Below are 72,089 nucleotides of genomic sequence, written 5' to 3' on the forward strand. Positions count from 1 at the left end.
CCTTTGATTGATGGAGAGGGACAGGAAGGTGACTTGGAGGAGAAGCTGGATGTGGGTATAGGTTTTTACTGTGGAACCCAGGAAAGCTGCCTTGCAGCCTGAGCTGGATACAGGCTATGCTACGTGCCACCTTTTAACTTCATTATGGGTGCAAATGAAGTGAGTGACCCCCTCTAGTTGGTGGTCTGGTTCTCCTAAGGGGGAAACATGTGGATGAAGGTCAAAGAGTCCTGTCACATCTTACAGAGGTCTTTACGCATAGCCACCATTGCCTCTTGGAAGAACCCCTCTCCCCACATTGACTGCAACGGGACCCTGAAAAGATACATTGGAAAGCTCAGTTTTTGGTTCACTTTCTTTGATATTGTGGTTTTGCATGGCAAGGTTCTGGTGGAGAAGGACTGCAGGGGTGGCTTCTGCAAGAAGCAGACAGAAGTTCTCTGCAGGCCTGACAGAGTAAACCACCAGCTGGGCTCAAGGTCAGACCTGCCACTCACTAAGGTCTAGCCCATCAGTGATGGTCACAGTGCCTCTGGGAATCACATTTAAGAAGAAAAAAACTGCAAACAGCCACTTTTTGCTACCAGAGAAGGAAGTGAGAAGATGTAAGGAGCTGTGCATGCACCAAGGTCAGTGAGAAGTGGTGGAGAAGGGGTGGACAAGGCACTGCAGGTGCCGGATAGAGAAATTCCTCTGCAGCCCATGGAGAAGACCATGGTGGAGCAGATTGTTCCCCCGCAGCCCATGGAAGATGATGGGGAACAGAGACCCCACCTGCAGTCCATGGAGAGGGTCCACGCTGGAGTGGGTGGACACATATGGAAGACACTATGAACCACATTAGAGCAAGCTCCTGGCAGGACCTGCAGCCTGTGGAGACAGGTGGGCTTGTGACTCCATGGAGAACCAGGCTGGAGCAGTCTGGGCCTGAGAGACTGCACCCCATGTAAGTGACTCATACTGGGGCAGCTTGTGAACAGCTGAAGCCCTGTGGGAAAGGACTCATGTTCGTGGAGAACTGACTCCTAAAGGTGGGACCCCATGCTGGAGCAGGGAAGGGTATGAGGAATGTCCCACCCCCCAGCTAAGAAGCAAAACAACTCATTAGGTTCACAATTAAAAAACTGTGAAGAAATATCTGTTACTTTATTCCTTGTAAATATTGTAACTTTGGTTTGCTACTGGAAATTGTAAGCTGGTACCTGTGCAACTAAAATATGAATTAAATGGCTTTTCAGTTTCATTTTGTCATTCACTACTCTATATAAACTCCCTCACTATGCCTAATCAAAAACCTGAACTAATCAGAAAAAAAGAACTAATCAGGCAAAAAAAAAAGTAAATGTGTGAAATCCTCAAAGATACAAACTAACCTTTACATGTCTCAGAAAACCACTTAGTACAAGCACTCAGTAAAATGTTCAGCTCCATGAGGGCAACAGCAGTATATCTATGCCTCTTCATAGCATTAATTGATTGAATTTAAAATGGCAACATCGGTGTCAGCATGCCATCTTCACATCCCTGCCACTGTTTTCAATGTGTGTACAGAGCGTTTCTGGCTGGAGCAGCAGGCAGGCAGCCTCTGGCTGGTGCAGAGCTCTGCTTGATCGCTGTGCTTGGCTGCTGGAAGCCCTGAAGTGTTTTCCCCTTATGGAACAACTCACCTTTGCGATCACGGACAACGCCACAAGCAGCCAGCCCTGGATATGGGTAATGCTGCTGTGCTCTCCTGTGCCCTGTTGCAGCTGTTGGCTTCTAAACTAAAAATGGCAGGGGAAAATTAATGAAGTATGTATCAAAAGGAGATTGTTTTTAAAGGCATGCATACAAATCTTGCCACCAAAACAATGTTCTTCAGAATAAAGTAACATTTCCTAAGTGAGGGCTTGGTCCAAAGCCCAGGAGAATGTAGGAAAATTGTTTGAGCAAAATTTTCTTCTTTCATCCATTGCCAGCTTGTCCAGGGAGGGGATTGTCCCGCCCTACACTGCGCTGGTGCAGCCTCACCTTGAGTCTTGTGTGCAGTTTGGGTGCCACAGTACAAGAGGGACACAAAAATATTGGAGTGTCCAGAGGAGGGAAATGAGGATGGTGAAGGTTATGGAAGGGAATTCTTACGAGGAGAGGCTGAAGTCCCTTGATTTGTACAGCCTGGAGGAGACTGAGGGTGGACCTCATTGCAGTCTATGGCTTACTGAAGAGGCGAAGCGAAGAAGCAGGTGCCAATCATCTCATCTCTTTGGAGACCAGCATTACAACCCAAGGGAACTGCATGAAGCTGCCACAGGGGAGGTTTAGGTTGGATGTTAAGAAGAGGTTCTTTACTGAGAGGTCGTTGGACACTGGAACAGGCTCCCCAGGGAAGGGGTCACAGCACTGAGCTTGATGGAGTTCAAGAATCGTCTGGACAATGCCCTCAGTCACATGCTCTGATCTGGCTGGCCCTGTGTGGAGCCAGGAGTTGGACTTGATCCTTACGGGTCCCTCCCAACTCAGGAGATTCTATGATCCTGTCATAACTAATTAAAAAATGGCCTGTACAATCTGTGGTTAAAAAATAATCCTTAAACTGTGCTTTGTAAGAAATAAGGAGCATGAGTTTTTCCTGTGACTTTTCACATCTAGAATATACCTGAAGTTCTAAAGTATTGCAGGTCGTTGTGGGCACAAGTGTAAAGAGAGCTCATATGTTTATATGCAGGCCCAGATTTTCAGAAATGCTCATCTTGCAGAGAAGGACCAAACTAAGTAGCCAGAGTCATGAGATAACTCCTCAGATATCATCAATCGTAGCTCTTCTCTGGTGGCATTAGGGCAGGATGTGGATCCGTCCCACAGCTTCTAGCGGCCATCACCACATTTATCCTTATTGACTTTGGACTCTTCTCTAAGCCACAGTGAAAGGTGGTCATTTCAGGTGCCCAGAGACAGAAGCTGAGCCCTCTTGTTGAGCCTTCACCTGCAAATGTGGCCCCGTAGATGCCTCTGCCAGGTAGCTGCGAATGAATGCAAGGCTGTAGTACACGTGGAAGCCACACTTGGCACCCATGAAAAGAGAAATTTATGCCATTTTCCTCTTCCATTTTATCTCTTGTGACAGTATAAATCGGCCCCAAGTGACATACTTTATGATGGCCTTTTTTTTATTAAGCGCTAAGCAAACCCTGTATTTCTCCAGAGCACTCAGGGGCCACTAGTGTGAATTTGTCATTAACATGCTAAAGAGTTCTGCTCCAAGAATAGTGTGACCTGTTCGTTTGTATGTTAATAGAGCTCGTGTCTAGAAAGATTGGAGGGCAGTCTTCCACCAGGCACTGGCTGCTCCTGAGAACAATGCAAGGGGCTCCTCTGAAGTAGTAGTAGTAGTAGCAGGAGTAGTAGTAATAATAATAATAATAGCAATAATAACAATAATAATAAGAATGCCACCTTTCCACTTGTACAGCACCTTTCATTCGGACAACTCCAAGCACCCAGCAAATTGATTAGGCCTCACAGAAACTTTACTTAGGAAGAGAGACATAAAAAGACTGAAAATCCTTAGGCAGGAATCAAAAGAGACCTTGAAAACACCCCCTCCCCCCCTCACACACACACTCCCCCCAAGGATTTTCTCACCATATTCAGATAAAGCCAGAAGCTGGCACTTTATAGTTACAAGTCAGTTGTTTTTTTGTGTTTTTTTTTTTTTTTTAATTCAGAGGCAAAGTAAGTGTCTAAACCTGCTGCATACTCTGCACTTCTGCCTCTCATCCTAGCCATGGTTCAGCCATGCTGTGTAGAAATGCTTCCTGGTTTTCTTTAAGGATACCCTATTTTATGCAAAGGATTAATGTTGTCTTCTGCTCAGCAATATATTGAATGACAGAATTTATCCAGCAAGGTAAATGTCAGACAATACTTGATAGATTATCAGTGAGTCTAATAACAGGGTGGTGGTGTATGTCAAAAAAGACAAAAAAAAGGAATAACAGAAGGACCACAGGGCAATTTCCACTTCATTCCTTTTGTGGTTCAAGGAATAGGCTAGAATTTATTTGAATTCACGGAGGTAAAATTAATCAAATCACACTCTGTGTGGATTGGAAACCACGAGATCTAGCAATAGTCAGAAAGTGTTGAAAACCCAAGTGATGTGAATCAAAACCCAACCAAACCAAAACTAAAAAGAGAATGGAGGAAAGCTCAAAAAGGAAAACTGATAGGGACAACATTTTGGAGAGGGCTTTGTATAAAGCATCTTTACTTCCACAGATGTTCATGTGATGTGGAGTTCATCCAGGCTAAGAAGCACAACTAATTCACTCACTGGTGCACCCCACCAATAGACAATTGCAACCCAGAATAGTTTTGAAGTTCATTTTACTAATAACAGTAGTCAGAGTTTCCCATCAGCCACGGAAGGCTATGTCACTTTAGGATATGTGATTTATCTCAGCCTGGTGGTAAATCTACAAATAAAATTTAAAATTACATTGCTGATTTCAATAACCCAATTTAAAAGGGACAGATTGGATAAGAAAAAGTTAGCATTAGCTCACAAATGCATTTCTGACCTGCTTCCAACGGGCAATGACAGAGCCTTTTGGTAAAAGAATTAATATGAGCTGGATTAGGGTTATAAGTCTGTGGTGGTTTCATCCTGGCTGGAGGCCAGATGTCCACCAAAGTCGCTCTATCGCTCCCCCTTTCAGCCAGACAGGGGAGAAAATAAATATTGAGAGGCTTCGGAGTTGAGATAAGGACAGGGAGAGATCGTTCCACAATCAGTGTCACGGGAAAAACAGACTCAGCACAGAATAAAGGAAAGAAAACTCCCTAATTTACTGCACTACACCCCACACCCATTGAGAGCAGAGCTGGGTAATGAGAAGTACAACCAGATCTTAAAGCACCTTCCTCCCACCCCTCTCTTCTGTGCAGACTGAACTTTAGTTATGATTTCACTCCCTTCTATCTCCCCTGCCCCCCAGCCCTGACATTGTAGCACAGGGAAGGGCAGGGAATGGGGGAATGGGAGGTTTTGGTCAGTTCCTCAAAAGTTGTCTTCAGTCTTAGCCCGGGGGGGGGATGGGGAGGAGCATGAGGGTGGGTATTGCTCACATCCTTCCCCTGCTCCAGTGTGGGGTCCCACCCAAAGGAGCCAGTCCTCTAAGAACTTCTCCACTGGGTCCCTTCCCATGGGGCTTCAGCTCTTCACCAGCTGCCCCAGTGTGGGTCACGTCTATGGGTGCGGTCATAAATCACAGAATGTCTCTCAGTCTCTGAAGCCCAGCTTCAGCCTGGTCCCCCACAGAGTCACAAGCCTGCCTCCCCGCCCCTCCTCCCCCCCAGCAAACCTGCTCTGGTGTGGGTCTCCCTCTCTCGCTCATCTCTGTCTCTCTGCCTCTCTCCATGGATTGCAAGTGCTGGCAGCGGCTCAAATGCGGGTCACAGTGTCTTCTGTGTGTTTTCACCTGCTCCAGTGTGTCATGGGCTGTAGGTGGGGTCTTGTCCTTTTCCATGGGCTGCAGGGGGACACCCGCTCCACCATGGGTTTCACCACAGGCTGCAGGGGAATCTTTCTCTCAGGCACCTGGGGCGCCTCCCAAACCCTCCCCTTCTCTGACCTTGGTGCCTGCACAGCTCCTTACATCTTCTCACTCCCTTCTCTGGCAGCAAAAAGCAGCTGCTTGCAGGTTTTTCTCCTAAATGTGATTCCCAGAGGCGCTGTGACCATCGCTGATGCGCTTGGCTTTGGTCAGCCAAACAACTGGCCTTGAGCCAGCTGGTGTTTGCTCTGTGGGGCCTGCAGAGAGCTTCTGGCTGCTTCTTGCAGAAGTCACCCCTGCAGCCCCCGCCTCCACAAGAACCCAGCCACGCAAAACCACAAGGTTGCTCCGGGAATTACCCATTAGCCAGAAGTAAAGGAGATGATGTCTATCTTACTAAAGTCCAGAGATTTTATTGCAGAGTGCATGCAACTGTTTCCCTAGGTATTTTTGTTCCCTGAAAAGCAATACTTTTTTACATTATTTAACTAACACATAATTAAGTAGCCAGGTTCTCATTTTGTTTAGAAGGGGAAAAAGCCCTCCAAACCCCTGCTTGCCCTGTGCTTCAGGCTCAGAGTGTGACATAGGAGCACAGCAAGGGGGGAAAAAAAAAGGGGGAAAAACAGAGAATGTTTAACATTCAGAATTTGTCCACAGCCGATAATTTATTGGAACTCATCTGTAACAAGGCCTGGCACTGATTTATAAGTTGATTTGAAAAATAAATAAAAGTGATAGAAACCTGCATTCGGTTTTAATGATAGACTGTTGCAGCGTGAAAAGTAAGGATATGAAACATTGCAAGGAAATTAGATATTATGCCCTGAAGACAACTGCAGCTACCAGCCCATTAATTGTTAGATATTTATTATTAAAAATTTCTTTTCATGAGTGACTGCAGAATATTTGCACTCTTAAAGTTGTTGAGTTCTGACATGAATGAAGCGTATGAAGCCCATTTTTTCTCCCCTCTGTGTGTGTGCGTGTGCATGTGTTTGTGGAGCTGACAAGGTAGTTGACCCAAAAATTTGATGTCTCTTTCCTGCACAAACACCCGAGTGCTGCCTTGGCATTGATGCTGAATAGGATCACGAATGCTGGCAAGTTGGTTACTGCTCTGAATTTCAACAGCAAGGGGCTCGGTGGTGCTTGGAATCAAGTCTGCCTGGCAGCAGAGAGGGCCTGACTCTGTTTCCAGAGAGATGAACAGCATCTCCAAAGAGCTCTGATGGTTCTCATGGAGAGCGTTACCATGTTCTCCGTGCTCCCAGAGCTTCACTGATTGCACAGCACCAAGTGCTGGAGAAACAGGGAGATGGGTACCTGGTTAAAAAAAAAAGCAGTGCATATTTGACAAAACGAAAAAGAATGCAAGTATCATTTTAAAAGTGCTCTAAAGCTCTTGGCAAACTGAGGCATTAATTATATCATGCCTTGAAAATATAGAAGAAATCCAATGGAAGAAATTCAATCAAATAAATTCTGAAACAAAACAAGTTGATGGAAGAGTGAAAACATCTAATATGTCATCCTACAGCTCCACCTTCGCCTGACAATAGAGCCAGCGTTGCTGTTCTTGTGAGGGAGCAAGATCTAAGGGAAAGAGCATGCACAGGGCTGACACACATGACGTGGGGTGGGGAGCTGTGTGTCTACAGGCCAGTTGCCACGCTGACCTGCTGAGTGGCTGTGGGTGCTGGCTTCCTTGTAGAAATAAGACAATGATGTGCCCTTTTCTTTTAGAAAAGCACTTTGAGGACAACTAATATGAAGGAACTATGGAGAGGAAAGCAGCATGTTTTATGATCACGTGGTCATTATATTGGAGAATTATCTAGAGTTGCAGGACATTGCACAAACACAAAGAGAAATGGTCCCTATTATGATTTAGCTATCTCAGAATTTTGCTATGATTTATGAATAGCAGTTATAGTAATTAAGTATGATAATAATGTGGCTACAGACAGTGGAGGAAGATCAAATTTTAAATCCTTGCTACTTGGCTTGTCTGAGGCAAATGTTACCTTTGTGAGTTTGTACAGTGTTTGGATCCTAAGAGGCAGCACTTGACAATATTACAAACAAAAAACAATGCGCATTTTTGGTTCTTCCTTTCCCTTTTGAGTTGTATAAGGCAGCTCATCCCCATTTCTCCATCCTCATTTCACTTGGAAAACTGTATCTCTAAGGCTGCTTGTGCTATACAAACGATGTTTTCAAAAGCAGGATTTTTTTACTATCCAACTCACAGTAAAAAGCATCTAGTACTTCATCTGCCCTTGGGATCTCAACATTTCTTTCTCCACAATGAAATATGGCTTGGAGTCCACATTACTGTTTATTCCTCATAGGTATTAATTTGGTGTTTCTAAAGAAGATAAAATCTGTGAGGCCATGGACTTCCTTTGCAGAACATGGACTTAAAAAGGAGGAACATTTTATGCAGTGCAAAGAAGACAGGCAGCTATTAAAGAAGATTCACAGTTATAGGCAAATATATTAATGGTGGGGTTAGCTCTTGAAATGAGAATTTATAACATGCCTTAACCTAATCCCTCATTAAGATAATTTATTCCCACCCTCAAGGTCTCACATCACAGCTAGCACTAGGCAAATAATTAGTAACAAACAATTCATTTGATCAATTTCAACTCCTCTTTTTTAATGAATTGTCAGCCAAGGCAGTACAATTTCCTCAAATATATTTATAATTCAACATTATTTGCCAATTTTTGTGACGAATTTGTAGCCTGTTGTTTATCCACGAGGAGTTGGGTGCTTGATGGTAACTAGTCAATGCATTTTGAGTAGATGCAGAAGTGGCATAATTGTGTTCCCTGCCTGGGAAGTGGGATGTACAGATCAATTTCACTTTGTGAATACTCAGGCTTTCAAGATTATTTCCCCTAAATAAAGTTGAGCATGTGAACATTTTAATCCATAACTCACTGATGAGGATGGTAGTTCTTTGCTTTGGGGCCATGTTGCCCAAGAGACTCACAGCTCCCTTTATAGCTAGGTGGGAAGGGGACCTACTTGTATCTTGCTGCTGTGAGAGAGCATTCTGGCGTAGAGAAGGCTTCGAGTCTGCATGCTACCACATCAGAAGCATTTCCTGATCAATCTCCAGCAAGGACCTGAACACTTACTGAAGTCCTGACTAAGTTCTTTGCTGCCCTTCTGTCTGCTGTGGAGAAACCCGGGGCGGGGGGGGGGGGATCTATTTAGTAAACTTGGCATCCAGAGGACTGAAAGGCTACGAAATGAATTGGGGTCTCTGACGTGGCCCTACCTGGGCCCCCACAGCAGCCTTGGAAGGTATTTTCAAATGACATTTTTCATGTTACAGCAGTCAGAATGAGCAGTTAGCAGGCTAACAAAATTCTCACCTCTCTGCCAGCTGATGGGAGTGAAGCCAAAACCATTTCCCCAAGCAGCAGCATCAAGCCACTGACCAGAAGCACGACCTGCAAAACGAAGGAAGAGAAATCCAGCAGTTACGGCCTAAATGTGCAGGGCTGGGATCCAGCCAGCCCGGGTTGGAGTCACCCTGCAGAGCATTCCTCTGCCAACCATCCTCTCTTCTTTTTCTGTGAGAAGAGAAGAAATATTTGGTCATTTGTCACGTGTTGCTCATCGCCTTTTGATTACCCTCCCTTTCCACAATGAGGACAACTTCAGCTGGGCTGCTTGGGACCCAGCGAGGCAGAGCTAGGTACCCGTTACCCCGGTGCAAGCAGAGCAGAGTGAGGCAGTTTGAATACTTTGGTAAATCTAGAAACACTTACAAGACAACAGAGAACAAGCCAGAGAGTGTAACTAAAGCTCCCCACTCCACCTCACCCCTGCAGAGAGACAAAGCTGTAACTGCTCAGTGACAGAGGTATTCTAGCTCCTCAAATGAAGCACTTTTAAAACAATGCTATGCATTTTCCTCTGATGCTTTGTCCTTTGCTTGCCTGCCTGCAAGGCAGAAAAAAGGTTGTGTGAGATTTTTTTGGGGGGGGGAGATAGAGTGGCAAGCTATAATGTTCCGGCTAGGGATAATTACAACTTCCCCTTAAAATTTACATTCTGTGCATTACATTATCAAAACCTGAACTTAATTTTAATTTAGCTCAAGACTTTCCTTAGGATAAACTATTAAAAACCCGTTACATGAATGCCAATTAAGAAACCCAAATAAAGTGCTAGCATGCAATATTCCTGATGAAGACACTGTTAAATAGAAGCACGACACCCATGCAGCTGCCTACTCCAAAAAAGTCTGGAACGAGAACAAAGAAAAACAAATTAGTTTGACATTTTTTTCTTTTGCTTCCTGCCCCAGCACATGTGTCATTCTAGCTCTTTGCTTCTTTTGATTTTTTAATCATATCTTTAACAAAAAATGTAACATCCCACCTAGGTTGGAATGCTATTTTTCCTTTTGGTGCAACGTGTTCTTCCTCAGGTTTCATTTTCCTGGAGAAATCTCTGCCTTTCTTACCACCAAAGTGATCTCTACTCTTTCCCTAAGGGTTACAGCTGCCCTCAGCCCAAGCCCAATATTGTCCATGCAGTTGTGTCAGTTTGGCTGTTGAGTTTGAATGAGTTTAAACTACTGAAACTCAGACCTGGGGGAGGAGCTGGCTTAATCCATACATTTTCACTTTTCAATAATTTCTACAAGGTTCTATTTGTATTCAATTTCTTTAAAAATGATTAAGTGTTGTTAGCTATTCTGCATAAAAATCTGTTTCCATGCATATTAAACATGTGAACGTCTAGCAGTGCCCTGTCCTTTATTTGCAATTGTCTCCTGAATACTTCTTTTTCATTAGGGAAGATGTCCTTTAGGCAGGACAGAAGCACTAGCTCTTCTTTTTCAACAAGAAATCCCCAAGATAGGAGTTTCTGTTATTCTGAGTTGTTTTTTTTTTTTCCCCTCTGAAATGTAAGTAGCAGTTACAGTCTCCTTGTAGTGAAATAACAATAGATCTGCAGTCCATGGTGCTCATATACGTCAACAGGCTTCATGGTATATTGTGCAACACGCTACATTCAATAGAATTTGAACAAATTTGTAGTTATTGCACTTCTTGCAAACTAACAATATAGATTTTTACAGGCAACTGTGGAGAAACAGGGAGTCATGGCTAGAACAGAACTTTATGAATCCATTGTTTAAAAAATAATCTGCAGTATTGTCAGCCACAGACTTCTGAGGAGCAAATCCAAGTAAATCACTTGGTTTGCTTTTGGATACCAGCATTCCAGAGGCAAAGAGAATAAGTTAAATTAGATCCTTAAATGTCAGTTATTCCACACAGTCAAAATACATCATCAATTGACTACAAACATTCCTTGAGAGTTAAGAGAGGCAGCATGGAGCTCACACATGAAACAAGATTAAATTAGATGTGTTAGAAAAAAAAATGTGTTGGTTTTATTTATCAGCAGGATAATGTAACAAGCATAAATTCATGATTAATATTAACTGGTTTAGCAGAGAGAGAGGATATGGTCCTCCCTACAGCAGTGTGCAACTCACAGGCTACTGGTATCAATTTTTCCACAGTGGGCTATCTATAGACTCTACAAGCAATGTGATTTTGCTGTGATGTTTCTCCACCTTTTCTTGTAAGGACAATTCTGAGGTTATGAGGCTACAGATGTGTTCAGGGAAGCACAGTGGCATCTCTCTGCTCAGGCCCAGACTTACTCATGCTTTTTGCGTAACGTTCAGACATAAATCTGTAAAGGGGATTGGGTCAGAGAAGACAGGTCAAAGTTACTGCAAGGGAGGAATGCCATCTTACTGTCACCTGATCCACCGCAAGTACCTCTGTGCTCAATACTTACAAGATAATTTGTGGTTCTTTCAGTGAGCACGATGCACACACAGGCAGGTTCTACTGTACTTACTGATGGGGAGCTTTCTGTATCTTTGTGGACACGAACTCTTAAGTCTCCATCATCCACATGAAAGACCAAAATGTTTACATATTTTTGGGGATCCGGTCCTTATTTTTTTTAAATTATTCAAGAGCTTCTTCACATAAAGAAATGGTACATATACCCTTGGCTCAAAAGGATAACGAAAGAATAAGCCCATGAACGCTCAGTAAAGTCATAGTTGTCATGGTGAAAGGAATGCAAAATGATGAAATATTACTTGCATGGTATTTTGGTATTCTCCAGTTAGATTACAGGATTGAAAAATAAAACCCAAAAGGGTGAGGGCAGAGGAGCAAATATGGAGATAAACCCATAAGCAATCTGCCATGGGTTGCTCCTCTGACTAAAAGGAACAGTGTTCTCCCAAAGGCCCACGTCCTCATGCTGCTACTTCAGCTCTTTTTCTGTTGCTGCCCTACAACATCCACAGCCAGAAAAATTAAGCTTTTAGTGAGAAATAACAGAGGTAATGGATGCCCTGCCAGCCCTCCCTGCTGTGTCAGTTTGCAGAGGATGATGCGTTATGCACCATCTTATTTGCTGTTGTGATAAGCTTCAGACATGTACCATTATTTATTACATGAGGCTGAGAAAATAACACAGGTTACAAATCCTGTTGAAGAGAGATCACAATAATAGGAAGGAGTGCCTGGAAGAAGAGACGTAAACAGCTCTTACTGTGAGTCTCAATAAACAGAGAGTATAAAAGGTCAATATTGAAAACAACAACAAATTCCCTGCAAAGAAAAAAAATCAACCCAAACCCTGCTCCAACTGTGCAAGACACAAGTATCTGCACTTTCAAAAATATGCCTTTTAACACTGCTAAGTCATTACCAGGAAGAGAACTGTTAGACTGATCCAACAGTCATAGCTTTGGCAGAAGAAATCAAGCAGACTGAAGAGATCGCACACCAAATCACGTACAGCTCCCTTCCGCCACCTGCGAATCTACCAACAGTGGGTCACATATTTTAACTTCAGCACAGCTATTCTCAACTTTGAAGGACCTGCAATGAAGATGACAGACAGGACCCATACTATTTCCAACCACGAAGTCTCAGCATGCCCAAAAAGAATGCCCACCCATCAAGGTGATGAACCTGTCTTCACAGTGAACCTCCACAAGGGAGAGCTTTGTGCAGAGAGGGGCAGTCGAGTGCTGATTGAATTTGGTGTTCAAACAATTATGGCTCAACATGATTTTGATTGTCTCCGATTGCTTTTAAAAATCCCTGTCCCGATTCTTAGTCCGTTTGCTGAAACCTGCTTTGTGTCTGTCACGTCCAAAATTGCACAATAGAAAATTAGCTTAGCCAGGAATTCATGTGATTGCTGCCCAACGCAGCTCGATTTTAATTTCTTTCCTTTATAGATGCTCTTTCCTCATCCTACCACAGTGCACTGTGCAGAAATACAATCTGATAAAAGATACCATGGTGCACCTCTCTGATACATGGCTACACCCCCTCTCCATACAAACTTACCTCTCAGTAGGAAACAAATCCTAGTTCTCCCAACTGGTGACATTTCCGCGTAGAAACCAAACACGTATCATCTGTACGCAGTCTCTGCTTCAACCTCTCAGGAGAAAAAAAGAGCTCTTATCTGAGAAAGAATAGATTATATTGAAGATGTCTTGCAATGCAACATTTACCAAGTCTAAGATGGTCAATTCAAGCTGCCTTTACCTATGTGCCTGGGGATCCAAAAGCTTTAGGCAATAGCTGTTTTCATCCCTGGGAAGCATGCAAGCATGACTGCTTAATCTCAGGCTGCTTTAATCCCAGGAAAGATGGGAGTTTGCAAACCAAGCTTGTACAGCCAGGCATGACTCATTTATTAAGGGTAAGGAGCCCAGGGAAATCAGGTGTGACTCACAGTAAGGATTAGCTACTTTTCAGTTGGTGCTTACCTATGTACTTATGTAGAATTTGTTGTCTTTTGTTAAAATCAAGGTATTACCTAACAGCAAGAATAGAGTCTTCATTTGAAGAGGCCAAGCACCACCTTCAGATTTCGCTATTAGCTGTGCTGCACAGTATGGTGTAGACTTGGGACAGAATACTACCAGCTGTTAACTTGAACTGCTTATTAAGGGCAATTTTTAGAGTATTTCTCACTAAAATGATTTTCCAGTCCCAAAATTTGGATAGTACACAAAATAAATAATCCTAACTTTAGGCTAGAGCAACAAAGGATTAAAGGCATGTTAAAGCCTAAAGAGCTTAAATTCTGCTTAGTCACTGCCCGAAGCCTATATGGACTCTGCTTTATGCATTAAAGCCTCTCAGGGGCCCCAAATCCTCTTTGTGGACATGTCCATCATTGTCCAAATCCTGTGGCTGCAATGTCTATCTCAAACTGAAACGCCCATCAAATTCAAAATAAATGGGTATACCTTTACCTGTTTGTGAAAATAAGCAGGTTTACAGCATTAGAGTATTAATCCAGCTACATTTAAAGACACAGTGAGCAAAGAAGCCATTTCTATCCTCGAGCAGCACTGCTCCTTGTTGGATGATGTGGCTTTTCTCTCCTCAGACACAGCAGCCAGAACCACGTCTCCCCCTCAACTCTTTTCTGAAGGGGCCCTTTTACCTTCTCAGCTACAGGTTTCCTTAAAGCCAAGATGAGGCACTTCCTATTGCGGTTTCGCTTGTGAGGGACAGCAGCTTAGCTAGATCTGGTCATTCAGCTGAAAGCTGAGATGGGTTCGAATAAACTGACCTCTCTGCAAATTTAGGCAGCTTTACTTTCTGTAGACAACCTCGAACATGATCCATTTCCTAAGCAAAGCCTGCAGTCCTCTTAATTTTGGTGCTGCGGGCTCTTCGCTTGCAACGCGTAGTCCTGCAAAGCTCTGCGGTAGCTCTCGCCGAGTGGAACTACCGTGAGGGCTTGCAGCTTTTGGTCATGGAGGAGCATGGAAAGGGGAAGCACCTCTGTGGCAGGCCTCAGGCCACAGCACGTTGTACGCAAGGCCGGACGGTGGAGTTTTCACAGTGCTTCATCGCTGAGATGCCAGTGCTCCCCCATTCCTGTCCCCCAGCTGTGGACAGCAGCGTGAAAAGGGCTTTTCTTCTGATTACATCCGCACGGATGTTCATGCTGAGCGCCAGCAGTTACTGTCGCGCTGTGGAAATGTAAGGGAGCTCAGGAACTTGGAACGAGGGGGAAAAAATCCTGCTCGCCATCTGATTCATAGACTCTAAGTGAAGCTATAACCTTTCTTGTCTAATAGTCTCATGTCTGTCCTTCCTGAGGAGAACAGGGAGAGCACCCTATTCCATCTTGATCTAAAATAAACACCTTTCATTTTCTTATGAGTGCCAGAGACTTCTGGGACACCCAGACTCCCTCCAGATGCAGGCTTTGCAGGGAGCACAAGCACCTCTTAAACCAGGTGTAAGACTTAGCTCAGAAAATCCAGTTTAGGGCCAGTGCTACCTAGACAATTCAGTAAGCTGAGAAGAGATAGACTTGCTGTTTTAAGAGAGTGCAAACATGCTGGCAGCACAGAATCAACCAGACCTAGAGCATCCCCAAATCCTGATGTCTTACCCACCCTCTCCCATGCCTATGGGATATTTTAGCCTGCACATGCCACCAAGTCTAGTCCAGGAGAGTGTACAGGAGAAGCCAAACTTACACCACACCATATTCAGATGTACCATGCTAACAGAAGCCCGGGGGAACGTTGATTTGGTCAATTTTCCCTTTATTGCTGTGGTTACAGGTAAAGAGCAGTTTAGTCTGTGACAGATAGATCGCACAATAGTTAACAGCCACGTTTAGTGGTTCGGCTCCAGTGCTGTTGGGGTTCAAGTGTTCAAACTGACAGAGTAATTTAAATTCAGTTTTACGTGGAACTAGGACTGTTCTATGATAGAGATTTTTGCATAGATATGCTCATGTAAACTACATGATACTACATGCTGGATACTACAAATTATATCTAAGTGGAATTTATACCTGGGTTCTGAGCAAGTAGGAAAGCATCTACTGCAGCTGACCACATTCGTGCAAAACGCTGACAACTAAGAGGCAGCAAGTGGTGCTTCTAACATGCACCTGCAGATCAGATGCTGCACTGAAACACCCAGGAGCATAGCAAGGGCTAAGTGGAGAAAAATCAAAAGCAACTTTGAACCACTCACTGAAGACATGCAAACAGCTGTGTGGTGACAGCATCAATTTAATCTACTGGTTTCTTGCATTTGCTGGAAGACATTGACATACTCTGGTTTTGCATTGAGCTGCAGGAACCAAATGAAGGTAATGTCTCCCAAGGGGACAGTGCTCTCATCTCTTCAGCTAGACTCATACTACCAGGCATGGTCAGCATGGCTTCTTCAGCTTCAGGAGGGCAGCCAAGCCAGAGGTACGTAAGTGTGTTTATTAATGCTTTGAAAACAGGACTAAAAAATGAAAGTATTACGCTCTTTGTCTAGATTCTAAGACTTGCATCACAGAGTGGTTGAGGTTGGCAAGGACCTCTGGAGATCATCTGGTCCAACCCTCTCAGCTCAAGCAGAGTCACCTAGAGCTGGTTGTCTGGGACCACATTAGAAGGTTTTTGATTAACTTTCAGGCTGGAGCCTCCACCACTTCTCTGGACATCCCATGCCAGGGCTGAGACACAGTGAAAAAGTATTTCCTGATGCTCAGAGGGAATCCCCTGCATTTCAGTTTGTGCCCAGTGCCCCTGTGTGTCCTGTCACTGGGCACCACTGAAAAGAGCCTGGCTCTGTCTTCTTCTGCACCCTCCCTTCAGGTATTTGTACACATTGATAAGATGCACCCGGTCCTTCTCTTCTCCAGGATGAAGAGTCCCAGCTCTCCCAACCTCTCTCCATAGAGGGATGCTCCAGTTCCTTCACCATCTTTGTGTCTCTGTCCTGTAGCCCTGTATCTCTCTTGCCCTGGGGAGCCCAGAACTGACACAATGCCACAGGTATAAATACATTACAAGGTAAAACTGCAATTTAAAAAGACAAAAGGAAGCATAAACATAAGAATATCCAAAAGTGTAGAGAAACAATACTTTGGGGTTTGGTTGGTTTGGTTTTGTTTGGGGTTTGTTTTTTTTTGGGGGGGGGGGGGTTGAGGTGTGACAGTAAACAAAGCCCCCAGAAACAGCAGAAACTGATGCAGGTACAGAAAAGAAGCACCGAGCCAGCATTATATTCTGAGTATTTTTGCATGAATGTTCTTTATTGCATCACTGCCTTTGCCTCTCTACAGTGAACAGCGAAATGACACAGACCCAGCACGACACCTTTATACGCAGTTCTTCACGTTACGACAGTTTCTCAGCTTTCCAATTGCAGCAGCTTTTGACCAGCAGCAACATGAACTAAGTTCAGAGCAGTCACCTGAACGTGAAGGACTTTATGCTTCTCCACAACTGCTACCCTCTGGCTTGTGTCCATAGTGGTGCTCATAAAACCCCAGAACGAATCAAGACGACAGCAACAATGCAAAGAAGCTCCCAACAAAATGCAGGAAAAAGCCCATTTCATGGCTGTCCTGATTTCACTTTAAATTATGCTAGTGAAGAACACATGACACAAACAATTTCTAATCTCAGATGCCAGGGTAAAAGAAAACTGAGCTCATGATGCTGCTGATTTATTTCAGGTAGAGAAGGACTCTGTTGGACTCGGGGCATAGAGTAACCGAGGGTATTGACATCTATTCCCTGCTCAGCACAGGCTTACTAAGGCGACTCTGGGCAAGTTACCACCTCTGCTTGATCAGTGAAACGGAGATAGGATTTTTATGCCTCATAGGCAAGACTAAAATTAATGGCTATAAATTGCCTACATAGTCAAGATTTTAATATTAAATATTAAAATTAATATAAAGATTTTTAAACAGGTAAAATATAAAAGAAAAAAAATCCTTCCACTAGCATGTTCTGAGCTATTTCCTAAACCACGTATAAAAATCCCTCTAGAGAAAAAAAAAAAGGTATGAAACCATTTAATTACTTCCTTAACTTGTGAAGTTTACAGATTATTTCCTGCCCTCCAGAGTACACATGCAATTCTATTACCTCTTTCCAGAACAGCAAACAACTTGCAAAAGTCTCCATGACTGAAGCAGCAGTGGTCAAACATAAGAGAAAGGCTTGTTTGTGCCCGGGAGCATGGGAGGCAGGAAGAAAAGAAACAATTAAGACAAACCAGGTTAGTAAGGAAGGCACTTATTAAAGAAAAAAAGAGCACTTGCAATAATTTTTCCTTTAGTTCTCAAAGGCAAGCGAGGGAGAAGAGTGATTTTTGTGGAAGATGGAATGAGGTCAAGGAGTTAACTCATACCTGTACTTATCAAGATCTTTCAAAAAATAAGCATAAAGATCTATAATTTTTTGTGTGGAGAAAGAAGGACTTAAAAGAATCATCCAGATAGTCATAACTGATACGAAGCAGAAGACATGGAATGTGACCAGTCTGCAATACTATGATGTGAGCCCTTAAATGCAGGAATAGAAACTTGAAACAATCCATAGTGCATCAACAGAGCATCTCCAAAAGGGAGTTAAGAGTCTGGAAGTAAAACAAGTACGGAAGACACACATAACGACAACAAGAATGAAATACACACAAGTTTTAGCTTAAAATGTCAGCAAAGTTCAAAACACGTGGCATTAGTTCCTCCACGCTGTATTCACAGATGGGTAACGGAGTAATTAGCAGTTTGATGATACTGAGGCAGTGAAAGACTGCAGAAATCTACTGCACAGTCATTTATGTTGGTCTTCATGTGTGGCAAATAAATACAAAGAGGTAAGAAGAAAGCAACTGGAGATGCATACTAAATTGGGGGAAACAGAGCTCCCTCAGTCCTTCAAAGGAACCAGAAGTAGAGGGTGTCACGGAGGTAGATTGCTGACATCAATGGGGACCTTGGGCAGCCTTGAATCTTAGTATGAACTTCAATCCCATTACAACTAATTCTTGTATCACAGTTTTTCTATAGAGAGGAGGAAGTTGTGTAGCATAAAAAGCAACTAATTCACATTGTATTCAAGATAACAAATTTTATGGTGACAAAAACGTGTTGTTTTTCTGAAGTTCCAGAGTGCTGACTGTAAAGAGCCTGGGAGCCAGTGAATGCCAAAGGCAAAAGTTACTATGGTCAGCCTAGGTAACAATGCCAAGAAGGGCTACCCAACACCCCTTATAAGTGCTCTTACATAAAAAAAGGATTTATAGGATTACAGGATTTACAGTTACTTTGTGGACAAGAAACCCTTATTCATCTTTGACAGACAACACAGAACCAACTTACATATACAGAAGATCCTAAACCATAATTCCATAGTAAGGACGCTTGGATGTTTGGAAGGTTCTCTTGCTTATGTGCACTATAAAGCTTATTAAAAAAACAACCCCAACCAACAAACCCACAAAGAGCAATTCACTGAAACAAAGGTTTTCTTGACACCTCAGTGAAAGCATGAAACTGTGCATACAGTTGCACACATGACAGGTGGCAAATTATGAACTACTCTCAGACTTGTGTGTGCATTTTCATTACCAGGCTTACATACTGCTAGTTAGTGAGTACTAGACTCGCACCTATGACAATAAAAATCTGACTCAGATTTACACTTTTGACACTAAACCTACAAATTTGTCTATAAAAATAATTTTAAAGGTACACCTGTAAAACAGAACATAACTTTCTATAAGAAAAAGAACATTAATTAAAAAAACCCTTCCCCTAATGTGTGCTCCTCTAACTCAGTCCTGTATACAACAGAGAATAAATGAAAAGGTAAATTATTGCAAACGTGATGCTCTCCAAGGAGAGAAAACAGAGACAAAAGTGGACTGTATAAACAGCTTGGCATCCTACATACTGCATTTGAATTAACAGTCAGAAACTTTGAGAGTGGCTACTCATCTATTTTTACAAAATGAGATGCCAAATGAATTATAGTCATGATGCCTTTCTGCATGTACGATAGCTTTCACATCATTTGGTTTCCTGAAGGTCAGGAATGTACAGCAAGAGGCAGAGTTTGCAATCTTGAAAAATTGTCAAAATGATGCTCAAATGCCAACTCCAAAGTTCCACTGAGCTAGTGATCAGAGCAGTAAATGTAACTATTTTCTTTTCAGTGGTTAAAACCTGTCCAAATGGCCTCCTCCTTTCAAACTTGATAGTTAACTAACTTAACACAGCTGGAAAGAGCAACTTCATTTAGTGAAAAGAACACAAGGGAATGTAGGACTTGACAAATACTATTGGGAAAGAAACATGGATCAGTCCCCTTGACTTGGTCAAATACACAACTGCATCAGATTTGAAACTAGCACACTTTTTCATATCTTATCCTAACACTTTGGCTGCAACATGGAAATGGATAGCCATGGCAGGCCACCGTTCTCCTTCAAGGTGCATCTGTCAAATTCCCACATCTCTACCTCAGTCAGGACAATCAATCAAAGCAGAATCTGGGAATTTAAAACCCAAAATTGTTACATGCAATAAATTCTTACAGCTTGGCAACACTGGGTACATGTGGGTCAAATGACTTTGATAATACACCCTGGAAACAGTGCAATTATGTCAGTGCAACTCTCCATTCCACCCACCTGTCCCACTGTGTTCAGAAGGCTGTTATTCCACCTTCTATTTTAATAATGTACTTAATGACATATGCTAGGCTACCAAATCAAGAAGGAAAATTTAAAGCACATTTTGTGTCTGTGCTTTGATTACAAGCTCCTTGGGCAGCAATTCTTCCTAAAGGTCTGAAAAACATTTTGAATACTTTGACAAACTAGTACTTTTGGCAGAAGGCAAAACTGGGAAATATTTCATTTCTCTGTACATTCTTCTTGACTATATAATTCTATTATCCAATTTACTTTTGTCTAAGTTGAAAGAACACACACCAAGATGCATCTAAGGAACGCAACAACAACAAAATCACTGCCACGTGAGAACAATGGACTATAAGGTGATTACTATTTTTAAAGTGCTATTGTTAAATATAGAAAATGAAAGAGATGGGAAGCGATTCAAAAGCAAGTTGAATATAAATGTAAGAGAGATAAATAGACTTAATCTTCCTAAATTCATGATGAAAAAGGCAGATTGGTAGTACATTGTCTCCTCCTGTCATTAAATAAAGAAAATTGTAATCTGTACCCTAATCCTCTTAAATTCATCACAGGACCACACAAAGACTGACTGACACAATACATATTTCCAAATACATTAGCAGATGCCATTATTCTTCACTACTGAAAATGAAGAGTTTTGATTTGATGACACTAATTTGAGGACTTCCATGTCTCTTTACACCACTATCACATGGAGGGCTCCAGACCACTAAAAATTTTGTATTTCACCAAGGAATAAGCAAGCTTCTTAAACCAGTGTTTCAATCACAATTTCTTCATTTTGTGTTTTCATCCTGTCCAGGCCTAAAAGCCCATTCCCCCCTTACAAAAGCATGGGTGTTGACTACACAAACTCAACCTCATTTTTGTTAGTTGCAAGCAATAATCAAAAAATAAGACTGTAAGATTTCCATTAAAAAATTCAATTATTACAATAAATACAAAGTTCTGTGATGGTCTAATCAATAACTTAAAAAAAAAACCCAACATTTTATTTAAAATTAAAAAAGGGTGACAACATACCATATTCTAAACCTTTCACCTTCAAAATGGCAATTTGGTCAACCAGTTGCTGATTAGATTCCATTAAAAGTTAATACAGTAGAACGTTCAAATTATCCCGCCTAGACAATTAACACAGAGCCACTAATCTCAGCTCAGCCACATGTCTGATGTTATTAAAATGCCCAAATCAGTCTTCTGCTGTCCCCCAGATGGGAGTGCAGCTTCTCAGCCGTCTGCCAGGAGCCGCTGTCCTTCATTGCCTGATAATGCCATCTGAAAACTGGCCCACAGCTCCTTTTATGATGAATTCAAGTGCTCTGAAGAAAGGGCTCACAAAAAATGTGCATTTCTAGCAATCTGTATGCAGACAATATGCCTTCAGCTCCTTTGGTTTTAATAACATTCCATTTGGAAAGTGAATCAGTTGAAGACTGTTCCAATAAAATAATAGTCAGTCTAGACAAGGCATAAACCACTGTCTATACAGTTTGTGACAACGTCCTTGTTTTTCTTTCTTCCACACCTTTTTTCCAAAGACCATGCAGCGAAGGCAGTTTGATTTTATCCATATTCTTACTGTAAACATTAAGAAATATACCAAGGACAACCAGTAAGCCTGACCACACGTACCTAAAAGGGGAGGAAAGGGGGGGAAAAGTTACCATTAACACTTATCTGTAATGATTACACAGCAATACTTGTGGATTAAATAAATATAAACACCCTATATTAAGGGGAGAAGATGCACAAATTCATGGACTCTGAGAAAGAATTTGCTTGCATCTTTATTAATACCATCCTTCCACCTTTGCTTTTCCTGTCCTGGAGTATATTAGGGTGCATTTATAGTTAACTAAACACGAATCAGCAGCTGTTCTTTCTCACATGAATAAATAAGTCCTGGGCATTTTAGTATGTTTTTCCTTCCTACATTTATGAGCACTATACTCTCTAAACTGGCCCAAAACCTGTTCTCACTCACTGCCTTATATTCATACTCCCCAAAGTAAGAACATTTCTGTTTCAGCTCTCTGTTATTTTAAGCCCAGTGATTTTAGCTGGGGTAAATTCCATTTGGGCATTTGGCTGTAAGCTTTGTTCTTACAACCCACACTTACACATAGCAATAAAATTGAATACTATTTTCTTTCAAGCAAGCAATTAGGATCAATATAGCAATTTAGCTGCATTTTTCAATGTAAACGCTTCCTTGAAATTAAAAAAGGGAAGAAATCCAAGCTCAAATCTCTTGCAATCTCATGCATTAAGATAACTGAAGCTTGCAGTTATTTAAAAGGGCTAGCTAAGAACTTAAACTCAAAATAAAAGGAGAAATATTAAATGGCAAAAATGCATGCCTTTATTCAAATCCTTCTCCACTGAGAAAGTAACCTAACAGTTCACTAGATATTATGTAGGATTTTTCATTAAAAAAAATCCCCCAAAGATGCCAACACATGGAATAGCTTGTCTTCCAGACCTTTAGAAAAATGGAAACTATTTTCTCTAGCCTGATAAGCATCAGCAAGCCAGTCAATATTTACAACAGATGGCCAACATTTGTAGAAGATACAAAATGAAAAGCATTAAAGCCTGAATATGATTAATAACTGTTGCTAAATTTCCATGATCAAGAGCTTAGTTTCTTATAAAATATATATAAAAACAATTAAATGTATATATACTTACTGGAATGTGAATGGCTTTGCAAAGAACAAGAAAGAAAGCACAATGGTCATTGCTTTTCTTCCTGTTGTTACTGCAGAGGAAAACAAACATTTAATTTTTTAAGAACTCAGTTACAGCAGAAAAAATTTAATATGTTCTTCAATATTAGTAGAGAACCTCATTACATAATTAAGTGTTTGGCCAAATCTGTGATCGTCCTTGGTGCGAACACAGACTGCAGATACCCTGGCCCAGTGCAAAGTAACACTAGAACCATGTGCTGCTTGAAACAAGTACACTGTGCCAGTACTATCAGCTCCAGCCACCGTTATCTGCGGCAAAGAAACTTCCAGAACAAGACTATTTAATGACTTCACACTCATCAATTCACAGTGTCTGAAAGCAACAAACGAACTTTGCGGTTTATACCCATGGTATAAACTAATCTGTTAAAGCAGAAAGATGTGTATCTCTTATTTGGATACATCAAATCTCTTGCCATTTCCACCTCGTATTATTACAGTTCAGTGGTGGTTGGGGTTTTATTCTATGAAGTGGAATGAGATCAGCATCCCATTGTTGTTCTGAAGTTACTGAAAATTTACCTAACACTGCAGAGAAATACACTTTTGGTTAGAAACCTAGAGACCAGGGATGTCTGATTCAACAATCATGCCTTAGGAAGTTTTCATCAAAACCATTAAGAGACCTTCTTCTACATGTGGTCTTATTACTAGGAAGAGGATAGTTAGAAGAGTTGAGAATACAATCCTATAACCAAAATGGAAGTAAACTACCTGCCTGGGTTACTCTCAAATTAATTACACCTTCAGTAACTATTTGAACAATTTCAATGCTATCTGCTATGAACAAGAATACAGCATTCCTAACAAACTGTGTATTGGGAAACCTACATAGCTCTCACTGAAATAAAATCAATAAATGAGTAAAAGTTATAGAAAGTGTTTTAAAAAAAGGTCAGAATGCAGTCAGGTTCACAAGATTAGCTATAGAGGTTAAGGACCTGAGAAGGTGTTAAAAGCAGGCTTCTCACTTAAGAAAGGATGCCAGTGCAATTGCCTGCACCTGAGGAAAACGTTGCTTAGCGTGCAGTACTTTTCACTATGCCATCCTAGAAAGCCTTACTTGAACAAATGCATTCACATTAGTCTTACTGTAACATATCGATGCCTACTGATGTATTTTCACACTGTTAGGGCCAGTAAAGCAAGTTTCATTCTCCCCAGTCCCCCCTCACAAACAAGTATTTACTTAAAAGCTTGAGTTGTCGTGGAGGAAACAGCCTTGGCTGCTGCTTCAGCTGCCCCAATCTCTGCTTTTTAGTAACAATTTTCTTTACATTTTAAGAAATTTATGCACATCAAATAAAATGATTTTCTAGTACATGAAAAATTAAAGGAGAATGAAAAAGAAAATTGAGTTTTAATTAGAAAACAGTTTACAGATGAATAATTTAAAAAATGGTTAAATTACTTCAGTTTTTCTAATTACGATTATTTCTGTTCTTTCAAATCAGTTATTAATTAAAATATTTATGTAACCATTTCCTTCTAAATTAAGTGCCTTTTCTTCTTTTTCCCAATTAAGTCTGATAATTTCTCATTCTGCTAATAGAAATACAATTTTCATTAAACTCTTTCACCCCACTCCCCCCCAAGAAGGGGGAGGGTGGATGGGGGGTGGGAGGGACAGTAATGAATGCGGTGTACTTCCAAGGCACAATAAACATTTTCACATTGCTACAGGCAAGACATAAAGGGCTGAAGTGTTAGGATTGTCAAGGTCAGGCATTAGAAAACCTGGGAAAAGTTTGCTATTCCACAGGATTTCAAAGCATTTTTTAGCATGGCAGGGCTTTTTTTTGTTTTAAGAGCTACTTATTAACATGAAACACCCCTCTCACCTGCACCAATTTCTCGTCAGGGCACTATGGAACATACTTAAATCCAAGCATGACACAGAAGTGCCACAGAGGAAATTGTTAATAGGAAAGCAGAAAACACAATCCTCATGTCAGAAAACTGCATTTCCCTCTCCACTGCTGCAAATGAAGTAGAGCCTCATCTGGCTGGAGGCAGCTTTTAGGGGTAGAGGGAAGAGAAGAAAGCAGCTTCATGGTCTCTTGCTGCTACACCTAGGCTCTTGTGACTAATGTTTGTAGTTTTAAGAAAAGGTAACCTGGGGAAGGAACGAGCCTGGTGTGACTGTTCTCGACAGACTAGTACTGTGGTGACTGTAGAAGTGAGTGACAGAAGCAGCTGAACAGACACCAACTGAATTTTGAAACATTCACTTGAGTTACATTTTAAGTTTGGAAGCAATCGTTTTCTGCAGACAAACAATTCTACATTCTAGAGCAGTTTAGCTAATTTTAGGGACAGCCTGAAAACAGGGCTACAGGAATATGATGAAAAATAACCAAGTGTTAGACGTTTCCTTCAGTGTTGTAAGATACATACAAAATGTTAACATTCTAATTAACTGCTGTTAAAACAAACACCAGGGTCATTTCCCCTTGTTCCATCAGTTGATGATATTCTGGTATGTAAACACTTCAGTCACTTGACCTTTTTGAAAACTAATAAAAATACAGGTTTAAAGCATTCACTTGTAATACAGTTATGTCATTTTGCTGTAAGTGGTTTCCCCCCACTTGGACAACTCTGCATACTAAAATATGTTGTAGCCTCACAGATACAGATGGAAGGCTCAATCAATCAGTACAAATAATCTCTGAGCTGTAATTTGCATTGTACCTGTCTTCCTAGCGATTCCTTTGCTGTAACCATATTCTATACTTCTTCCTCCATTAAGGATCTCATGCAAGGTATCAACAGGTGCTGACACACTTCCTTCTCTGAAGCCTTACAGTTGTCCTTTCACACAGAATACGTTCAGTTTTAATACCTTCTATTGTTTCCAAGGCACACACCAACCAATGCTTTACTAACGACTAAGCATAACCAGCTGACATCACTTGCCAGTGCATGGCTGAGCCTCACTGTGCTCAGTAGCTCCCTCATTGATCCAGAGCCAATCGCAGCTACCAGGATTTCAATCTCTGCATATGATCCTTCTAGATGACTGATTACTCAATATGAATAATATATCCCATATGCAACTGAACAAGAGTCTGAATATCTATAAAGGTTGAGAAAAATCTGTAATGGTTTTGAGTGCCTCTTGCTTCACGTCTTCCTTTTCCTCATCAATCCAGATATACACCTGGAACAAGTCAGTGCAGATAGGTCTGACTTGCACTTACTGCTAGGATACTGTCATATTATTATTAGGTGAGAAGACCACATCATGGAAGCTTTGTTCATCTGCGACCACAGGTGCAGAGAAGATGGCATGTGGGGACTTCCTTAGCCTGGAGAGGACTCCAGTAAGCTGCAACTTTTTACATACTTTAGGGACTTGCATTGTTCCACATTCATGTGTGGCTAGCACACATAGCAGTGAGGGCCCAATTCTTTTCAGCATGTTGCTGATCATGGCTGACAGTCATGTGCTGTACCAAGCACCTGACAGCAAGCATGGCTGCTTCCAATGACCTGAACAACTAGACACAGTCTGCTTGTACCTGCCCCATGGATACCTGCCTGATAATCCAGCAGCTGTTCCGCAGCCCACCAGAAGTTTGCTTAGTTCAAATCCCAACTTCCAAAAACATACAAGCACATTTCATTCCCTCCAGTTTAACAAGGAGATGATCGAAAAAAGCCAGGATTTGTTCCACTTGAGTTTATTCTGAACTGAGGCAGAAGCACACTTAACATTGCTACAACAGCATTCCACTGAGAGTGTCTGGATGTTCAGAAGCTTCAGGGGAGTCCTCCTCAGTTTTTCTAGAACTACCATTTTTTGGAAATCTTCAGAAATTCTGTGCTTTGAAACTATGACCCTGCCTGCAGTGGCTTACTGAAACATCCTTACTTTTCCTTCCATGTTTCAAATATACCTGCCTTTTCCTTATACCTTGCTATATATTTTCACTGCAACTCAGAGCAGCATTGCTTCTGCATTAACCCAAAGCACAGGCTGTATTCACAATATTACTTAACAGGCTCTTCAAAGTTGAAACTGTGGCACAAAAAGGACTGGGAAACTCTCAAAACACTTACTACTTGAGAAGATTGATGCTACACAAACCACCATCAGTGCAAAGAACAGAAGAAGAGCCAGAGTGAGAACAATTCTCCAAAGTTCTCTCCTAAATAATAGAATTACTCCATGTTTTTTAGCAAAAGCAGTAAAGATATCATTTGTTCATACCTGTTACAGCCAGAAGGGCACCAAAGATTTTAATCAACGCTAGAACAAAGGATATGCCAAAATATCCAGTCAGGGAGAAAAGGAATGCATAACCGTACGTCTGAACTGGATGCTGCAACGACAACAAAAAAAGCCTGTTAGGAAAATGTAAAACAAACCCTGAGGTATTGCAGAACAGCATAAAACTACAGACTTTAATCAACTGCTTGAGCAATAATAAGCTGCTCAACAATGCATTCATGCGAAGATCCTTATTTAATTTTAGTTAAATAATGGAAAAATAATAATGAAATGATAAGCTCCTAAATCTGGTCTCATGATTTGGTTTTGTTTTGTTTAAAAAAATATTACCTTATCTTATACATGTTTTTTATGGAGAGAGTGGTGAGGTGCTGGAACAGGCTGCCCAGATTGGTGGTGGATGCCCCGTCCCTGGAAATGTTCAAGGCCAGGTTGGATGGGGCCCTGGGCAACCTTGTGTAGATCCAGGCTGGAGGGTGGTGGCCCTGCCTGTGGCAGCGGGGTTGGAGCTCTATGATCCTTGAGATCCCTTCCAACCCAGACCATTCTATGATGCTATGACCAAAGAGTGTAACAATTTGCTTCATGTATGCATTATACAAGTTGGCCAGTTTACGTGATACAAATAAAACTTCAGAGAAGCAGTGAGATTTCCTAAACCCTACAGAGCAATGGTTTCCAGTGAGGTTGTTCATAGAGAAAAAAAGGAAATGTTTACACCTACCTTTGAGCAGAACGTTACTGCAGGGCTTAATCCACTAGTGCATGTTAATCCAAATAAAATATACACAAAACCTATTGAATAGGAATACAAAACCTAGAATAGTTTAAGAGAAAATAATTACTAGTCGATAGTATACAAAAGGACAAAGTTAAATGCTTTCAAATGTTTGGCCCCATCAATATGTTCAACTTCTCAGAGTTCAATTTGCAGTGTTTGACGATAATTTTACTAGGATTTCTGTAAAAGCTGACGTACAGTGAAAAGTGGGTGTCAGTGTCAGATTTTTTTAACGTAGTTGTAGGTAGGAAAAATAAGGGTTTTTAAGCCTGTCAATTAATACCCTGAGGTCAATCTTGACTGTAGTAAATCCTTCATATTCAGCACTTCATAGCCAAAATAAAACTTCACATGACTACATAAGTAAATAGTTTGAATAAAATGTTAAACATTTTGGTTTTAGCTGCTTATGCTGCACAGTATAGACCCTTATGGCACTAAATGTACCACCTAGCACACGGTCATCATAAACTGCCAGAAGTGTCACATATGTTTTACCTGTGCCACTTCACATATGTTATGCACATACATTATGGTTATAGGATACAGAAATGTCATGACCAGCTCTGATCTAGTTCAGTATTCCAAACAGATTATACTCAGTAAAGAGGTAAGCTCTTCATTTTGTATGTACCCTTAGTTAACTCATAGCTTCACACAAAAAACCCAAAAGAATCTTCATCCTATCTTTTCCCATGTAGAGGCAACAGTAAAAGCTGGAACTGCCCATGTGGGAGCTGTCCAGCTGCTTGGGCAAGTTTTGGTGGCCTTTTCTTGTGAAAAAGGGGGACGCTGAACAGAATTATTCTACCCATGGCTAGCTAGAACACACTGTTTTACTACACTTGCAAAACTTGGTGCCAATTACAGGCCTACTTCTTTTGACACAGGTTTCATCAATTGTTTCCTTGCTGTTATATCTCAATTATATAAATATATCTCAAACAAAAATAAAACTATTGACAATTGATAAAGCCATGAAACAAGAGAATACTTCACTCTGCTCTACAACAGAAGAGGATAAATAGATATTTTAAGAACAGAACTTTTTTCCCTCATTTAAAAAACAATGGCTGGATCTTCAGAGCTCTTATTTTACAAGGTTCATGCACAAAAAGATTAGTCTCTGGCTCTTCGTTTGCCTCTTTGTCCAGCTTTTCTCCCAAACTTCACAAAGAGCTCACTTTTTCACAACCAGGAATGAGCACTGCGCTGCTAGTTCTGTGTTAGGCAGTTTGACAGAAGTGATTTCCTTAGAATCACACACAAAGCAAAACCAGGTATAACTTTGCAGAACAGTGGTTACTATTTCAGCTGCAAGACATCTTTTCTCTTTCCCTAACTCTTTAACCCATGGTAAATTCAAAAAAACCCCAGAGATCCTGTGGATGACAAGTTCCTTTACTATTCAATTTTATTTCCAGATCACTGTCTGTTAAACATGACCTCTTAAATTTTCACCCACAGTCTCAAATCAAGAAAAATTATTTCTGAACTTGCACTTGTAATTCTGCACTGAATTCTCCAAACAAAGTCCAGGAGTGTAATCCCCAGGCCTTAAACAAAGCCTTTTTATACTTATCACTACGCTGATTCACTGCAAGTATTGTATGAGTATACAATATTAAGACCAACACATAATAAAAGGCAGAATTCTGGAGATAAAAAGAGCATCCTAGGTAAGGCAATTAACAGCTATCATAACTTTTGGAAAGATGCAAAGTGGGCAAAGAAGCAGTTACACATTGTACTTTGTTTTGGAGGTTACAGCTACAGAAGGCTGCGCTGGGTCAGGTGAGGTCCATTTTGCTGCCTCTGGCAGAAGTCAACTAAGAAAAAGTACAAAAATAAAATCAAGAATACAATGACACTTTCCAGAAACTTCCAGCTCAAATTTCTTGAGCCAACCTAAATCACTTTCAGCTTCCCTTGAACTAATTTTTTTCTCCACTTATGAAGTTATTCTCATAAATGAGAAACTATATTTTCCAATTAAATGTCAAATACAAGCCAAATATGCAAATTAAATGTCCTCTTTTTTTACTTGTGGCATATTAAAATAATGTTTGTTATAATGAAAATTTTTCTTGTATTTACTTGATCTTCAAGAAAAATATGCTATGTTCAAGTTTTGACATAAAAAAAGTCAACTACATGAAGAGATAATCTGTGTTCCAAGTAAGTATATAAAAAATACTGAGCAAGACTTTTTCAAAATTGTGTATTTCACTGAATTTCATCCATTCTGGAAGTCAGAGTTTTACCCATTTCCAAAGCTTCAAAGAAAGCTGCCTCCAATGCTAACACACTCTAGAATGAGAAGTCTGGCAAAGTAAGAAAAGCCCAGTGTTCATGTAACTCATGCTTATCCGTACCAGAAGGGAATATGTTTTTTTCAGCAATTATGTGCATGATCATACTGAGAACACTCAAAACAATCAACACTGATTTCAGGTATCCAGCAGAAAGAAGTTTTGCTGGAAATAAGCGTTTCTGTAGCTGTAATACACATTTGAAGTTGCACACAGAAAGCAGCACCCCCTGAAAGGTTAAAAACCAAAGTAAAAAAAACACCAAAAGCACCCAAAGAAACAGAAAACCCCAAGACTAGTACAGCAAAAGTCCTTCTTTACATATGGAAGAAAAAAAGCAGATTAAGTTTCATGTTTTGCCATTGTATGCCATGGCTGTGGTAGAACATGTGCTTTTAAAATTGCAGATCTGGTATTTACCATTTCTGAATTAGAACCATTGTGCAACTTCATAGCTTTTTCCTGTACATTTCCTATAACTGCATCTGCGCAGAGGGCAAGGGAGATTAGGACCACACCTAATACAAGAAAAAAACAAACACCTGTTCAGAACATTTATTAACAAAGCAGAGTAGTGATGAAAACCACTCTGTACTTATCCTGAATAAACTCCATCTCAGGAATAGAAAAATAATACAGAACCAGCCTCTCTATCATATTCTAAATGTCAGAAAAACTATTTCTTTATGCTGTATAAGCAGTGTCCACCCCCCCCACTCCCTGTACCAGGTTAGGCCCCGAGCACTGTGCATCTCTCAGCTTGATAGGAACATCTGGGCATTGCTGTAAGGAAGAAAACTGTAGTTTTTGATGTAACAAGAGTGAAAGAACATCAGTTACATTTACTTAGGTATTTTTAATGAAGATAAATTAGTAGAGAACATACTCCAAGTAGTTAATCCAAGATTCTTTTTCCTGACAAAAGCAAATAGAAATGTTAGACGTAAAGATAAAATGAATGCAAGAAGATTCACAGTGGAAATCTTTCATTGTTGAAATATTTTTTACAACAGTATTTTAGGTACAAACCCCAGAGTTTTAGGTTATCATGTTTGTTTAGAACAAAGTCACTACACAGTCAATAATGTAATCAGCTTTCCAATAACAAAAATTAATAACTCTTTATCCATGCCAGTCACAATTCATTTCCCAACCTCCAAACTTCGATTCTTTCATGACTGTAGCAACTGTTGAATTTAATGTTGCAAGAGTTAGAAATTAATGATGCACACAGGTTGAAATACCACTTTTCCTAAGTATACAACATTACAGAAGATATCAGTCATCAAAATCGTATTTACTGACTGCTCTCATCCTGGTTCCTTAAACACTGTAAATGTCAGGGAAGAATGAGGACTGAAAGATGAGAAATAAGCAGTGTTGTATTTTCCTAATACTATCTTCTTAGTATCAGAGTTCTCAAAATATGCATGCTGATGGACCAAATGGAGTATAAACTCCTGACGGAAACAAAATAAATCCCTGCTCCTAGACTTTTCAATATTGAAAGATGTAACTGTTTTCAGACCAATGAAATTTAAGGTGGCATCTCCTTGGCAAACTTCTGGATATATGGGAACTCCCAAACTGCCGTTTTTACTTTGGGAGCCATTTCCTTTCCCAGGCTAGACTTATGCAACTGAAACAACAGAAAAAACCTCTTCATTATTCAAAGCTATTGGGCATTGGAAAAGGTATGAGTCAATGGAAGTGACATGACAACTGGAGTAACGCCAGTTTTGCTGAAGACCACGTGCACTTGGCTATGGTCACCTCCGGCTCGGCAACAGCCTTGCTACAGATCGATCACTTTGTAAAGTGACCGAGTATTTTCATCTGTGCTCTCTATCACACGAGTTCTGCTTAATGGCCCAGGCACATCACTGGACAAATGGATAGGTTCACTACTGGACTGAGATGAAAAGGTTACCTGGAATCTGAAAGTGCAAGTGTGCATGGAAAGGAGAAGCGTAGGGACAAGATACATGTTAACAGTGCGTACACACACAGTTTGGAGCATGAAGAGTTGTTCCACTCACTGCGACTGTGCTGCACCTGCCGAGCAGCAGAAGCATGAACAAGGCCAGTAATGTTAGGAAGCATGTAAAGCATGAGTAAAAATGATTGGAAGAACAGGCCCTAAATTACTTCTGAAAGAAATTAAACCTGGAGGACTTACACCAACAGGCTTGATTGAAATGCTACATTACATTGTATTTTACACTCTTAATGTGATGCTTGAAGTCATTAAAATATTAACACTACTTATGTGTTTATAAGCTACTGGATATTTACCTAAGTTCCTCAACAATACAATCCCACCACACAAACGTGTTAGACTAGCAAGTTGTTTGGAGTTTACCTGCCCATTAAGAGGTCTTTGATACTCCAAATTTAAAAGCCTTTTACAGACAAGATTAGAAGACGCAGTAGAGGTAACCAAACAAGCAATAGCATCTTACCAACAGCAGAGCTAAGGACAAAAACCCTCAGTCCGCCAAAGACTAAACTGCGTCTTTACAAGCAGTATAGTGTAGCAATGCACTTTGAGAGGAATGAGGCTTTTGGCCCATCCAGATTTATTTCTGACTCCCATAAAATCAGGCCTGGGGGTCAAGCAAAGATATGGTAAGGCACAATTGGAATGCAGTAGGAGAAGAGCAGAAGTCTGAGAACAAGATAAGTAACTGCAAGAACGTTAACAACTGCCTTAAAAAGGAACAATGTGACTGTGTAGCCTCAACCAATTATTAGCAATAGTGAGATGCATGTAAGGCAGGTGAATGGAGCATCTAACCGATAGCAATGTAATGTAACTCGTGTACTGATATGGAAACCTACATAAGCTGTGTGTGTGTTTCAATAAATGAGCTCAGCACTTGATCACATTGATCAGACTTGAGTCCGCAAAACTTCAGCTCCAGCAGTATAGTATGGAGGAACCTGAAAGCAATTGATATTCTACTGCATCTGCACTGAAGATAGTTAATTTCCACTTCTACTGGTTATGCCAGAATAATGGAAGTTCCCATAGCACCAGTTTCAAGACCGCCTCCTTCTGAATACCATTCTCTTCTGGTTTTTCTTTTTGAAGTCCTGTAGCTATTACTCACAGCTACTGTTGTAGCTTTGTGTGTTTGGGTTCTGGTAGAGAAGGAGGGGCCGCAAGGGTGGCTTCTCCAAGAAGCAGCCAAAAGCTCTCTGCAGGCCCCACAGAGCAAACACCAGCTGGCTCAAGGCCAGAGTTGCTGCTGACCAAGGCTGAGCCCATCAGTGACAGTCACAGCACCTCTGGGAATCACATTTAGGAGAAAAAACACTGCAAGCATCTGCTTTTTGCCACCAGAGAAGGGAGCGAGAAGATGTAAGGAGCTGTGCAGGTACCAAGGTCAGGGAAGGTGGGGATCAGGAAGAAGGGCCCCAGGTGCCAGAAAGATTCCCCTTCAGCCCGTGGAGAAACCCATGGTGGAGCGGGTGTCCCCCCACAGCCCATGGAAAAGGCTGAGACTCCACCTGCAGCCTGTGGAGTGGCCCCACACTGCAGCCGGGGGAGACATGCTGAAGACATTGTGACCCACATTGGAGCAAGCCCCTGCCAACAATTGCAGCCCATGGTGAGAGACAGAGACACAGAGATGAAAGTAAGAGAGACCTACACTGCAGCAGGTTGTCTGGGAGAACTCGTTACTCTGTGAAAGACCAGGCTGGAACAATCTGGGCCTCAGAGACTGAGAGATTCTATGACTGCACCGCATAGACATGACCCACACTGGGGCAGCTAAAGAGCTAAAGCCTTGTGGGAAAGGACTCATGTTGGAGAAGTTCTTGGAGGACTGTGTACCATGGGTGGGACCCCACACTGCAGCAGGCGAAGGGGGTGAGGAATTTCCTCCCCCCTCCCCCCCAGCTAAGGACAAAAACACCACCTGAGGAACTGACTGAAACCCCCAGTCCCTGCCCCTCCCTGTGCCATAGTGAATAGGGAAAGAAGGGAGTAAAATCACGACTAAAGTTCAGTGTGCTCAGAAGGGAGGGGTGAGGGGAGGTGCTTTAAGATCTGGTCACACTTCTCCTTACCCCACTCTGGTGTCACTGGGTGTACAGTGAAGTGTAATAAAGAGTTTTCTTTCCTTTATTCCATATTGAGTCTGTTTTGGCTGTGATGCTAATTGCAGGATGATCACTCCCTGTCCTTATCTTGACTCCTGAGCCTCTCACGCCTCTCCCCTTTTCAGTCCAGCTGAAAAGGGGAGAGGCGTGAGAGGCTCAGGAGTGGTAGAATGGCTTTGGTGGGCGTCTGGCCTTCAGCCTGGGCCCAACACCCCATTTACCAATACATCTCCAATTTGAGCATTTAACACAACCTCCATCTTGAAAATTATACAAATATGTACCTATGCTGGCAAAAGAGAGTTTCTGTTTTCTTGGCTGACCTCTTTCATGTGTAAACAAAATTTGTGTAGACTCCTTTTTTGGCCCAGCAATATTGGAATAGATTTCAATAGCAAGGAAAAACAAACAACAGCAAGGACTTATAAAATATTATCTAAGTGAACAGTTTCACATCTGCTCACCCTCCATTTTTGTGCTGGTTTTAGTATTTGCATCAGACAATAAAGATGATATATTTTGTTTAACTTCACATGATAGTTTTTCTGTCTTAGAACTGGGAAATGTAAACAGCTTCATTCTTAAGTTAGTAGAAGTTCTATGAAATCTATTAGAATAATACTAGTTTGCATGGAAACAGTTCTGCATAAGTGTGCATAAATAACTGGAAAAAACTTTGGAATTTATATGGCAGTAAGTAGGCAGTAACATAAATCTGTACTTTTAGAAAACAGTAATTCTGAAGTTTAACATTTAATTTGCTGTTTATGCTTTGAAAGGTCTAATTTCCTTAAATACTTTTATTATTTCTTTGAAGCTACTCTATGAAGATGTGCAGTTAAATTCTGCCTCTCCTTTTTCACTTCCTGTTCTATGATTTACATCAGGAAGAGCGTGAGTGTAACTGCTCAGAAGAATATGCCATTTTGCAGAGCGAAGTTTTTAATAATTCTTACCACTGGTTTTACACTTCAGCAGCTACATATTTCTCCAATACAAAAAAATCAGTATCTCCATAATTCATCCAACAATAGGAAAGACTCCCCCTTTCCCATTATGAAAATTTTCTTCTGGTTAAATTAAGTGACATAGGAACAAAACAAAACATGCAAGAGGGAACAGAGAAGTATTTTTCTCAGAAGGTGAGCAGGAAAATTTCAAATCGCCTTCCTAAGAGGAGATCCAGACTTCTGAAACCTGTTTCTATACTCTATTTTCATAGAACTTGCTCCAAATGGTAGTGCTATAAACTTCAATATAGACAGACTTGTTTGAAGCATTAAAAAGAAATTACTGACAAAGACAACTGTTTATTCTCTGAAGACATTTAAATTTTTTAACTTGTGTTTTGCAGACCTTTGAGGGGATTAGGGCTTTGCTACATTTGCTGCCCTTCACCCTATCCCATTCAGTTGAAGAATCAACTTTACAAATCTTTCCAGAATCAAGTCATAGCACATACTTAATTTAAATTTTACAAAAGGAGTAAATTAACATGCAAATGTACTTAGAGGCTAGAGTCCAAAATAGCTGTAACGGTAATACACATTTATACATCAGAAACACTAGAATATAATTACATCAACAACATACTGTAATCAAAGCTGCTTGGTTTTGTGGGTTTTTTTCAAGTCACCACCCAGTTACACCACAAATACACATTACATGAACAGCAAGTTGTAAAAATCACAGATTTGTTCATATTACCAGTAGCACTAAAATTATATTGAGGCATGAAAATTCACTTATGAGCAAAGCAAAAGACATACACATACTGTTTAAACAACTTCACAAATTGATCATTACTAACACTAAATGAAATATTTTGTGAGGACAGAAAGTCTTCTCAAAACTGAGAATTCTGATATATTTTAGGAACTAAACTTTTAACATTGCTTCCACTATTAAGAAATAACAGTTTCACACTGAAGATCTGTCATAACAGGTGTAGCTCATCTCAGAATTTTAAAAGAAAAGTGGAGTATTCAAAAGTTTTTCAAGATTCATGATTAATCCAAACACTGAACAAGTAATTAACATGGATTTTATGAAATCCAACAAAGTTTTTAAACCCAACAGGTTCAAATCGTTTCTTTACTTACGATTTTACCCAGGACAGAAGAAGTTAGACCCTGTGCACTGCAACTAAGAACTACAGCAAAACTGAGTGAGGCTGTCAATTAATATAAAGTAAGTTGTTCTGAAATAGAAAAGAACTTAAAAGTTTAGTGAGAAAGGACAACAAATATTTTGAAGTTTTAAAAAGGTCAAACTGAATATTATTTACTTTGATGTATTTACTGAGAATTATTTCTTGAGAACAAGCCTAAGATGTTTCAGCCTAAAGGGCAGGATTTTCAAAAATTTTAAGAAACTAAAAACTAACCCTTAGAATAAAGGCCTCTTCTGCCACAGCTACCATTCTGCTAGTGCAATTCTACAGTAAAACCTGTAGCTTCCATCCAATACCTGAAGGTGCTCCACCAAAAGCTCTCAGAACTTCTATGGCACACTTAATGCAGGGGGGGGTGGGGGGAAAGCATTTTGTTAAATTCAAAAATATATCTTTACCTGTCAAGTTGAAGTTTGGTGCAACTGTGCTGTCAGCTAAAGTAAACCATATTAATCCAAGACTCATGCACAGGGCAGCAGACACATCTGCGACGTTGTAGCGTTTTCCTAGGAAAGCAATACAAACAGACTGTTAACACTCAGAATTTCATGTTTATCCTGTTTAGTGGACTAGAAGACAAAGGAAAAGCTGTTCCAACATAATTCTTTTACTTAAGCAGAAGACTCAAGGCTCTGGCCTTTCATGACCAGAACTAGTTTCTTTCACAACAGCAGCGTCTAACGGGCAGTATCTGATTCTTGTGGTCAGTTCTAGCCTTACTCTTAACGACATACTGCTTTCCCAGGGAGAACACGCTTTTTCTCAACAACTTCAGGACAGCTGAGATGTTTCCTTAAGATTTCTCCCTCATGCAATACATTCTGGTTGCCTGGATTGAGTAGAGATAAGTTATTCCCAAACACCAAAACAGATTTGGGAACATCTAGAACCCTACATTGTCTTTTAGTTTGGGAAAGAGGACGTGGAGGGGGGTGGAGAAAGAAAGAGCGTAGGCAGATGAAAAGGCAGGAGATAGTGTATCTTGTTTGAAACAACACATTGCTTTCCCAGAAGCTGTACTTCCAATATAAGCTTCCAAGGGAACTTTTTAAATGGAAAATTTTAACTGAAACCTAGAAAAAATAATATTAATGCTGCAAGAAATATTTCTCAACTGCTGAGAACACAATACTATTACAGCACAATATAAAGTTTCAAACAGAGTAACAGTCTCACTGCATTAAATGCTACAAAATGACTCCCAATAAAAGGTGAATACTGTGTGTGCAAATGAATACATAAACTTGTAACTTCCTCTGAAAGTTCAGCTTTCTAGTCCAGAATTAACTACAGAAGATACTGTTCTGGATTCTGTTCCATAACACTTGTCCATGCAGAGCTTTTCTGACTTAAAAAATCCTTGTGTATTGAACAAATATAAACTTGTATACTTATGCCTACCAAATAAAAAAATACTCGAGTATGTTTATTCACACAACTGCAGTATTTATCTGTTATTCTCCAGATCTCTTTTTCTGTTCTTGGAGTATTAACTACATGTCTTTGTCTAGTCCTAAAACTGTAAAGTCAGTTGCAATTCTGATTAAATACTTAATCAAGGTTTAGGGACCTTAATTAGGAATTTAAGAATCAAGCTTTTCAAACAAGTAGATTTCTTCACAAGCCATGGCTGAATTTCTCCCACTCCTCAAGTTTTCCATTTCAGTTTTGAACAGGTTTAATTTATTAAGCAATTTGGTTTAGAAAAAGTTACATTACTTAAAAATTAAGCAAATTTGCATAATAATGAAAGTTTTGTAAATGACCTGTGTAACTTTTCTGACCACCTAATTGCATTTGTACATTTTCTGAGAAAATGCTTCAGAAATTCATGGTTTTCCTCCTATAGGAAAAATACTACCTCTCCCTATCCCAGAACCTCAGTGGAATTTAACAAGGTACAGGCTTCCACACATGACTGCACCCCAAAGAAACAACCAAATAAAAGACCTAATACCAAGACTAACACTTACCTTGTATAAAAACCCCGCCTATCATAACTGGAATCAGCTTACAGCACTTGAAGATGACTTGTGTAGGGTAATTCAGATATCCTAAAGAGGTATTTGACAAACCCATAGTTCCCACTGTTAAAAATGCTATTATCATGTAGGTTTTGCCAGGAATTCTACAAAATATAAAGATACAAATCTTGGTATTACAAACTGATCTAGATAAGATTTAGCTTTGAAAATTTAGATCAAGGAGAATGTTTGTAATACAACTTGACCAACTTTCTTACGGAATTTTGTTCCATAATAGAAATTTAACAGAAAGCAGATAAATGACTGATTTCAAATTTTATTTTGTGCAACTACTGCCCATTGACAGTATTCAAACACAAGACAACAAAAGCTTCATGGGTCAAGCAGTAACTCTTTCACCTCCTTCTGAGAGCATATATTATTTACAGAAGAATCCAGACAATTTCAGATTATTTGTCAAAGGAAACACAGAAGGTTGCTATACCAAGATATCCCAACTCTCAGTCCTATCATGATCACTGTGTCCATTTTTTGCTGAAGTTTTCACATGAACACTGCCATTATTAGAGTGAAAGAAGTTGGAAAAAAGTACCATTGCTTTATAAAACTCAACAATACTAAGAAAGAAGTGATACACATATCATGAACACAGAAGCTTGTTGAATGTTTTCAGTTTCAGATGTATTGTTTGCAATTTGATGACATTATCACCTGATAATGTTATATCACAGATGATGCAACAGTATTTTTTTAGCCATTGCTGCACTCACTTTGTGAGCTATTTTTTTTACAGGTATCACTGTGCATATGTTCAGCTATTTTTTATGCATACTCAGAGCCACAGTAAGCAACATAAGGAGATAGCTTGCTGTAACCCTGTCTTATCCATAACTCATTAGGTGAGGTAGGCATACTCTGAGGCAGGCAAGAAAAAGATTAAAGAAACAGAATTCAGCATAAAAATTACTAGACAGACTTTTAATGTCTACAAGAAGATGCCTAGGTTATAGAAAATAAAATGTAAAATATATTGAAGATCTATAGTTCCAACACTTCTCACTTACAGGGGTCATGGCCTGTAAGCATTAGCAACTATTTAGTAATCAAAACATAAATAGTTGTTACATCAGAAAACACTGTGTATATACCTTCTGAGGGTTCTGTATCTCAAAAAGTCATAAAACTTGAAATATAGGCTGCCAGTGTTTATAATAAAAACCCCAGTAATTCAAAGTTAAGATTGTTTGCCTGTATAAGAACTCCATTACCTAAAATCAGTACATGCAAAGTCAGCCACAGTTAACTACAGGTAAGGAAAATCAGTCATGCTCAACTAGGACATAACGCTTTAAAGGAATTTTAAAGTTCATGTCCACCACGGCAGCCTCCATCCAAGCTGCCAGAGGGGCTTAATATAGAGTCTGCAGAGGCTGCAGTTGGGCAGGAAGCCATAGAATGGCCACACTGAGTTCACAGGATTCAAGACAGCAAGAACCACCTTGGTCAACTACAGCGAAAAGAGATAACCAATTTGTGCCAGGGCGTTACAAGTGCCATCTGGGGTGATAAATGTAAAACCCAAGCACACCCTTTAAAGCACACCTACACAGCCATATGGCAGACAGCAGACCTCTGACACCCTCCCAAGATGCACAGCACATCAGAGGAACCTCTTGGTGAGGAAGTGCCCAGGTTTGAGGAAAAGGTATTCAGTGACAGATGGCTTCAAGTACTGTGAAGTGCATTCTATACATGATAAACCCAAGCAACACATAGATGAGTCAGTCTGTATTGGCTACCTTAAGGAAAGAATATGCTCTGTAAGCGGGACAAAGTGATGGTACAGGCAACAGGACTACTTACAGGTCTGAAACCAGTGGGTGCTTATAAAACATCATCTAACATCATCCAGTAAATTCACATTATTTAACTACTGAACTACTAGTACCAATGCCTCACAGCATTCACATCATAACAACACAAGTTAAATTTACCATAAATATCAAAATGCTTCTAATCTGATGGACAGTGGGTAAAAGGCTTGGAAAAACACATACCTTCTTCTTTTGTCCTGAATCAACTGCAATTCTATTAGTCCAAAAATGGAATAAAATCCAAACTGCACTAAAGTGAGGTACCAACCAAAAGGTTTAAAACCTTCCACTGAAAATATCAATTCCTATAAAAACAAAAACCCACCAAGGTCACATAAATACACCAAATTATTAAATCAAAACAAAGTCAGAATTTTTTCTTCTTCACAGACATGCAAATCTAGCCTTTACAGCTGCATGTTTAACTAGAATGTACCTGCTATATGTAGCTTGCAAAGTACTAAAAAGGAGACAATTTAGCTTCTCCAGAATGAAATGAGAAAATTTACTGCTGGTATAAATCCACCAAAATTAATGGATTGTTTCATCAGGGAAATATTAATGGGTCAAATATATTCATCTCAAATCATAGATGGCTTCCTGTCTGGTTTTCGGTTGATTTGTGGTTCATTTACCTCAGTAGACTGATTTTAGTCAGAATTCGTAAATAGCTCACAATAAATTAAATACAAAATTTCTCTAACAGACATATTTACTGGTAGCATGCACTAATATTTTGAATGCAAACATGAAATAGCACTTATGATCTTAAAAATCTGCAGGCTGTGGGAACATTTAAAACCAAAGCCATTTGTTATGGAAAAAAATTTACATGAACTGCATGATGAATCACGTGTGCACCAGTTACAGAAACAAAAGCCTACCTAGTAGTTTCCTTTTTAATATTCTGATTTCAGTTACTGATGATTTTTGTCCAACTCTTTGGAAGGTACTTTAACAAACCTCTCAGCTGTTTCTGAAAACTCAGTTGGAAACATTGTGATTTTTAATCATGGCCTTTTTAAATCACTACTTAATTGAGGAGATGATTGGAAAAGCAACAGCAATGTAGCTGCCCAATATAAAAACATTTCTCTTCCTGCTAACCTTAACTAAAACAGCATAAACATTATAATTCTGCTTAAAAACTACAACTATACTGTGTTCTAGCTCTGTCCTGAAGGGAGAGCAGAGAGAATAGACTACTGCTACTGCACTGCACTCATGGAACTCAAGATCCAAAGGTGTCAACACCAATGAAGACTTACATGGCAAGCTGCTTGGTTCTACAATTTGTTTGTTTTCAGAATACTACAAAATGGCATTTAAAAAAACCCCCACATTCAAGACAATACTGAAAGGTGTATCTTGCACACAAAAGTAAAAGATCAAGTTTGAGTCCAACTGAACCACATGAATCGTACATTATACAACCACACTGCTCTTTCATTTTGATAACTTGACTTTGCAAACAGTATCTACTTAAAACGTCTATGCATATTAAACTACTTAACTATATCATGCTACTGATAAAGAAAAGGCATGGGAGGAATTGGCCCAAGACACAAATTCATAGCATGTACCTGTAAATATCCATAGATTAGATAAAACATAAAAACTCCAGAAACACAGATGAAAAATTGAGTAGGTTTGTTAAATTTGCTGAGATTCATGCCAAGAACTACGACATCATCTACTGATTTGATATGAGGAGACATAGCTTGAGATTTGGAAGGTACACTGATGGAAATGTATTTTCTTGATGAAGCGAATTTCAGATCCATGCTTCCTTGTTCGCTGCATCCGGTGCTACCGTCGTCTGCTCTCTGCTCTTCTCTTTTTGTGTGTCCTCTGTCTGAAAGCTGAAAGAAACACTGAGGTCAGATAAGACGTAACATACACCCTTCCAATAGTATCAGTAAGCAAATGTCACCTTTATGTAGCAAACAGAGTTGTTTAAGAGTTCTGTTGAATTGTTTTTATTCAGAAATTTTATTTTTTCTTTTCTGATGCCCAAAGTTAACACCAGTCAATATCAGAAGCCAACAACACTTTATCAAAGCACTTTTGCTTCATGGGGGAAGTAGTATTCCTACACTGTCACAAAACAAACCAACCCCTAAACATGAGCAACAGAAAACCAGCTTCAGTTTCTCAATGGCTCAAACTAGACCCTTTATATGTCAGTACTCACAGGAGTGAATTTCTTGGGAGAGAACTGATCCCCTTGATTAAACCCCAATGAAGGAATTTATATAGAAGCACTGTGGTTCCATCCATTTCATTGTCACAGCAAAATTACACCAGACTAGTCCATTATATGGGAAGTTTCCCTAAAAACTACAGGCTTCAGCCTGCCATTGTTTACAAGTGTTGAAAGGGAAGACATTATCCCCTCATTCTCATATTTATTCACTATTTATTGCACACCTTTGAGGAAAAAACAAACCAACAAACAAAACAGTAACATGGAAACAAAGAGAAGACAATCTCAGAGTGTAGCAGCTTAATGAATTGACAGGCAAACAATTATTTTCTCCAGTTCAACTGAGAGTATGCCCCCCACCCCCACTTCTCAGTCTCCATCTTAACACACTGGTCAGTCAGCTGTCCCAAGATTTTTAAGTGCAGGTGAGCATGCAGTTCAGTCAGCAGTCAGTAATTAAATTCTGTTTGTATCAACTATTTAGTACTTTATTTTCCCAAGCTCAAAAATACTTCTCCTCAAAGATTCATAAAAAATGCTTTTCCCACTGTTTTGAAATGTAAAACTTGCTACTATATAAAAGCTAGATTGTGCAATAAACATAGTAAATGTAATTTGCATAGACATTGGTAATTTATTATACAGTATCAGACATTACAACTTAGGTGAAAAATGAAATATTAGTATAAAACTGGCAATATGGGTATGTTACCTTTTTTAATACAACCTCCTATCAGCCTGGAACGAGATTTCTATTAAAAGTTCTGAAAGAATAGCTGGGACTATAAAAATAGTTTAGGGACTATAGTAACTATTTGTGCTTAAATTCACAGCTTTTGTAGGGAAATCAAAACCGTGAGGTAGAAAGTTTATCCTTGCGAATTGCTCATTAATTCCAAAATGTGGTGTCCATTAAAAAAAAAAGGAAGAAGTTTTTCAATAAAATCAGCACCAATGTTATGCCATGGCACACAAGTGAGCAGGCACACAAGTGTCCAGAATCAAGAGTTCTGATCACCTTCAAAGACAGATCCAAAGAACTGCAAAAACAAAAAGCATCAGGATGGAGGAACAGATTGACCCTCCTATGAACTGAAATAAGATGAAAGTGTAACTTGTCTAGCCTAGCAACACAACACCCCATGAAAAGGAAACAGAGTTACTTTTACTGAAAGTATCACAAGAGATTACTGCTAAGGAGGAAAAATTATTCTAATTTTAAGGATAGTAGCATAAGACCAAATGAGCACGTACTGGAAACTACCTTGTCATCCCTAGACTACCTGTATCCTAGAGGAGCCTAAAAATGAAAAAAGGAACAACTGAACTGTTTTTAAGGTGAAGGTTATGAAAGCAGTTATGAAGAGCTGTTAAGGCTGGTCACGATGACTGCAGAGTCACATTTAGTACAGTGTTTATAGCATTACATCACTACAGAAAGAAGGTACCCGTAGAAGGCAGTCACAGAATCACCTGAGTTGGAAGGGACCCGTAAGGATCATCAAGTACAACTCCTGGCTCCACACAGGGCCAGCTGGTGACCCTTATGGGGTCACTAAACCAGGATATGAATTACTACTCTCACCAGAAGAATTGCATGCAAAATAGGGACACAAGTTCAAGCCCAAGGAAGAAATCACCACGAAGGAAACACAATCTATCTAGAAATGTATCCATCACTGACATCTTAGCTGAATTTGTATTTTCACTGGTGTCTGTTCAGATCTTTCCCATCCAGCATATACTTCCTCTTGATATGCACACAGCATTTGTTAATGTCACACTTACTCAGCAGGAACAAGAGCTGCTACAGAGGTAATCTTGAGTCTCGCTTTCCACCTAAATTGAAACACAGAGAATGACATATGCCCAGCAGAAGACAGCCATGTACTGTCATGTGTGCTTCAAGAGTTCAAAAATGGAGTGAACGTTATAATGCATAGTTTTGTAGCTACATTTTCCACTCTGGACACTGATTTATATATTATTTGTGTAAAACCAGTTTTATGGTCAGACAAAGTAGAGGGACCAAGAAACAGTCACAAGTGTATTTACTTATTTGGTCCTGCTGAAATTAATTTAACTTTCTTCATAGTAGCTTGTATGGTGCTGTGTTTCAGATCTGTGACCAAAACAATGCTGATAGCACAGTAACGTTTTAGCTGTTGCAGAGCAGAGCTTGCACAACATTGAGGCCTTTTCTGTTTCTCCCTTACCCCTCACCCAGTGAATTGTCTGCAGTGCATGTGAGAAGTTTGGAGCGGGCACAACCAGACATTACAAAGTGAGAAGAGTGAGTTTAGGGAAGCTAGACATCCTTTGCTCAGGAACTGGCTGGGTGTGTTTACCTGAGGGAAAATCGCCTTTACATCATTTGTTTTGTTTTCAGTCTCTCTTTTTACACTCTTCCTCCACTTCCTAGTCATTTTTTTCTCAACCTGTAAGTTTTCTTGCTTTTACTCTTCCTTTCCTCTCCCCCATCCCGCTGGGAACTGGGGAGGGCAGGAAGTGAGCAAGCAGCTATATAGCGCCCAGCTGCCTCCCGACATTAACCCACACCACAATTAACACATATTCCAATTTTCAACCACATATATTAAAGTATTTCCTCAGGAACATCAGCAGCTTTTACAATCTGTCCATTTAATTTCTTGCAGACTACCGAGTCTGCCACTAAAGTAGTAAGAAACACTGATGGCTATAGTCACACCTAAGGCCATCCCAACGATGATGATGCATAGCAACTGGTCCTTGCTCCTATGTTCTAAAGGGAACAAACAAAAAATACCATGTTCAAGGAACATTATTTAATAGAAGAAACTGGGGATGTATGTATCCATTTGAAACACTCCCCACCAAGTAAACTCATTACCAACACCGACAGAACTCACTCTTCTGAAGTCCACTGTGACTTCTCAACCTGTTATTTTTCTAAGTATCGAAAAAGCTTTTCATTCTCCTCTACCTAAATTCCCTTAAGCTGCTGATCCACCTTTTGCAGAAAAAAATCTGTTTTATGAAGAGTCAAGTGACTTAAGAACTGTCCTGAAGTACGTAAAATACCATATTCCCCTCCTTTTCTTTTCCCACATGTGCATACAAAGTGATCAAAACGTTATTTAGATCAAAGACTTTTTGTTTCTTCCACTCTGAAAAAAAAATGTCCTTGGCAGAGCATTTAAACCTCACACACAAGAATACAGTGAATATCACATGAAAAAGCAGCACATGAACAAGTAACTAGAAAATGTCTTTGGCCTCCAAAGAAAGTTAATGGCTTGTTCCAAGCATGGAAAAAGCATTACAAAGAAGCCAGGGCTTTTTTTATTTAACCCTGAAGAACAACCATATAATATACCAGTTTGGTAGAAACCAGCATCTCAGTACTCTTAGAAGAAATCGCTCAGATGAGCCACGCAAGGCAAGCTCCAGGCTGGCGCTAGGAAAGATGCGCTTCCCTTGGAGCCAGTCCCCCCAGGGCCGGGTGGCGGGGCAGCAGCTGGCAGCAGAACAGCGATGCTCCGGGTGGCAGGGACGCAAACGCCCGCCTGCCGCAAACCAGAGAGAAACCTTTGCCCGGGGGGAACTGGCTCCTGCCCCGACGGCAAAGCAGGGAAGAGGACAAGGAGCAACCAGCAAGGCCCCGGAAGCTTCCTCCCGCTCCGCTGATGAAGCCAGCCGAGTTCCTGCGGGCTGGCTCACGCCACTCCCCGCGGCCAGGGAAGACGTGGCTCTCCCCGAGCACCTACCGGCTGCCCCGGGCACGGCCGGAACTAAGGCTTCCGAGCACCGACCGGCTGCCGCTCCTCCCCCTGGGGAGAGGGAACAGCCTCGCCGCTCAGCAACCCCGAGGGCCCGGCGCCACGGGACAACCCCCTCCTCCGGCCGGCCGAAGCCCTCCCGCCAGCCAGACCCAACACCTGCCTTCCCGTCCCCATTCCCATTCCCATTCCCATTCCCATTCCCATTCCCCCTCCACAGGCCCCCGCGCTCCTCACCGTCGCGCCCACGGCTTCCCCAGGAAGCGACCCCATCTCCTCCCCGCTCGCCGCGTGGGGGAGGAGCGGCCCCGCCCCGTACCTGTCCGGCCGGGGAGGAGCGGCACGGCGGCAGCGGCCAGGCAGCCAGCCGCCCTCCGCCACCAGCCACCGCTACGCCACTCCCACGCCCTCCAGCCTCGCTCGCCGCCGGAAGTACCGATGGGGGTGCTAGGGGTCGGGGCGAGGACCGAGCTTATCGAGAGAGCGCCACTGACTCGGCGTTCCGCTACGCGTCCTGAGGCGGGGGTGGCACCCTCCAACACCCGCCTCACCCCGCGGGGGAGGGGGCGGGGCTACTTCGGCGGGAGGGGCTCGGCGCTCCCCGCCGGGCGTCCCGGGCGTTCTTCTGGGGGAGGGGATGGCGGTGACAGGGGTGATGCCGCTACGGGCTCTGCTCCGTCACCGCGGTGGAAGTCTCCCGGTGTGGGGAAGGAGTCCCGGGCGAGGAGCGGGCGTCTGGCGAGGGCGGGAGGGGAGGCGGGGCCAACCGCCGCTCTCCTTCGGCCTCCGAGGAGACGCGAAGGGGGGGCGCGGGTCCCGCGGGCTTCCTCATAGCCCGGGTGTCGGTGCGGCTTGGTGCGGCGGGCGGGCGGACCGGGCGGAATGGTCTGGAAAAGCCCCGGCGGCGGGGCGGGGCGGGGGGTGAGGTTGGGACAGGCGAAGACGCTTTGGGGCGCGGAGCAAGCGGTAGCAGCTTGGGACCCGCGGCGGGTTCCGTGCCGAGGGTGGGCTGGCTGGCTGGCCCCTGGCCTCACTGGCCGGGCACCCAGCCGGGGCTGGTCCCTTCAGTAAAAACACAACACAAGACCAACCCCAGCCCCGCGCTTCGCTCCGCAGCGATGGGCCCTGGTCATCCTCCCGCGGGGAGGAAATAAATGATAATAGAAATGTTTAGTAGCGGGCAGCAGGAAAGGTGAAGGAGCGCGGGAACCGGGCAGTGCCTGGGGAGCAGAGCAGCCCAGGCACCCGGTAAGGAGCTCTGCGGAGGGGCAGCTAAAGGAGGGGGTTGGGAGAGTGCACGAAGTAGATGGAACCTGAAAGTACATAAAGTCCAGTTGTTGCTCGTATCAGGCTGTAAAAGGGAAACACTGTGTTTCTAACATCAGTGTGCTGAAGTACTTAATGCTATACGTAAATATACATCCCGTCTGTAGTGTTTGGGAAACGCGAGTTTTGATGTTTGCAGTATCTTAAAAGTTTCCTTTTACCAGCGCTACCGGAGTAAATCAGCAAGGGGAGTATCGGGTCCATCACCATTTAATAAAATTTCCTCAGGTTATTAAGTGGCAAACACCAAAAAGAAAGTCTGTGCTTCAGGGTGACTTCAAAAATAATGATAGTTTTGAACCTTCTTGAGAGGTTCCAGTGCTTCTTGGTGTGGGGTTTCCTCTGCACTGAGTGATTTCACATACAGCAAACAGCTGGCTTTCTTGCAACAAACAGGGATTGTGCTTTTCGCTGCGTGCACGGTAGAAGTGACAACCTCAGTAATTCAAGTAGATAAATCCAAGCTGGGATTCTCTAATTTCCTGTAAGTAAATACTCCAGATGTGGCATCTGTAATGAATGTCACTATTACAGTGTTATGGTTCAGCCCCAGCTGAGCCCCAGGCACCGCTTGCTCCTGCATCCATCCCCTGGCAGGATGGGGAGGAGAAATGGCCAAAATTCCCCACGGGATGGGTCAGGGGCAGTTTGCTGGGACAGCACAGAGAGGGGGGAACAATAACAGCGACACTCGGGACAGAATACACATAGGATGATAACAGCACCTGATGACCTGCCAGACACTCCAACCATCCCAGAGCCACCCTGAGCCCTTTTATGGGGGGTGTGAAATCAGGTGGTACGGAAACACCCTTGGTCAGCTTGGCTCATCTGTGCTGGCTCCTCGGGAACACTAACTGTCGTAGCTGGAACCAGGACAGGCCATTAAACAAGAGACAACCTCCACACAAGGTACCAGCACAAGCCAGGGGGGCTATGCTAGGAGGAAGACTGCCTCATCCTTAGCTCCCTTGTCATAAGCAAGGGTGACTAAACAGGCCTTTGACCTGACCCAACATTTGTTCTTAGGTTAGCTCTCAAGCCCGGATATCCCTTGATATTTCATCAGAGCCCACATCATGTATCTCTACAACGTATAAAAAGCCACATCCTTACCCAGCAAACCTCCCAAATCTTACACTTCAAGAAAGAACATCCATCACACCTTCACCTCTCAGAAGCAGGGCCTGAATTCAAACTTTGCACAGCTGTGACACACCCTATTATTTACAGTCTAGAAGGCCCTAAACTATTACAAAAATCATGCAATAGGACAGTGAGAAATTTTTATATAGCAAACATTCTATCAATCATCCTGCCTCACTAGTACTTACTTTGCTGTTTTCTCCAGTGTAACAAAAGACCTGCAGGCACAAGCGAGACAGCTTTGACTTGCATGCTCTGGAGTGTCATCATCATAATGCTGTCGATTTTGGGTCATATACCTGTTCAGAACTGATTATGAATAAAAAGAAGTCATTCTAAATAAGGCTGCTTGTGACCTAAACTTGTAAAGTTACTTTAACACCCTCAGATGACAAAGTACAAAATAATTTGGATACATGCAGACTTAAGCACAATTTTTTCTGCTATCAGCCAGTTATGACTGCAAAATTCCCTATGATGTTATTCCAAACAAGTGGTAGAATATACATCTGCACAGCCACGCTCTCAGAAAAAATTACTTAGTGTTTGTGTTTCCAAGTACTACCATGTATATGCACCACTGACAAGACAGAAATAATGAAGTTGTATCTAGACAGATAGCAACACTTGATAGATTAGCTGTCTGGTCGTATGCTCTGTGTTTTAAATGCAATTTAAAAATTTAAAAATCAGTATTACAGTGCTTTGTAATGTCAGAGGCAGAACCTTAATTTAACTTTATAATTCCAGATACAATAGCTTTCCCTTGACTATGAAGTGATGTATCACACATTTCAAACTGGGTATTCTATAATCATAGAGCTTTTCGTTGCTGCTAAAACTGCAATTTAGTTTCTGAGGCAGTAAAATGGAGTAATACAAAGAATACATTAGAAAAGGTTTTAAAAATTAGGCTAAGAAAAATCATCACAGTTGGAATTTAAGTACAGAAAATTACAGGATTCGGAAAATATTTATTAGGGAAGCCTAAATAGTATGCATTTGAAGGTAAAAGTACACGCTGATTTAACTGAATTGATACTGTGATACTTAATTTGCCATCCCCAGTTTGAAAGGACACACATTCCCAATTTATAAAATATTCATAGCAAAAAGCTAATCAAGTCTTCCTTCTAATCATGCCTTATTTATTTTGTTCTCATTCCACAGCATCTCAGAACAGCAATAAAAACCTGTACAAAGCTGACAGGAAAATCTTACTGTGAAACATACAGTATTAAATTGTCAGTAATACCGTTATATTTGTCAACAGAAGACAACTGTTGCCCTTCCCCCCTCTTCCCCATGCTACAGGCTCTCTCTCTGTCAACAGTTTATAGGTTTACCTAACTCCCACAGACACAGGAGATGACAAGCTATGACAGCCAAAATGCACTTTCATTTCACAAAAATACTTACTTTTGCATAATAATTAGTTGCCTTGAATGCAAACCCTAAAGCAGAATTCATAGAAAAATAGGAGGCTTTGCATGTAATTCCCCAACATTTTTGGTAAATGCAAGAAACCAGTAAGTTACATAGGGTTTGTCTGTATCAAGACTCACAAACTGCATCCTCATTTGCATAGATCATGCTTTAGTCACCATAGCCTTGTATAAATAATTTCAGCACCTGCTAAAACCCACACTGCTCTGAGAGGCAGTTTCACGCTTTGAAAATCGTTTTTACTTTGCTTTTCATAGAATCACAGACTGGTTTGAGTTGGAAAGAACCACAAAGATCACCAAGTTTCAACCCCCATTCTATCCAGCCTGGCCTTGGTCACTGCCAGGGAGGGGGCAGCCACAGCTTCTCTGGGCAGCCTGTGCCAGGGCCTCCCTTCCCTCACAGGGAAGAATTTCTTCCTAATATCTAAATCTACCCTCTTTTTAAAATATACCCTCATTACCCCTTGTTCTATCACTACACTCTCTGATAGAGAGTCCTTTTCCAGCTTTCCCATGGACCCTCTTCAAATACTGGAAAGCAGCTGTAAGGTCTCCTCAGAGCCTTCTCTTCTCCAAGTTGAACAAGCCCATCTCCCTCAGCCTGTTTTCATAGGAAAGGTCTCCAGCCCTCTGATCATCTTTGTGGCTGTTCTCTGGCATTAATCCAACAGCTCAATATCTTTAATGGGGCCACTGGAGCTGGATGCAGTACTCCACGTGGGGTCTCACCAGAGCAGAGCAGAGGGGCAGAATAACCTCGCTCAACCTGCTGGTCGTGCTGTTTTTCATGCAGCACAAGAGACAGCTGATGTTCCGGGCTGCAACCGCAAACTGCCAGCTTATGTTGAGCTTTACATCAGTCAACACCCCCAAATCATTCTCAGGGCTGCTCTCAATCCATTCTCTGCCCAGCCTGTAGTTGTGTTTAGGACCTTACATTTGGCCATGTTGAGCTTCATGAGGTTTTCACAGACCCATTTCTCAAGCCTGTGGAGGTCCTTCTGGGTCCATCTCTTCTCTCCCACGTGTCAACTACACCACAGCTTGGTGTTGTCAGCAAGCTTGCTGAGAGTGCACTCAATCTTACTGTTCATGTCTCTGACAAAGATGTTTCATGTCAAAATATAAAAAGCCTTCATTGTTTTGCTTCATTAACTTAATTTTACTTATCAGTCAAGTGAAAACATTTGTGGACAACTGTGTCACTAATGGCATACCTATCTACGTGTTTCACAGGGAAACATACCTTTATTAGTGGGTAATTTTTGCACACATAGGAAATAATTTTAACCCCTTTAAATTCTTAATAGGAACACACGCTATGCCACAAAGATATTACTGTTCATCATCCATTAACAAAAAGCAAGCTGTTAAAAATATTCCATACTTATGTTCCCTTCCACAAACTAGAAATGTCTAAGACCTTTGTTCTTGTTAATTCCCACCGTATTATATAGGACATGGCTACATGGGTACTATTTTACAGCTGAAAAGTTAGCAACACTCATACTGGAAAATAATACAGGCTAGATGGAAAAGGCAACAAAACCTATTATGAAGCTTAGTTACTTTGTAGCAAACAAAAGTTCTTGGCAGTAAAGCTGCGCCAACAGCATTATTGTGTACCTTTGTTTATATATTCCAGGAGAAAGGCATGGGATTGAGTTTGAGCACAGAGTAAGCTTCCTTGTTGGTACCTTGAGTCAGCCAGGAAGCACACAGACAGACAGCATGAGAACTTGGAGATCTTTAATACTTCCACTGCCTCTGCTTATGATGTACAATATCTATTTCCTGGATAAACAGAGAAGTCAAGTCCCCAGAGTCTGAGTCCAGTACCTTTCATAAGCCCTAACTTCATTTTTAAAAACGATAAAAGAAAATGTAATTTGCTTTCCAGCTTTACCAGTAATCCATACGTGTTCATATTGCAGACTGCAAAAACATCTGTGAGATCAATAATAAACATCCTACTCCTCGTTCACTCTTCTGCTTTATTTAAAGAGAACATTCCCCAGCATACATCCTGCCCTACTCTTTCACCACTTTGAATGACGGAATATGAATGACGGAGAAATGCTTGCAAATGACAAAGGGCACGTTCTTTAGTAGCGGGCAGGAGACTTGCCAAGATGAAACCAAGCAACCTAATTTCTACATTCCCAAATTAAAAAAAAAAAAGTTATACTAAGACAGTAACAAGACTACAAAGTCTCAAATATTAAGGAATATCAGGATCCCATTTGACGGTGTGTCTCTGCTCAACACTCTTCATAGTCAAGAGCCCCATACACCAACATTCCTCATTCCAGTTACTGGTTTGTTAGTCAATTCCATTTCACTGTATGAATTGATTTTTCCTCCTATCTGCCTGTTTCCACTAAGTCATCCAGGCACACTCCACTCCAGTTCTTGCCACCTACATATCTTAACTTGCTTTCCAACTGTACCAAGATGGTGAGTTTATGCTCCTTCTTAATAATTATTTTCTATCTGAAGGTTGCTAGGAAAAAAATAACATTGCTGTCACATGTTGTGGTTAAGGCCCAGGCAGCAGCTGAGCACCCCACACCACTTGCTCATCCCTCCCACAGGAGGACAAGCAGGCAAAGCCCCTATAGGTTGGGATAAGGACAGTATACCAGGACAGCACAGAAGAGAGAGAAACAGCAATACTTGGGGCAGAATACATGCAGGGCAATAACACAAGGCACCTACTAACACAACACCAGACACACTCAGACCACCCCAGAGCCATACTGAGCCTACTCCACCCAGCCCCTTTTATGGGTGTGTGACATCAGGTGGTGTGGAAAACATCCTGGGTCAGCTGGCTCACCTGTGCTGGCTCCTTGGGAATGTTAACTCTGGCTTGGCCAGAACCAGGGCATCAAGTAATTACTCTGCTTACTGTTCTGGTTCTGGCCAGGCCAGAGTTAACATTCCCAAGGAGCCAGCACAGGTGAGCCAAGCTGGCCTCGGGTGTTTTCCACACCACCTGATGTCACACCCCCATAAAAGCGGCTGGATGGGGAGGAGCAGGTCTGTATATCTCTGGGATAGTCTGTGTGGGGTTGGTTGTTGGGTTGGTAAGTGCTGTGTGTTAGTACTATGTGTGTATTCTGTCCTCTGTGTTGCTGTTCCATTCTCTCTGTGCTGTTCCAGCAAACTGCCCTTACCCCACTCTGAAGGTACTATGAACTACTTCTTCTCCCCCTCCCTGTCCTACCAGGGATAGGAGTGGAGGATAAGCATAAGTGGTGCCTGAGGCTCAGCTGCTACCTGGAGCTGAACCATGACATAGCTACTAATAGCTGGAGCTGAACCACAATATGGCCACTAACAGACATCTCTTCCATCACCTTGTTTATCTTGCTTTGAAGCTATTTAAGTTCTTGGTCTTTATAACATTTAGTTAAATTGTTGTTACAGGGAGCTTTAAAAGTTCTCAGTGTGGTTTTATCTGGGATGTACTGTAAAGGTCATGGGATAAGTAGGTGGAGATATTGCATCGTGTTTTGAGGTATGTTAACTTGAAAGGTAGGTGTTTGACAGGTAAGGTATGTTTCTGGAAGACAAACCATGTTTTTTGGTATCAAGTCGGTACTGCAAAGGAAGGATTGATGCCTTAAAAAGAGAATACAAGGTCTGGTTTATTATGTTTCTGGTGGCTTTAGAAAGAGAATAGGTTTGGATAGGCTTGACTGTAGAATGATACATTCAGATAAGCATCAACATATTTTATATTGTGTTAAAATAAATTTGAATAAAACCTCCTGAGTTTCTGAAGTTTGTTTATCATTGCATCTTATTCCTCTTAAAAGGAGTTGAAGTATTTTTTCCCCTTCAGTGGTTTCTTCTGCTGAATTAGTTAATAATACTAGTTAATAATTTGAGTCAAAGAATTCTTTATTTGCTGATGTGCTAGAATAATAAAGTCAGCTGGGAATTAGGCACAATAGCAGTTAAAAATATGCTGTATTTATTGCTAAATACCTGGTGCAATAAATAATGGCTTTTATATATATTCCCACATTTTCTGAAGGCAATAAAGAATGTGAAAAACTCTGTAACATCATGAAGTCTGAAGAAACTAACATGTTTCATGTGGGAAAGTTTTGAAATGAATTCTCACATCCTTTGTTTCCTAGTCTTGGGTGTGTTTATAATATTTTACAGTGTCTTATGAGCATCTTTCAAACATGAATTGATTAAACGCTCCTGTGAAGGAGTCTTGCCACTGCTTTATGGGCATCGGAACTGGTATGCTAGAAGACACAATGACACATCCAGGTTTATGTGGGTGGGGTGGGGTAAGAAGAGAAAGCAGATCTCTCTTTCTCTCATGTTAACTCTTCCTCGTCTTTTACAGGGGTTAAGAACTTGTCATCTGTGTGCCAAACCATTTTTATGAAATGGTCTGTTGAGCTATCTTAATCTCTACCCTGCAGTCATCTCAGAATGGATCCATATGGCACACTACAGCAAAGAGTGTTCACTGAAAATGTTTATGTTTGAGACTATTCCTCTCTGCCCCAAATCAACATGCAGTTAGATCTTCTGTGTATGAAAACGTGTTTTTGGAGACTGTGGAAAGCTTACTAGAGTAGCTAGAGGGTCCTCATCAAACATATTCTGTATTTGTCATTGGATGGGACCTCTTTTGAATTGGCATATGCCAGGTTCAGCTTCCTCCAGTTCTGTTGGTGAGAAAAGTGGTTCCATTCCTGCAACAGGTAAGTCATCAATGTTGTTCAGGCCAGAGACTTCTGTACCAATCAGTTTCACCCTCAGGCATCTTCCCTGCTACAAAGTTGCCCTCTTGTTTGGTTGTTAGCATTTGGTGTCTTCAGTACTGTTTTCTATTACAGGAGGTCATAGAATCTCCTGAGTTGGAAGAGACCTATCATAAGGATCATAAAGTCCAACTCCTGGCTCCGTGCAGGGCCAGCCAGGTCAGAGCATGGGACTGAGTGCAGCATCCAGGTGCTTCTTGAACTTGGTCAAGCTCAGGGCTGTGATCACTTCCCTGGGGAGCTTGTTCCAGTGCCCGACCACCCTCTCAGTAAAGAACCTCTTCCTAATATCCAACCTAAACCCCTGTGTCTCAGCTTCATGCTGATCCCATGGACTCGATTGCTGGTCACCAAAAAGAGGAGATCAGTGCCTGTCCCTTTGCTCTCACTCATCAGGAAACCATAGACAATGATGAGGTCTCCCCTCAGGCTGTACAAACCAAGGGACTTCAGCATCTCCTCATAAGAATTCCCCTCCATACCCTTCACCATCCTTGCTGCCCTCCTCTGGGCACTCTCCAATAGTTTTGTGTTCCTCATGTACTGTGGTGCCCAGAACTGCACACGGGACTCAAGGTGAGGCTGCACCAGCGCAGTGTAGAGCAGGGCAATCAATTCCCTGGACCATCTGGTAATGTCATACACCAGGATATGGTTGGCTCTCCTGGCTGCCTGGGCACACTGCTGGCTCATTTTTAACTTGCTGTTGACCAAGACCCCCAAAACTCTTTCAGCATGGCTGACTCCAGTGTCTGATCCCCACCAGTCTATATGTGTAGCCAGGGTTGTTCCTTCCCAGGTACAGAATCCTGCACTTGCCCTTGTCAAACTTCATGTTATTGGTGATTGCCCAGCTCTCCAGTCTGTCCAGGTCTCTGTGCAAGGCTTCTCCACCCTCAACAGAGTCAACAGCTCCTTCCAACTTGGTGTCTTCTGCAAACTTACTTAAGACACCTTCAGGTAACTTATGAAAATGTTTGAAAGAACTGGGCCTAAAGTAGAGCCCTGGGGAGCCCCACTAGTGACTGGGTGCCACCAAGATGTAACCCCATTTACTATCATCCTCTGGGCCCAACCCATCAGCCAATTGCCCACCCAATGAATTATGGCTTTGTCTAGTTTTATGCTGGACATTTTGTCCAGCAAGATACTGTCAGACACAATATCTAAAGCCCTACTGAAATAAAAAAAAAAACCCAAAACCCTCATCTCTGGTTTCCCACAGTGTGGAACTGATGAATGATGTATTGAGCATATTCTTCCTTCTATACAATCTCACCAACATTTGCCATATGTTAACAGGTCATAAGAAAGATGCTTGTAGGTGAATGATTATTGTGTGATGATCAGATGTTTGGACCAGTGTTTCTGCAGCATAGCTTTGCTTCCAAGTGTCTTACTCTGAGACCCTACTATTCAAGATGTTACCTGCTCTTTCATACCAAAATGGCACAAAGACAATGAAAGTGACTAAAATGCCTTTAGAAATGTGAATTTTTCAAGTTTTGGAGCTGTAGGGAAGATTGCAATTGCAGAACAGACATTTGTCTCTGCTGTCCATCCTGTCCCGTTATGTGTCGTGTTGTCCCCTGACCCTGCCAAAGAAAAGTATCATTATTTCTATCCAGAAAGTTGTACTTAATCTCCCAAAGGCTGTATTGGCTTTTGGCTTTTTCTCTGTTATTTCAGTGCCACTATGCTGTACAGAGATAGCAAGCAGAGCTAGTCGATGCTCTTCAGTATTATATTGTCAGTGCACATTTACTGGAATGGTGTACTTGCCACTACAGTTCACAGACCTTTAGTTTCTTGTGCTAATGGTCTGGTCAAGCCAGTTGGAAGTACTTGTGTAAAGCAGTAGGGAGCTGTGTGCTTTCAGTCCCACACATGATCATTGTGCAGCTACTGACTTCTGAACGCTCCCAAAGAACTGTTTCTTTCCTAATAGTCCATGTTTACGGACTAGGTGATCTTCTGTGCATTGGAATAAATAATCAGCAATACTACTGGAGATTCCTACCTGAAGAAAGAGTGGAGAGACAAGTTTGATTTAAAAAAAATAAAAAATTCCATCCAAAGCCCAAGAACCATCCCCCCCAGTCTGCAAGATTAATTGGAGCACCAATAGGTGCTATGTAGGTATTTCAGTGTATGAAGAGTGTATGTCAGAAAAGACCTCTAAGCATTTTACTTCCTTAATATTGTCCTTTTATAACAACTTTTTTTACATTGTGCACATTTACATAAGTATCATCTTTTTCTCATTTCTAGGAAAGTTTCCTAATTATGCTTGAATCTTTATTGTTACTGCGATAGCATATAGAGTCATCAAGCAAGATAGAGCTTGAATTGTGCTCAGGTTTATAAAAACTTACAATCAAGAAACCTCTCTATCCAGGGGAGTTTTAAACGTAGAATAGCTTGCAGAAAAATAGAAATAAATAGTAATTCATGTGATGTACTGTCCATTTGGTGTAATACACCTTCTGTGGGGTCACTTTTTATTTGGACATCTTCTACTGTGCATAGAGTGCAAGTATATCACACATAACTTCCAGTATAAAGCAATTATCAGCTGCTGACTCACATGGTGATAGCTAGGGCTAACATGCCATGAGGTGACACATTAATATCTTGCCATTTTCAATGCATACATCTGATGAGCTTCTCAGGAGGTATGGAAGTGTTGATCTCCCGTGTTCCTTGATGCAGGATGATCCTTTGTCTGTCAAGTGTCTCTTCTGACTCCTCTGGGTTTTCTTGTTAGGCTTCAGTATTGTGTTCTGTTGGTATTTTTTCACTTGAGCTCTTATTATTACATTTCAGCAGTTTCACTTCAGTTTGTGTTTTTCCTTTCCTGGGTGGCTATAGCTTACATAGTCACAATTTAATAAAACTGAATAAGCATTATGTAGTGCACTGCTTAAAACCTGGCTTTGACTCACAGATATTTGAGTCCCTAAGCTGTGGATGGTACTGGGAATTTAATTGCTTCATGATGGACTTAGTTAAGAAGTATGGTTAGATCCCTTGATGTGCTGACAAACATTACAGCTCTTAGCTTGTGAATATGTGATTTTAAAAACCAAACAAAAATCAAACTTTCCACCCATTTTGGTAAATAACTGGAAGGATAAAATTTGTATGCATACCTTCAGGCAAAGTGCACAGTTGTCTCTTTGAAGGCTGAGCTTCATCAGTATTGTTTGTGTTATGTTGATTTGTATTTTTTGCTAGGATTAAGTATATCAGCAAACTTTATTTTCTCCTTACAAAGAATTGTGTATTGGCTTTTCAGATAGACTCTGGGTACATTGAATCTTACCCTATCTAAAGCACTTCAACAGAAAAATATTTTGTAGCACAATTAATACAGCTGACAAAGATAAACTGATATCTAGAAAGTTATTTTCTATGTCCTGAAAACTGTCTTACATCATATGCGACTTCATTGTTTTCATTGTGGATTCATCCTATGTCTAGCTACACAGGGGTGGTGCCCAACTTTGGGTTCAACTCATTACATAAACATTCAGGAGAGGACAGGATAAAAACTGTTTTAAGTTTTAGAAGATAGCAAGAAATTGGAAAAAGCATAGTAGTGTCATGAAAACATTTGGATACTATTTATATTGAATTCTGAATGTTTTATTTTATAATTTCATTTGCATCATCTTTATAGGAGCTGCATTACTCCTGTAGGCATGAAGTAATTAAAAAAGCATTACATTCCTTTGAGTGCTTATTGAGTCATCGTAGGTACTTCATTTTTTATTTCATTTTTATTAACAGCTCATGCACTAAATAGAAGGGAAAAGTTTACTGATTTTGCATGAAATTGTTAATTCCACAGTCTGTGAGTACCCATTACACCATGAAGCAAAGAATGCAATTCTATTCAACCATCTACAGAAATGAATACTTTTTTTTTTTTTGAAAAATCACAATTGTGTCCCCTTAATTTTTCTCTGGATATAGTAATTGCAATAAAATAGCATACTGTCTCCAAATATGCTGAAATGTCATTTACTGCCATGGTAGAGATGTATAAAGAAACTAGTTTTGCTTTACTGAGTAAACAACCAAGAACATTTTGATTATGAATATGTAAGCATCATTTATATGTGGGGTGACTGACTTTTCCCTATATGTCAAATCTGTACAGATTAAGAGTCTGATGTAAATGTCAATATGAATCCAGGTATGACAGCTCTATTTATTTCTAAATATGATGTACAGTGCAGTGCCTGTTTCTGCAACCAAGTGTGCCTGAAAATTGTGTCATATGCATTCATTTAAAGAAACAGCCTACAGTCTGCTAAAGACATCATATAAAGAAAAATATCCTTTTCAAGAAGGGAATTTGTTACATGGCTATTTTAATGTGAATTGTTTCTTCTTTGTAGCATGTCTACTACGTCTTTGGTAGCCAACCTGATTACCCCATATCATAAAAATTTAGTACCTTTCTACTGCAGTAGTTACTGGGTTATTGTTCATTTTGAAGGTATAATCAAGTCCATAAATTGCTAACTCTGCTGCTGAACTTAGGCCAATAATCTAAAGTCTTTTTTTCCCTATGGTCCATCTTGCAAGCTTTTTTCCTTTGCTAAGCAGTTTAAACTGATATTTACAAATAAGTTAAGTAGCATTTTAACATGCTCATTATTCTCAGTTTATTGCAGTTGTATACCAATTTCTTAGTTACATTGAAGGTGGTGTTTTTTTGTGGGGGTTTTGGTGGTTTTCTTTTTTTCCTGAAGCAATATTATTTGGGGCAATCCAGCCAGTTCTGCCAAGGCCTTCAGCATGTTTGTTATAGATGCCAATCACATTACAGCATGGCTAGGTTGCAGTGCAGTTGGGCTCCATTAATTATATTGTTTAGTGTACCTGAAGCAGTGGCATTGTTAATGGTGTGTGAGAGATGAAAATTACTTGGGGCATAAAAGCTGGTGGCAGAGAATCCTTCCATGAGCAAGAACCAGCAGGGTTCGCTGTAAAGCATTAAAAGTAGTGTTGAACAATTTTTGCTTTGATAGAAACGAGTGGCCTTTAGCTCCTGTGTGCTCAATGCATTTCATTTTGAAGATAAATCAAGGTTTTTTTCTTTATATTTACTGCAGGAGAGAAGAAGAAAATAAATTTTGTAGATTTACTAAAATGAAAAACTGGTCTTCCTATGGTATTGGCTGTGGCAAACACCTTGACTGGTAAGCATAGTGAGTACTGGGTTATTTGAACATTAATTGCAATCAGCCATTCTGAAAACATTCTGTACTACAGCTGTATTGGAAGACCACCTGGTTATATAAACCTCCCTGTTAGAAACTCCTTGGTAGTTCATTCACAGCACAATTTTTCCAGGGATCACTAACTGGAATCGCTGAGGTATCAAGGTATCTGGACATATTTCAGTGACACTTACCAAAGCAACAGATTTTTGTTTTTTTCTTATTTTATTTTTTAGTCTGAAGCAATGTTTCTGTCTGTATTTTTTTCCTGGGATTTTTTAGTCTCTTAATGTTCAGTACTTTACATGCCAAAGTGTCCATGAATATGTTTAAATTCCATGACTACAGAGCTGAACTGAGTAGTTCTGTTTGAAGTGATCAAGTGTGGTGGTAGACATGACCTTAAGCAATGAATAGTGATGTTTCGTGACTTGCACTGTCCATTTATAATGTTTTCCATTAGGAAAGAATGAAAACTGTTCTGTTTGCTTGTTTCCTGAAGTGAAAAGTCATCTGCATAGAAATGTGGTCTTTTAGTCCAGCCATTTATCTGCAATACTTTGAACTAGTACAATGTTTGATAATTTCTGAAGATGACGTCAGCTCTCCAAAGTAGTCTTTCAACACCATGCTGGTTTTATTCTAGCTCCTGTCTATAGGTGAGAAAACTGAAGGAGTGAGTGAAGCATTTAAAACACAGTGGGCAGTAGTACTTGTACTGTTAGAGCTCATTAATTCCTTCCACAGCCCAGTGATCATTGTCCCAGAATGCTTCAGCTTTGTGGAGAGTTTGACTTCGTTTTGCAATCTAAAATGTAGGCTGATTTTGTTGTTGTTGTTGAAGGCAGGAAGATTTGTCTTTCTTATCAAAATTTCGATGGCTCAGTACATTTTTCACTTTTTAATTTGCTTGTATGTTTCTGTCCTGTGAAATTTATTTTCTTTTAGAAATCTTTTGGCATGTAGGATGGTCATGGAAAAAGTTTCAGCCAACCTGATATTAGCTGGGTGAAATTCAAGAGTTAATCAGGATTAGGAAGTCTTCTGTGATTCTGAATGTGAATAGTACTACGGGTCAAGTAAATTTTCCTCCTAGTAGTTTGTGGATTGAGGTGCCAGTTTCATAAACTGATGAAGCCTGTGGATTAAGTCATAAGTTTTAAGGAACAAAAATGCAATTGTACTACTAAACAAGCTTTTCATACATGTGTCAATTTTTGTAATGTTTGTTGAAGAGCAAAGTGTCTGTTTCCACCAAACTGAGAGAGTCTGAAAAATTGATCTTTGGTCTTGCTCTTTTTTGTGGCCATGTGCAAAAATGCCATTAGGCTCAGCAAATAGTGCCTGAATTTAATATTCTTTGGCAAAACTATTTTTCATTTCAAGCAATTGGATTATCAGCGTGAGGTTACTAAAAATGATGAGGTGTTTTCACCCGATCCTGAACTGGAAGTCTTGGAGCAGGATGAATGGTTTCTGTATCCCTGCTGCACACAATGCTTGGCAGTCTGTGCCTGGGCTTCTGCTAGATATAATTTTGCTGTACTTTAGCCTTTCTTGGCACTCACTGGTGCTCTGCAGACCCAGAGAAATACTCTTTTATTCAACTGCTTTGTTGCAGGTACTTTCTTTTTTTGTTGTGATGGTGCTTTTAAAATCTGCTCCATGCTACAGAGTTCGATTCCATGTTTTCTTGGTTAGTAGATATGGATACATTATTTGGTGTTATTCTGAGTTGGGAATTGACTAACCTAATTTCATCTTTGAATGTGTTCTCCAATATCACTTGTTCACTGATGTGCTTTGGATATTTGTGTAGATGGGGAAAAAAAGGACAGAAAGATTATGGATGCATTTTTCCATGCCCTGGAGAGATGCTCCTAGAAGTAGCTTTTGTACATTTTCTTGTAATAACTAAAAGTGAATACAATACTGACAGGCATTGTATGTTTGTTACGAGCATATTAGAGAATATGGACAATCTTGAAGGAGCAGAGAAGGGTAACTTGTTGTGTAAGCATGTTAAACCTTTCCAAACTTGTTCAACTCCTGCTGTTGTTGACCTGCTGAATAGAATTTGAGGAAGAAACGCATTCACCCTGAATAGTAAATACTTCCTGGTTATCAAATTGTTTTATTTTACATCCCTTCATACTGTTAGTAAATCCTCTGTATAAGTATAAATGCACTGCTTCAAAAAAGCATGTCTGAGAAGTGGTATTTACATAAATGTCAGTTGCACTTTTTTCTTCGTGTCACTTTGTTAGAGGGAAGGGTGGACTGCAAGAGCTGCTATGGTACTTACTCTAGGTCCTCTGAAAATTTGGTAAAACAGGGGCTCTTAATAATCCTTCTCAGTTAAACTAAAACTGTGTTCAGGTTCTGAGAGTCAAAAGTGCTAGGGCTGGATTGGAGAGTCTTATAAGCCAAGAGCAAGTGGTGGCTGAATGTGGCTATTAGAAAGATGACTTATACCAGAAATTCTGTGCCCATCCTCTTGGGGCAGTGGATGGCTAGGACAGATACTCTTTTGGCAAATGCTGTCGGTAGCAACAAGGAGACCCTGCATGCTTGCCTTTCTCAACCTGATTTTGATTGCTAAATTGACTAAAGTAAAAACTGTAATGGATGGTAACTTAATCATCCTCGCTGTAGAACATCTGGACAGCAATAGCACATTTAAAAAAGTCTTTGTTAAACTTGCATATTAGATTTATAGTTCTAGTTATTTCTAATAATCAGGATAAAGATTTGTTAGACCTTCTTCAAAAGGTCTTATGCTCAGTTCATATGCTGATGTTGCAACCAATTGCTTAGATGATGTTTAGTTCTCATTGCTCTATGTTCTGCTTTGAGGTAATAGTGAACACATTTTTTTGAGGAAGGCACCCTTAGTTTGCATTACAAAATACTTTAAAACATTTAAAATGTCAAGTGTGAGCCCGCTCTGCTTTTAATTTATTTGTGTCTTGTAGGTCACTTAATAATGCATGGACGCGAACAGTTATTTTTTATACTAGGCCTCACTGGTGTCGCATCTGACTCTGAATGATGTATACATAAGAGGCTTGTGCCCAGTAGACATGATCTACTCATAGTCTCTGCCCATCACTTCCATAGTGGTCTAAGAAAAAATTTTGTCTTGTGTAAGGAGGAAAAAAAATAATTGCATTACTCCTACATGACAGAAGTATACTGTATGACTTTCACTGCCTCTTGCTTGGCAAGCTTGTTACTGAAGACGTTTAGGTCAAAGCAACCTTGTTAGACTTGTATGGGTTATTTCCTCCTTGGTGTAGTCCTCCCATATGGTTGTGTCAATTCTAACAGTGCGAATTTCTGCAGCTTGTTATTTACTAGAAATTCCAGCATAGCTTCATAGGGAATTGACACCAAGAAAACTAGATTAAACAGTGCAGTGTAATACAGACATGTACAACTCTAACATGATACATAAATCTTTGATCCCTTTTTGAATATTAATCAACCAAGATGACTGTCCGTGTTCTATCAGAAGGATGGAAGCAAAGAACATTTATAGAAATTAACACTCTGTGGTTCACCAGGACCCTAAGAACTTAAAAAGTAAGAATAAACATATTCCAATTACATACTGATGCAGGTAATGGGTTTATGGTACTTAGAGGGCTGGATCCGTTCCCTGACAGCCTGCAGACATTAGGGGCCCCTCATGACCAGCCTGCAATGTAGGCATTATGGAGTGATTTTTACTTTACTGCCTTTTCCATCAGATCATCCCCTTTCTTTCACACACAAGGTTAATTCACTTCTTGATCACATTATTTCCTCGCTGCTCTTTGACAATATAAAAATTCTGAGTGGACAGCTCAATCCCTCTTCCATCTCAGATTTGATTGTTATGGTATTGCCTGGCGTCCCTCAGAGGCCTCCAGCAGCCTTTGCTGCACTTTATGACACTTAAATGGCTGGGCTACAATTTCTCCATCTAGTCACGAAATGCTGTTAATAACTCATTTCCAAAGAGGCCCTTCTTTATGTCTTGGCATTAAAGGATTTTTTATTAGGTGCCAGGATAGGTGACACACAGCCCCAGTAACCAAAGAGTTAATTAATCTGTTGAAATTTATTGCCTTTTATACTGCACTCAGTGTGACAGTCCCTAAGAGAAACAGATACTATATTTACAACCGAGCTGAAATATTCAGTAATATAGTCTGCATACTGACCCACTCCATCAGTGTATGCCTTTTGCTGGAGTACCCATTAATCAACTAAGATGGATTTGTGTAATCTGTCTTCTTTCTTATTCTGAGATTCCAATAAATATTGAAATAATAATTTATTGATTACTCTGCAATATAAATGTGTAGTAAAGGCACCCTAGATATTTGCATAGTAATGCATTTCAAAGCTCTTGGCATTCTGTAGGTGTGGGGAAGGAACCTATTGTAATGGAGGTTAGGAGTGATGGAATTCCTCCAGAACACAGAACACAAAGTTCAGTCGTAGCAGGACATGGTGGTCCTCTAAGGTAATTTTTGAGACTGGGGAAGTATAAGCTGTAAGAAGGTTATAGTTGTTCTCTAAAATCTGTATATTATGGGTAACCCTATGTTGTGTTACTGGCCTCTCATTCAGGTAACGATAAATCCAGAGGCATTTGACTGTTTCCTTGTGCGAAGAAAATGTTTCCCTTCTTTCCAAGTGAGGTGTTTATCAGAAGATACTGGCTTCATTCTTTCCAGCAATCACAGTGTGGGCTTCCCATTGTATTGAAGTCCTGCTGTAAAGGCTGTGTATTCCTATAATGTACGTGACTCAGTGGGTCAGGTTATTTGATGCTGCTCTCCTGAGAGGTGAAATACGGAAAAGCTCTGTCAAGAGAGGCATTGTGAAAGCTTCTGGCATAAATTAGAGAATTTCTGGGGACTGCTATAATTCACAGCAGCCTTTCATTAGCCAGTGGGATGCTGTATACCAAGTATTTTCTATAGCACTGAGATGCAAGGTTTCCACACACTTAGCCATGTTCTGTACTAGGGCCTGGCATAGAGTATAAGGCAATTTTTGTTGATTTTGTGCTGTCTTCCTGTGGTAATTTCTCCCTACCTCCTTGTGGTTTACTTATTTATCTTGTTTATCACTTCAGTGGTGGATAAAAGCCATGGCAGAAACCCAAACGCAGCTCTGCAAGTCTTGAAATGTCGTGTACAAGTATAGCAGTTTGCGTTCATTTACAGAGCAAGCCTTTTGTTTTTTGTGACTTTATATTGTGTGTGGGTCTAAATAGGACTAAAATGGTAATTAATTTGAATTCTGTTTTTAAAACCTGCCACATCAAAAAGTTAAGGATGGGCAATCTACTTGGAATGTTACCTGCTGAGTATTGAATGACCCTTGTGAGATAGTCACAATTTACGTCTTAATGCTTTCTCCTCTCAATTTCTTTATATTTATTATATGACCCAGAAGCATACTTACAATATACAGTGGTCTTCCTGACAAAGAAAGCTGGAAGAGAAAAGCTGAGCAAGGTTTTTAGGACAGTCTTGGAGAGTTATTATTTTACCAACTCCCAATTAGTATTTTTGTCCTTACTTCATAAAGTCTTCCTCCTTCGCAGACAATGCAGCAGTACTTAGGTAAGAGGATTTCCTGGCTGACACTTAGGAAAAACAGATGATAGTCCTTTCTTTGAGAATGCCAACAAGAAAAAAAATCTGCTCCGGCAAATCTTTATCCTTAAGGATTTAGAAGAACCAGTCACTGTGGCTGATGGCTTGCACTTTACTTTCTAGCACAGTCAAGTTTCCGTGGCCCGTTTTGGAGACTCCAGTGTCTCAAACTGAGAAAGGTCAATTTTCATAGAATTAACACAGAAATGCATTTCTCTAACAAAGTAGTATTCTTATGAAGAGATTACTTATGGTTACCAGCATGACTGTTGTCTAGTGTATGAGCTATTTATTTTTGCTTGTTTCTTATGCTGTAAATGCAACAAGAGTTTCTCTCTCATATGTATATAGATAACGACCATGTGAGACTTTCAATGTAACTGTTATTCTGCAGGATAAGCGTGTCTCTTTCGCCCTGATGATTCAAATGCAAAATGTCACTCCTGCTTATTTTTCCTATATGCCAAGTAAGTTACCAAGACTGGAATGTTTGAGGAACTGTGCTTATGAAAAACTTTGACCTGCTTTTGGGTGCTCTGAGGTCTGTTCTCCCAATACCTTGGTACTATCTATCTAATATCTAACATAGGAAATTCTTTCTCATGAAAATCACGATCATGAGTGGAGTTTTGGGTAATATTTTTTTTTCCTTGAAAAGTGCAGAAGCCCTTAGTTGAATTCAGTCACAAGTGGTTTATGCAGCGCATTTCAAGTCTCCATAACAATTTTTCATAGTTTTGGGTAACTGCTTGTGATCAGAATAACTGAAGTATAGATAAAATTGTGCTGCACAGGATTTGTTTTCTAGTGTCTTGCTGATAAGGTTAACCAGATGGTGAAGTATAATCATCGAGGCAGTATCATAGATCATTGCAGGAAAAAAAAAAACCCACAAAAATGGAGAAGGATGATGAATTTCCAGTTAGTTTTCTTGGTACTTAAATTGAAAAAGACTCAAAGCCTACATAAAGCCAACCTTTAAAAACACCAGAGCCATTCGTTTCTATATTTCTGTCTATAGCACAATATCCCAGTGAAGACCAAACCTGTTGGTTGCACTTTTTTCTTTACTGTAACTTCACCTATGGAGAATTTGATATCAGTTTCAGGAGTTCATATTCTGTTCCCTAATTCATGACATTAAGTATCTTAAGATCAAACACAGGGGTTTAAAATATAAAGTACTTATGATGATTTTTTTTAATACCACATTGCTTTGAGTGATCAGAAGTCAACTATTGTAGAAGGATCACAGAATTAAGCTGCTTTGCTTCATCTGGCTGCTAACCCACTATTGTATAATGTTATAAATGTACAATGTGGGATTTTTATTTATTTTTTAAAATTATTGGATCCTTATTGTCAGGAGCAGGGACTTCAGTAACAGAGATTCTAATGATAACTAAAATGCCAGCATGGTCCTAAGGTATCTAGTGAGAGCTCTCATTCGGAATATTAAGTTATCAGTTGTTTCTTTAGTCAATAGTGTTCCTCAGGGCTGACTAGCGATTACATGGGTTTATATAAAAACAACTGCAGCATGCAGCATTGCAAGATGCACATCAATCAGTAGCTCTGCTTCTTCAGCCACAAATTATGTTGTGTATCACTTGACCATAGCGATTGGATATGACAGACTTTGGGTGTTACGGGACATGTTGCTGCTTCCATACAGTCTGGTGGGAATTTTGGTTCATTGAAGCACTTTTTTGAATGCAAGATCAGGTCTGATGGCACAAATTTGTAATTATGTTAAATATTGTGGGACTGGAGGCTATATGCTTTTCAGGGGTATAACTTGGGTTTTACTGCCTGTTTGTACAGGAATTAGCACACAATGCTTGACCACTGTTTCAGTGCAAATGAAAAACAAAATGAATGGCAACAAACTATTTTGCCTGTGCAAGAAGTTACCTCAGTTGGATGTTAGGAATGTGCTAGGATTTGACTAGCAGAGAAGAGTGTTGTGGAGGGTAGGTATGAGCTACAATTGTCTTTCATTAGCATCTTGATTATTTAGATTGTCCAAGAATTTATATGGGGTTTAGGTTTGATGATTTGGAGTCTGTTGGTGTAGGTGAGGGATTACTTTTGCTTCTATCCTCTTTGATTTGTTGTTGGGTTAAAATGACTAAAAAGTAGGTTTCTAACCATTATTAGGACATTGCAGGCAAGCCATTGCTATGAACAAACTGATGAAACTTAAGTCTCTTTAGATCAGGTATGTTAGAAAAGTCATTTAGTTAAGCATTCTGTATATTGCAGATGCTCCTAAGTTGAAAAAGAATGCAGTGTAATAACGTACCTGTGGGAAAACTTGAGGAAGTAATGATTGATGTACTACTGTTTCATTGTGATTTCTAGGAGGAGACCAACTATTTAAATTCATAGGTGATTGAATCTCTGGAAATATTTCTCCAGTTTGGTGTGTTGTCCCTACTCAGACTAAAAATATTATCCATTGTAACTTTCAGAATTTTGTATGTCTTCTAGTATTTTGAGCAGTAGTTGTTAATCAATTTGCGGCTGAAGAATCATTTTCTAACCTATTATTTTTGCAGGAAATTGACTATTTCCAGACGTGTTTCTATATTTTTATTTTTAGAGAAATTACAGTGTAGTAAGAGCTGTTGTGGGTGATTGAACCCATCATATAGGCACTGAAGCAGTGTATATGTTCTGAGTGAAGATAGTTGGGGGAAAAAGCCATTCAGTACCTTAAAGGTGATTTCTGCTTTACTTCAAATGCTTTTGTGGTAACCCTTAAAGAAGTGAAGGTTATATATATATCTATATATATGTCTTTACTCTTATGTCTGTGTTTAATTCAAACATGAAGTTGTTTTTTAAATTGGTAATCATTTGGGACCATGTAAAGCTATGGCGTAAGGAACTGTGACACCATCCAAAGTCAATGGCAGTGATGCCCTTATATGCCAGGCCTGACTGTGGCCTCTGTCTGTTTAGCCATACTATATTAATATCATTTGGATATTCCCAGAGGTTATGTTTTCTTACAAGCTGCATATTACGGTTGGCAACTCATGACAGGTGCGTTCTGGTTCCCATATGTCTTATGCAAAACTGCAGGAAAACATATCCACGCTTTTCACATCAATATGCCAAGATGTCAAGAGTCACCTCTCAGCGTTAAGACCCTCAGAAATACAAAAGAGAAGTGCTTGGCATCATCCCTTGTAAATGCAGGCCTGTCTGAGAAGCTGTCTGTGGAAATACATCTGTCAGTTGTTGCAGGGTATTGTGTGTGAGACACTGCTGCAGCTTAAACATTGCAGCTTCCGTCCCCATAATGGTACATCTGGCACCAGTACCAGTTGACCGCAACCATGAATGACACTCAAGGTGAGTCTGTCATTTGCTGTTGGCATTTGTTAAGCCACCATCTAGAGGTGCAGCATTAAAGATGGGCAAGTTGCAATTAATCATCTATGAGCCTATAGATGGTATCTCACCAGATCTTCACCTTGCTTAGGTTTACTTCTCTTTAATTTTGGCAAATTTTTATGTATGCATCTGAAGAGCTTTTTCTAGTCTTTGTTCAAGATACAATCTCGTAAGTTGGTGCTATGTGAAGTTATATTTGACTCCTTTTGCAAAAAGGTAAAATCCCTAAGCTGTGTGGTAGTTGGTCTCTGTATCTCACCCAGCTCTGAGTTGTGATGATAATATGCGTAATATTTCATTTACATGTGTGTCTAAAGAAATTTAACTAGTGGAATCAAATTATAGTTTACATTGATATCATCAGGAATTAGAAGTTGAATTATAACAAACTCTAACATCTATGAACTTGACATAAGGTGAACTTCTGTCATTCAAGTCAGGGCAAGCCTCTTAATGTTACCTGTAGGTCTGTGTTGGGGCTTTTTTTGATGGTATGGTTACATTTTTTTTCTTAAACTATTAGAAACCGTTGTGTGGAACATAAAAGGGACAAGTAGTGTCATGGCTGTTTAACAGAATTATTAGTAACATATTTCAGAATAGATATTAATAGAACATTTTCTTAAGAAGCTGCTTTTTTAGGTTATAGAGGTAGATCTAGATACCAAGTGTTTCTTTTTTCAAAGATCACATTTTGAACCTTCTGCTCATATGATCTACCTCAAACAATGCTAAAATCCTGACATACTGAAAACTGTTACTTATTTAAGGAAAACGAAATTGATTGAGGATAGAATGTAAAAAAAAATTCAGATTGCTTTAGGTGTGAAATTTTATCTTTCGGATTTGTTGTTCTTATTTAAGCAATGGTAATAATATTCTCTGTTTATTTGGGGAAATTGCAATACCAACGTTAATAAATCGTGGCTGACTATTTTTCTTGCACCAAGAAAACCCTAGAAATGAGGTACAGAAGGGTATAAAACACCTGATAGTAACTAATCTGTTTCTCATACATTCAGAAATGTAGAAATTTGGGGTCCAGTTTACCCGTACTTCCACTAGCTGTCACTTTCTTCCCTTTATTTTTGTCAAGTAAATGCCTTACTTTGAGGTACAGCTTGTTGTTTTTGAAGGTGACAGAAGTCTTTTAATTCTTCTTTATTCAGCTGGACTCTGTGCGTGGGGAAGGATGGTATGTCATCTAGTACTGTCAGCATTATTAATGGGAGCATTGTTGGGGAAGTTAAGATTAGCAATAAGCAAATCATCTGAGACAAAGGAAATTTACAAAAGCCTTTTTTAATATTTAGAGCATTCTGATTCGCTGCACTTTGTAAAAACATTACCTCTGTCATTTATATAACAAAACCAAGTGATTGAGTCAAGCTTACAAAAAAAGTAAAGTAGGGTGCTGTATAAATAGCACATGTTTCAGGGAAACCTTCTAATGCTAGATCGTTCTGATGTTAAAATTCACTGTGTTGCAATGCAAACATAAAACTAAGTATCTTGTCCCATTTTGGCCCATAACATAAATTTCACCTGCAAAATAGATTTGCTTTCTAATGTTTCTGAATATTTCATAACTTTTAAATATTTCTTTTTTTAATCAAATCACTGATTGCCTTGAACTTCCAGGACAAAATTGTTCTGGGAAGCTAAGTGGAATGTTTTTTTTTCTCCTGACTTGCTTTTTTTTCCAAGAAAGAGAGTGACATATGAGCTACTGTTTGTATTGAGAGTTAATAAATTAACATTCACGGCACTCCTGTGAGTGCTGTGACAGAACTGGTTAGAAAAACTGCAACTGAACGTTTCTATGTCAGAAAATTCAGCTCTTTTAAGGATTGTCTGCTTCATTAAATTATTTCCTTTCCTGAAAACTTATTTTGAAAAACATACTTGGATAGTGGCAACGTTGTGCTGTGGTAGGAAACACCTTGCTTATTTTATTTTTTAAAAATAATTTATTGTGGAGACAGACACAGTCAGTGCTGGAGGGGAGATTGAAGGTAAGGAAGTTTGTTCCTAAACAAATGAATCTGAGCTTGTCCCTACATGATATTGTAAGAGATGGTGCCTGTGGCCTGTCCCATATTTCAAATAACAATCCTCAGGGCTCCTTGGCAACTTTTGTATTTGCCAATAGTTTGGAGTAAGGCCCGTTCTCCTGACCTGAAGGTGTAACCCCTCTCTTAGGGCTTACCTTCCTCCAAGGTTCAGCATTGATATGGCAGTGTGTAAGTTTGGCTCAGACTCTACTTGGATTGTGTGAAAGTGCCTAAGCTACAGCTGCACAAAATAGAAAAGGTCAAATTGCAGAGAGTGGTGGGATAAATGAACTGGGTTTAATATAAAGTTCTCAGGGGTTTAAGAGGGAAACACTAACATGGAAAAATAGGGGAAAAAAATGGAGTTGGCAGGTGGGAACATGAAGGAGCAGTCATTCCAAGGAGCAACATAGGCAAACCTTTCCCCACCTGGCTGATGCCTGCCTGTCTGGAAGATGCTCATTGGGATATATTATTAAGGATGGTGACTGTATTAGTGCTTACTGTAGTAGTCCATTTGTCCTATCTGTCTTTTGTGTGTGTTACCCAATTAATAGGTCTGCTTCTGAGTTTCATGTAAAAGGTATCCGAACAAAGCGATGCAGAGAAGGGTGGGGGAAAGAGTTACAATGGCAAATGAATACTTAGTGTCCATAACGCTAAATTCATTCTTGTCTCTGTTGCCTCTCTTCTCCCAGAATAAGCT

General features: G+C 40.5%; 1 protein-coding gene across 2 annotated transcripts; it reads right to left on the minus strand.

Annotated features, from left to right (window-relative positions):
- Positions 1-20,881: 20,881 nt before the first annotated feature.
- On the minus strand, positions 20,882-42,149 carry SLC35B3 (solute carrier family 35 member B3; the record flags this gene model as incomplete). 2 transcript variants are annotated; one of them, XM_084280557.1, is made up of 9 exons in its annotated part: positions 20,882-21,757; positions 22,817-22,886; positions 27,095-27,206; positions 27,840-27,932; positions 30,629-30,726; positions 36,890-36,997; positions 38,465-38,619; positions 40,534-40,655; positions 41,934-42,149. In XM_084280557.1, the coding sequence occupies 9 exons, from the start codon at positions 42,132-42,134 to the stop codon at positions 21,607-21,609; spliced, it is 1,110 nt and encodes a 369-aa protein (XP_084136683.1). In that variant the 3' UTR covers positions 20,882-21,606. The 2 variants fall into 2 exon arrangements, with proteins under 2 accessions (XP_084136683.1, XP_084136682.1); XM_084280556.1 differs by lacking the exon at positions 27,840-27,932 and having other exon boundaries at positions 41,934-42,134.
- Between the last annotated feature and the right edge of the window lie 29,940 nt (positions 42,150-72,089).

The sequence above is a fragment of the Gallinula chloropus genome, assembly GCF_964237585.1.
Source record: "Gallinula chloropus genome assembly, chromosome: 2".
NCBI classification, from domain to species: Eukaryota; Metazoa; Chordata; class Aves; order Gruiformes; family Rallidae; genus Gallinula; species Gallinula chloropus.